The sequence below is a fragment of the Conger conger genome, chromosome 14 (genome assembly GCF_963514075.1).
Source record: "Conger conger chromosome 14, fConCon1.1, whole genome shotgun sequence".
Classification (NCBI taxonomy): domain Eukaryota; kingdom Metazoa; phylum Chordata; class Actinopteri; order Anguilliformes; family Congridae; genus Conger; species Conger conger.
The window spans coordinates 15,956,442-16,028,530 of record NC_083773.1 but is presented as its reverse complement, the minus strand read 5'-3'; the positions used below and the strand labels follow the sequence as shown (position 1 = coordinate 16,028,530).

Here is a 72,089-nt window from a genome sequence, read left to right as displayed (position 1 = left end):
CTATTTTTTCATTTCTTTTTTTTCCTTGCGGTCAAATGTCGCAAACAAACACAGTCTGACACATTTTGTGAGGACAGGTGGCATTCATTTACTTTTCGAAGTATCAAGGAAGATTTTTAAGTCTGCTATAACTGCATGCAGTGCATTACACAAGAATGCTTTAAATGAATTCCAAACTTTCATTAGTTTCTGGTTTAAAAAGATGTACATGAGAGGACCATAACTATTGCTAACAGACTAAAGTTTGTACTTGGATCAGCCCTTCCTAATAAAGAATATACACTCACTGAGCACTTCATTAGGTGATTTATTAGACTTATTTTATAGACTTTCACTGCTGTAGCCTATCCACTTAGAGTTATGTTCAGAGAGCTCTTCTGCATACCATTGTCATAATGTGTGTAATGTCTGAGATACTCAAACTACCCTGTCTGCCACCAACAATCATTCTACGGTCAAAGTCACTTAGATCACATTTTTTCCCCATTCTGATGGTTGAGTCACTTAGATCACATTTTTTCCCCATTCCCCATGTCTACATGATTGTATGCATTGCACTGCTGCCACAGGATTGGCTGAGTAGATAATCGCATGAATAAGTAGATGTAGCAAAGCGAAAATGTTCCTAATAAAGTACTTGCTGAATATATATAATGCTACACTGTATTGCATGCATGAACGTGTTAAAGGCAGATGGCCAATTTCATATAATTTATTACAATATATTGACAAATAATTATACCAGCACATTTGTATTTTGTGTTTTACCACACATTTCTGATGTATTGTCCCTCTATTGTGCTTGTCGAAGGGAAAACGGAGCACTCTCTTAGTGAGAAACCCGAAGCAGGATATAAACAGAGATGTAGAAGGGTGGAATGCAGCCGACGCAGACTGCCCTTCCTCCTTGACCCCTGACATCATCACTTCCAGGTCGCGCAGCGGCGGCTGTTCCTGGGGTTGATCGGCAGGCCGGGTGTTTTCACACGACCCCATTCACATCAGACCCAGCCCACAGACTCGAGACCCTTGTCCCCTGATGTCCCCCTGCCAAAATTGTGCCCCCAATCCCTTGCTTAAGCCACACTGACAAAACCACAAAACCCATTGCCCCCTCAGCCTGCCACAAAACTGTGTTTGAACTCAAACATCAAGTACTGATAGCTCATCAGTGGGCGGGTGAGTGAGTTAATGATTATGGTTAGATTGCTCTATGGTTAGCATGTTCCTCACAGCCCTCTTATACCGGCCAGCGAGCTACGAGGCACATCAATGAAATTACACAAATATAGGACCGGACACTTCAAAGGCAGTCCACACAGGCAGTCCCAAGCTATGATGTCATGGCTTCCTGGGCTTAAATAGGCTGTCCATCACATCAAAAGAGATGTTAATTCATCTGCATGTTAACTTTCGCATAACCAGCATTATTCCAGCCAGTTGATTATCGTTCCTTTATTTGGCAGCTGTTGCTAGAGAATGTTGTTCCAGATGGATTCTGGCAGCTTGCAAGGTTGACATGAAGCACCTTGGACAGAGCGGTGTGGCAGCATGTTATGAACTTTAATGAGAATGGAGTTTTACAAAAAGCCTGGCATCCATCATCTTCACACGCTTCCTTAGGTTCAGACTAAACCTTTGAGAGTGGCAAAACAGTTGGGCATCGCCCTGTACAACTGAAAGGAAGGAACAAAGATTTATTGAGGCTCTTGAGATCTCTCCATTACCCCAGGATGTCCAAAAAAACCTCTCTGTGAACTTTGTATTCTCTTAGACCTGCCCTGGAAACAGAGGACATTGTGTCTGGGGCAATTACATGAAGTTGAGGAGTGCGAAGGTTAATTAAGGGGACAGGGTCCCACGGTTAACAGTTCTTCTGCCCTCAGCATTTTCAAAATTCCATCTGCTAGAAGGTTAAAAGTAAAGAGTGAGGTGGATTTTAAATACAGTGGCTTCAGAAAGTATTCAGATCCACACACTTTATTGTGTTCTCGATTTAAATTTAAATGGATAAAATTGCCATTTCTGCCCATCAATCTACACTCAATAATCCATAGTGACAAAGTGAAAACATGCTTTTCAAAATTTTTGCAAATATATTAAAAATCAAAAACTGATCTCTCATTTATATAAGTATTCAGACTGTTAATTCAGTACTTTGTAGAAGCCCCGTCAGCAACAATTACAGCTTTGAGTCTTCTTGGGTAAGTCTCTACAAGCTTTGCACACCTGGATTTAACCCATTCTTCCTGACAGTCCGAGGTGCTTATTGTGCAGCGATCAGTTAACCCTGCCAATTCCCTCCCTCTGAAGCAGCAAGCCAATTATGCCGCTCCACATGAGCCGGCCAAACTTGGCTTTTGGCAGGACCGGGAATCGAACCCCGGTCCCTGGTGTGCAACTGCAGCGAACTGCAACGGCAAGTCTGCTGCATCTGAGCCTGTTGTGCCCCAAAATGAGCAATTTTATCCATTTATAATTAAATCTACAACATAATAAAGTGTGCAAAAAGTGAAGTGTTCTGAACACTTTCTGAAGCCACTGTATCTTTATCTTTGTCGGAGACAGACAGCGAGAGGGGGTCAGAGAAAGAGAAAGATTGTCTTACAGTTCTGCCTTCTGTTCACAATTGTGGTTCATCATTACTGTACTGTAGAAACAATCAGAGCAGCAGTTGTCTTGTTAGCTCAGATTTGACTTTTATAGGTGTTTCAAGAGGTGATGCTAGAACACTATACTCATCAAACCACACCCACAGCACCCATGTCACTGTTACTGTAGATAAACATGTAGTTAACCCATGTAGATAAGCTGAATCCTTTATGAAATTAATATGCAGAATCTGATGATGATGCCATTGACAATATTTACAGAGGTGAATAGATGGGTACTGTGTGAATCCATTAGCAAATTCCATCCATCCATTATCTTAACCCGCTTATCCTTTACATGGTCGCAGGGGGGCTGGAGCCTATCCCAGCATACATTGGGCGAAAGGCTGGAATACACCCTGGACAGGTCGCCAGTTCATTGCAGGGTCCATTAGCATATTTGAATAATCAAAAATAGTTGAAAAACTATCACTGCTAAGCTTCTGCTAACAAGCAGTCACAAGGAAAGCTGTTAACAGAGAAGAAAAAGAATAAGCAGAGACAGGCATATGAAGGGAGGGAGGGAGAGAGGGAGGGGTTGTAAGTGGCTGGAATACAAAGCCTGTCCATTGCTGCCCCCATCCTGAGCCTCACACCCTGACATGCTGTCACCACACACCCCAATCTCTACCCCACAGGAACCGGACAGGGGAGGGGGGTGGTCATACCCACATGGGTCCACCTTCAGCATGCTTTCACACATTCAGAAACCAGACAAGCACCTGTCATGAGATGGCAGGTAAGCGGGCGCAGAGGCCTGTGTGGTCGGTGGTCACAGTCAGGTATTTTCAAAGGTGCCAATTCTTTACACTCAAAGTTCCCCTGTCCAATAGAAGCTGGGATCCGACTGGCTGGAATGATTGACAGTATTTCTAGTTCACGCTTCCTTATATGCTCAGTTTAACTGTCTTATTAAAGTGTTGTCAGGCCAATGTGCTCTATGGACAGATAGATACACAATGCATGGCTTAAAGCTGGAGAGAAGGGGGTGGGTTGGGTTAAGGGAAGAAAATATCACTATTTTCGGCTTTGATAAGTGCCCTGAGTGTACAACAAAGCAGCTAGAGATATGCAAACAAGCAGCAGCAGTGAGGGAACAATGGTGGCCTTGAAGGGCCAATTGCTCTGCTTTTACAAAATGTTTTATTAATTACGCTCAGTTTGCATATGAGGATGTCCGTGTGTATGGGTGAATAAACTCTAGAATTACACACGCACACTCCAGGTGAATAATTTCTATGAGTACCAATTGCATACATAAGCAGCTGAATGAAACATGTAATCATTTACTTGGTAATTATTGAACTAGGTCTCTAAAAATTATGCAATTTCTGTTCTAAAAGGGCTAGATGCGTTACAATATGAATATGTAATTTGGTGGACAAAACAGAGGCGAGTGGTAGTGTTGGTCCGGTCCAATTCATCACCAGTGACACACCAGCGGGTGGTGACAAGGGATGGAGGTGGTCTCTTTCTCGCTCTCTCCCTCTTTCTCTCTTTATCTGCATGATGGCAGACTGGAGCTGTCGCTGGTGATGAGCACGAATCACTAGGACGTTGATTTATGAGGGGCGTCACCACAGCGCTCCGCTTATTGCCAAACCGAGCTCTGCCTCCTGTTAAATCTCTGTGCCAATCTCATTCTTCAGGAGGGTGAAGACACATGCCCCTCTGATGGCTATGAAGTGCAAACAAAAAAGTGTGTGTGTGTGTGTGTGAGTGCATGCATAGAGAGACTGAAGGAAAAAGTAGTGAACTAACCATTTAAATTGGAAGCAAAGACTACTCTCAGGTACCCCCTGAAACAAAATCAATTTTGGGAGTGTACTTTTCATATTCATATACAATAACCCCAAAGGAGTTACTTTAGGTACTAGAAAGGCATAGAAAGGACACATGAAACAATGTCATCTTGTGTTGCCGCCACCCATGTGATGAATTGCAAACATTCATGTTAAAGGGTTGATCTATCCAAAGAAACTAGACGTTGCTTAGATAACTGGCCTACAAGAGCCATATTTCTGTCCAGGTCTCTTTGCCTGATCTCTTCATGTAACAGTAAACATAGTATATGATGCATAGCCTGCAGAGCTTGTTTGGGCAGGCAATTCATGTGCCATCCGCTCACATGATGCCTACGTCTTAATAGGCCTGCCTGCTAGCTGTGCCGTTGCTGCATTGCTGGAATTGCCCTGCTCTGGAAATCATGCAAAATCTGCCCTGCTTCCTGGTTCATTCTGCATGCGACTGTATTGTTTGTTTTGGCATACTGTAACAGTGCTGAGGTTTGATAGCACACTGTAACAGTGCTGGGGTTTAATCTCATACTGTAATACTGCTGGGGTTTGATCACATATTGTAACAGTGTTAGGGTTTGATCTCATACTGTAACAGTGCTGGGGTTTGATATCATAATGTAACAGTGCTGGGGTTTGATCTCTTACTTTAATACTGCTGGGGTTTGATCACATATTGTAACAGTGTTAGGGTTTAATCACATAGTGTAACAGTGCTGGGGTTGGATCACATACTGTACCAGTGTTGGGGTTTGATCTCATAATGTACCAGTGTTGGGGTTTGATCTCATAATGTACCAGTGTTGGGGTTTGATCTCATACTGTAACAGTGCTGGGGTTTGATCTCATACTCTAACAGTGCTGGCGTTTGATCTTTTCATTCCTCTCAGTCTGTCGCCCTCCACGTATCTCAGAGTAGTCATTCCAGGGGCACTGAGAAAGCTGACATGTCTTTCTCTCACTCTTAATTAACAGCAGTCTTTAAGATGGGATTACACTGCCAGCCCCTCTACCCCACCAACACTGTGTTATCTTTCTCAGAAAGAGCCCTGTCGCTCTCAGCAAACACAGATAGGATTACCACGGGCATTACAACAGACAGACACAGGGAAGATAACACGCAGCCCTCAGTTGTTTGTATCCCTTAATGAAGCAGGAAAAGATGCTAATCCGCACTGAAAGCGGGATGAACAGAAGTGGATAAATTCTGTCCATTCTTTTTCTTCTTAAAGCTGGATGCAGCCCAATTGCCTCTAATGTCTCCACAAGGTGGAGGTTTTCACTGCTTTGGTATGCTTTTGGTGCCGCATTGTAGGAGAAGGAACGCGGCCCATTTCATCCTCACACTCCCTGTAAACCAGCACCCCAGGCTTTTATGGATAAAGCTTTTACACGCTGCATATTCTGTATTGTAGATAAACACTGCGTAAGACTTTATTCATAAAAGCCTGGGGACCACGTTGATGAAATAAACAGCATTCCTCTGCTACACTGCTGTAAAGACCATAAACAGAAATTTATGGCCACATTGACACATGCTTCCTTTGCTGCTTGCTGTAGGAATGATACAAGTTATTTAATCAAAGAGAGGACGTTGAGAATGCCATTTTTCTGCTGGTTCCTGCCTTTCTCCTGTCCTTCCTATGCTCACCTTAAGGTTCAACTTCTCCCATTTTCCCAGGTTTTCCATAAGGAGAAACACTCGACCTGTACTGGTGTACCATTTGACAGTGATATTATGATAAATATCATGTTCTAGTCCTCTATCTAGTGCATGATGTCATACTTAGATGACTATTTATTTTTTTAGATTCCACATTTGCTTTTCTCCTGAGGACAATGTGAACACCAAGCTCCTAAAAAGATCTGGTCCTTCAGAATATTGTATGGTAATCCATAACATTTCTAAATAATTCATTAATCTGGTATCTGTGTCATTTTTCCATTTTACAGTAGATTAACATCCTTACTGAATGAAAACTGTTAACATGACCGTAGTATAGATCTTCTAGAAAAGTACGAGAGTATTAGTATTAGTATTAGTATTATTTAGTAATAATTCCAATCTCCACACAAAAAAAACCCAAAAACTAAAAAATACCACAGAGCCCTAAGTCACAGAAAGGAAATGCATTTCAAACAAAATCGCACCAAAAAACAGCTGCGGATTTCAGACAGCACTCTACAAAGTTTGTACTTCTGGGTAGTCTGTTCTGATCCTCCTCGGGTGGAATGAGCCTCCCATAGTGGTCAGGGCAGCAGAGACTGTCTATTAAAAAAAAAAAAAAACCCACCAGACTGTATCTAAGCTTGTTCAACCCAACCCTCTTCCTCAGTACTTCTTCAAATCAAAACACTTCATTTAATAGTGGATGTATAGAGAGAAAAGGTGAATATGCATCCATATAGGGCAGTCCAGTGATTCTTCCTGTACTATTTTTGACTTGAGGAGTGCAAATCAGAACACTGCTGCCCTTGTGAACACATGCTCATGTACTTCTCTGTAAGATAGACAAGATCATTCCTAAATAAATGTAATGCACTAGACTTTTTGACCAGAACCTTAAATTGTGTATTTGGTGTATCTTGGTAAATGACCATGATAGCCACTGACTTGATGCTGTGAGGGTAATTTAGGAACCTTGTGCCCAGGCCCCAGACCAGAAGTGAGACGTCAGCAGGGACCATGTCCTCCTGTGTCGGACGCAAGTCAAACTGCGTCTTATCACCCACCCTGCTCTTATCTATCAGCTCCGAGCTTCTGAATCATGCATTTATGTCTGACAGGATTCACCTCACTCTATATATTCAGCTGCTCTATGGGTCTCTTTAGGGGTGAGTTTGAATAGATCACAGTTACCTTTTGTGAGCCTGTGAACATCAGCAAGGATTTGTACAATCACCTGTGTGTGCATGCGTGTTCCTGTATGTGTGTGTGTGTGTGTGTGTGTGTGTGTAAGTGCGGAGAATGTAATTTTACGACATGCAGAATCCTCTTTTCACATTACACCCCCATCTTCCCATAATCCTCCTCTCCTTACTCTCTGACACACTGCCTCTTTCCCTCTCTCACTCTCATTTCAGCTTATCAATCAAAAATATATTAACTGCAAACTCAACGCCCATCAAAGCGTGAATTCCGCAGACGAGGACAGATAAGGCCCGTCTGGGTAATAAATGCTTTGGCGTCTAAAAAGGCCAGTGCCGCTAGCTCGCTCGCCTCATCCAGGCCCCCGCCCATTCATATCTGCTTATTAATCTCCTCTCCCCTTTCCTACTGCCAACAGAGAAGGCTTCCTGACAGGCCCATACATCACCAACACGCATGCACCCTCAAACATGTAAACACATTCACTCAGCGGGGACCTGCACAAGCACACACCTGCTGTGTGAAAGGTGCAGATGTGCAGCAAGCCGCCATCTTCTGCAAAGAGGTCAACGTGATGCAGAGGCCATTCGGGCCAAATGGCAGCAGAATGCCCTGAAAGTGGAAATACCACATATAAATAGGAGGATGTACATTAGAGAGGGAAGCATTTGAATGGAAAAATAAAGAATGGAAAAAATCAAGTAACAGATGGAGAGAAGAAACAGCATAGAAAGTGATGGACGGGGAGAGAAGGGAAGAAAGTGCAGGTAGAAAGGAGAAACTGGAGAAAGGGACAAATGAAGGAGAGAATGGGTGAGCTTGGTTTTCTGTAAGAGTAACTAAGACAAGATAAGATAAAGCTCAAAGGGCCGTCAGTCTGTCGAAACAATCCAGGCACTGTCCCTCCCCCAACCATCTCGCCCCTCTCCTGCTCGGTCGAGCTTTCTGCCTCTCTCCCTCCCTCCCTCTCTCTCTTCTCCTTGCCATTTTCTCACTTTCCCTCTCTCCTTCCCTTTCAGTCCCTTTCTCCCTCTCTGGCGAATGGCAGAACAACTCAGATTTCCAGCGATGCCTGCTCTGATATAACAGATCTCCAGAGGGATCGTTTATTGGCGTGTCTAGCTTCATGCACCTGCTGTACAATAACGCAATGTAGATCTCTCTTTGCTGTCTTGTTTGTAGACTGCTTACTCACAGATCTACCAAAAATACACAGTCTGTTTTCAGACATCTAAGCTACGGTGCAGTTCATAAGTATTTGAAAAGCAAAATCATTTTCATTGTTTTGTTGCCTGAAAAACACCTTTGACACGATGTCATTGTCCTCTGCATGGTAAAGCACCATCAAATGAGCATTTGATTGAATCTGAGCAGATAATATGTTTCTGTACATGCTGTATGCTGTCAGCAGTCACATGATCAATAAGGAAAGTAAGCCAGTTACAGATGCAGCCATACAGGCCCAGGCCGTAACACCCTCACCATGTTTCACAGATGAGGAGGACAGATCTACGTATGCTTACATAGCGCTCTTCCATGGTCTACCAGGTCATTTGCTATTGCTCACCTCCTCAGTGTGTTTGCTTCATAACTATGTAACAAAAAGTTGACTCTGACACACTCCATGTTTTGGCTACTGTATATAGTTTTGATTTACTCCAATTTTACTCATTTAGCCTGCTTTACCGGCATTGCCACTTAATTAGACAACAGCAACATAATCAACAGAATCAACTCTAGACCTTCCTTGTACATTAACTAATGATGTGATGACACACAGCTGGCCAAGAAACAAATGCTGAACAGTCAATTAAGCTGAAGATTGCTGCAGTACAGGCCTGGTAGAGCACCACCAGGGATGCAACAAAGTATGAAGCATGATTAACTTTAGTTACATAACATTAATATGTTCCAAACATTATGGTCCCCTGAAATGGGCAGAGGATCTGCCGTTTAACCACATGTGAATTGTTTGTAACAATCTAAAATGGAGTACAGAGCCAAATCAATAAAAAATTGTCTTTGTTCTATTTCCATGATGACGGTAATTGGCATCATGGAACACTCCCTTTAATCTCGAATAACTCTTATTTCTTATTTTTTTTTGTTATGCAGCAGAGACTTGCGACTCTCAAACATATCCAAATGGCCAAAAGGGAAACCAAAGTTGTGTTTGAAAACCACATGTACACTCACCGAGCACTTTATTAGGAACATTTTTACTTTGTTACACCTACTTATTCATGCAATTATCTAATCAGCCAATTGTGTGGCAGCAGTACAATGCATACAATCATGTAGATACAGGTCAGGAGCTTGAGGTAATGCTCACATCAAACAACCAAAAATTTGATCCAAGTGACTGCTTGTTGGTGGCAGACAGCGTGGTTTGACAGCGCAGAAACTGGGATTTCTCGTCGGATTTTCACACACACTAGTTTCTAGAATTTGCAAAGAATGGTGAAAAAGAAATCCAGTGAGCAGCAGTTCTGCAGACAGAAATGCCTTGTTAATGAGAATCGTCAGAGGAGAATGGCCAGACTGGTCAAAGCGTACAGGAAGGTGACAGTAACGCAAATAACCACACATTACAACAGTGGTATGCAGAAGAGCATCACTGAACACACAAGGCATCATAACTCTAAGTGGATAGGCTACAGCAGTAGAAGTCTAAAAAATAAATCTAATAAATACCTAATTAATTGCTAGGTGAGTATAAATAGTAATTCAAAGAGGAGATTGTTCTGGACTACACAGCAATGCCTGGACATTACTCAGGCACTGGGGTAGTTGTGGTTCCAGAACCAGCAGGCTGCACAGTAAAGGGTGTGCCTGTGGGTGTCCATTCTGTGTTCTGTGTAGAACTGACACTGCACATTGCATTTTCCAGCTCGGTACTAGAGAGAGGTAGGTCCTAAAATGTTTTATAAATGGTAGAGAATGGGAAATCAAAGTAACCTTACACCTGGGAAGGAATAGAGAGAGAAAGAATGAGAATGGGAAGAAGAGGAAGAGCTAAGATTGAGGAAGGACTAGCTGCCAAGTATCATTTGCAAACTCCAAACACTGCCCCCTAATTCCTCAAAGCAGAGTAAAACAAAATGGGGCCACAGGAAGTTATTGATTAATAAAGCATACTGTATAGGCCCAAGAAACACAGGCAATCTATAGACACCAAACCTCTTTACATGCAAGAATAATAAGAGAGAAAATACCATCAAAAGCATATTCCAGTGCTAGCAAAGAGCCACTGCAGTCAATTAGAGCCTTCTGTCTTCACTTCATATCTGCTTCAAAACACAATTTAAATAAAACTAATGAATGTGTAAAATGTTTTCTTTTTCTTGTTTTTAGAGTAAAATATGCAAAAACAAAGACTTTGTAGAGAGAAGACTGAGATTTGCCATTTGACGATGTTCAAATTAATTAGGAATTATGCAGTTACATTAATTGCTTTGGTTGAAGTATTTGAACTACTAACTACAAAGTGGAAACATCCAGCCCTTTAATGAGATGCAACCACTTGAGCTTCTGGACACACTACTAACACAAGGGATACTAAACACACACAGTTCTACTATAAAAAACTAACACACTGAAATATGTTACAGAACCCATTCCTAAAGCACTGAGCTACTGAACACACAACTGTCACACACTCCAAACACACAACTGTCACATACTCTGGACACACAACTGTCACACACTCCGAACACACAACTGTCACACACTCCAAACACACAACTGTCACATACTCTGGACACACAACAGTCACACACTCGGAAAACATAACTGTCACACACTCGAGACACACAACCCCTTGTGCTCCTCACGCTCTCTCTTTCCCTCTTTGTCACAGTTAACTTTTTCTAATTATTCTTGTGATTAAATAAGGATGACCGTTTAAAGTCAAGCCCCCCCCCCCCCCCATTGTGACCTACAGTGGCAATGATGCCTGAGGGCTGGAATAACTGTGGCTGCTGAGCCTGAGGCCTTGTGCGGGATGAGGCAGGGGTCAAAGACGGGGGGGGGGGGGGGGGGGGGTTTGGGCAATGATGGAGGGTCAGAAGAAGGAGGAGGTGGAAGAGTGGCTGTTCTTTGACAACGCAGCAAAGCTAACAATACTCCAACCTCTCCCCCCATTCTCCTTCCACTCACACAGCCACACCTCATTCTTACGATTCAACAGAAACAGCCGGAGAGAAGAAGATGAAATGATCCATATTGCTCTGTATATAAGTTGGTGCACATTTTCTACATGTGGCATTTTAAAATTACATTATGTACAGGTGAGGGAAATAGGTTGAGATGCATGCACTGGCAACAGGGCATTTTTGTTATTCTGACTAATATCAATTTGAAAATCAAGCTGCCATCTACTCCCCTTACATGAAAAATTGATTGTTGACTGTCCATTAGGAGAGGAGAGACAGGAGAGGCTGTGACTGAAGGCCCTCACGATGCAGGAAAAACTTAGGCTGGGTTAGAAAACAGACACTGTCAGGAAACAGCCACAGTGATTTTGGTCTGGTTGTGATTTTGTGCTGGTTGTCTTCACTTCCTTTCTCAGTTTGGGAAAGGCACAGGGTGACATGGGGGTCATGGTGCTTCAGGCATTCTGTCTGTCTCATGGGAGAAAGCAGTGGTCCCTGGGTGGGGTATGTGGACAAATCTCTCCTACTGCACTGAAAAAATAGGAACCTAATTGTCTTTTGGAGAAATCAAAAAGGCACTTAAGTGAAGTGTTGAGATGGAAATACCACAATTAGATGTCCCGGACAAGATTGATAGATGATTGATTGTTTGGTGCATCTCTCTCTTGTTCCCTACATGTGGGATTCACCTGACATACTGTAATAGCTATCCATGAAGACATTTTCCTGAAGGTTTATGGAGCTTTGCACTACATTAACTGGGGTGCAGTGTTTCCACTATATTTTAATAGAAGATTCTCACTGCTTCAGCATTGCAATCAAGTGCATAAAATGACCCAATTTCTCATCAATAATCGGGATGTTATTGTTACTGTGTGCAGCACTGCTCTCACAAAGTGGTTAGTCTCTCCCAATATTAACTAGGCTAAACACTGTCTATTGCAGCAGCATCCTTCATACAAGTGCATCACATAACCGATGTGTACTATAGCTCTGGCAATGACAGCACTGCAGCCCATCATGCAGGCCTAGCTGTTGGCTACGTCAACACTACAACTTGTTAAGCGATTGGGTAATAAGGCAAAAGTGCCAGTGAAGTAGGGGCATTGAATCACGGCAGCCTATATGCTCCACAGACCGAATACTCACGAAATCAATCAGGAAAACAGACACTCTACCACCGTGCCATATTATGTCTGCAGGTGAACAGTAACACTGTCATTATTGTATGTGGATCTCAGGACCTGCTATTAGAATAATGAGTATATTTTGTAGCTCAAATGAAACTGCACGATTAATAACAGGAATGTTTCAAGTCAGGTCAACATCCTGAATTTCAAGTCCTCAAGTCACAGTGTTTTAATAAATAGTAAAGCAATTGTTCAAATATATAACTTCAGTTTCTCTGACCAATAACACTACATACTTACTGTAAACTCAGAATCAAGATAAAGAGACTGCCTGTTTTTGTTTTTTTATGTCTGTATTGCCACACAGACGTAACCTAACACAGTCACACTGTGTATGCAGAAAACTTGTGTGCTGGGGCTAACAATGAAAATCTAAGGTGAGAGAATGTTGGTCATATTAAATTGTGTACGAGTGCACTGCTTTCACTTCATTCATTGCGCATACATTAGGGCGGATCACACATGCACACTTGGGGAGTTGGGGGAGAGATCACAGCCCACATTCAGACATGGGAAAACACACTAAACTGCAACTTGTTACAAAATATGTTTTCTACAGTAGGGGGCAGTCTATAGCTTAGTCTAATTAACTGAGTCGCTTTGGATAAAAGCGTGAGCAAACTAACTGTAATGTAAATGTATTTTGCAACAGTGATAAGACATTGGCTATGTAGGGTAATAAGTGTTACATGCATTAAGCAATTAATAATGAATGGGCACACCAAAACTAGCTTTGAAATACGTTATGTCAATTAACTGCTTTGGCCCTACAAAAGCAATACTCGTATATTTTAGACGGGGCCTACCTTGGCTGGGTCTCGTAGCGCACTCTCCACTGAATCCTTGTCTAGTCCACTCCTAACTCTGCCATATGTGATTGTGCCAATTTGTAGTAGCGTAGCACAACAGCACACGCTATGTTTTCTGATAGCAAGGAACAAAAACTCAACAAATGAAAACACACGCCTCCAATAAAAATGCATTGGTAAAATCGATAATTAATTTCTGCAATACAGATACACTAATGTTCGTAGGCTATAGCTTCTTGACATCCGTAATTTGGATTGAGGACCAAAGCAGTAGTAGTTTCGTAGTGTCTTTCGTCGTGCAATTGATTGGTCTCACAAAAGCGGAAATTAGGCTACTATTTAGCTGAACAGCTAATCGTCGGTTTGTGTGAACGGGATGTATATTAGAAATGTATTTCTCATTAGATCATTTCAATTTCATGACGCGATTGTCGATCATATGGTGGATAGACCTATTACAACCATTTTCGCAATTAGTTGCCAATGATCTTCGTGCCAGCTGCATATGCTTGGTTTTCTTTCGATTCCGCTCCGCGCGAGTTTGGTGAGAAAAAGGTAGACGACCCACATCGAAAGAGTAGATGTGTTAGTCCTACACTTTCCATTGACTTATAAGGTTATATGGTTAAATAAAGGATATATTTATTTCTTGGACTACACCAAAATGTTGGTGAACATAATAGGATAGAAAAACTGGAACTAGAAAATTGTATTCTGCATTTATGATGCTTATTTCATCTCCACTAAGCCACTCAACTTCTAAGAGATGAGGTCTTGGAGACACTGACTCTGGGGTACAGTTATTTGTCATGCAATCTGGCAGGAATTGAACGGGGCTGATGGATGCCGGCAGAGCTGTAGTGTACAAACAGATATGGAATGGCACAAGGCTAAATAAACATGAAGAGAACCCCCCACAATGGAATTCTTAAAGCATGAGCCAAGATTCTGAGCCTGCAACTCTTGACACACTCTCACCCAGATAGAGAGAAGATGCTAGTAGTTTAACCACAACTGCACCAGAGAGAGTTACATTACATTTGAGTCCATTGCATGCACACACACGCGCACACACACACACACATACACCCACACATATTCATTGAGGTGGGATTTCAGCACATGAACACAAAAATACTTCAAGATTATGAACTAAAAACACAGAAACACACACAATTATACAGAACTGTTGATTCAATCCCCAGTGTAGCCACAATAAGATCCGCACAGTTGTTGGACCCATGAGGAAGGCCCTTAACCCCACATTTGGATAAACGTGTCAGCTAAATAACATTTAATGTCATGTAAAGAAAACCAGTGTGCTGGGGGACATCTTCTTATTTAAAACAATGCATACAACATGAAGGCAAAAAATGAAAACAACACACACTGAATCCAACCTACAAAATTCTTTCCTCCCTTCATCTGCATTCCCTTTTCATAATTTGCATTATTTCTACTTTTATGTTTGCTTGTTTTCCTTATCACTCAATCAAGAATTCTCCCTTAGAGTCCTGAGAAACATTGCTCCCCCTTCCCCCAACCTTTTTCTCATTACTCTGTCTCCTCCAGTCCTCTGGATTTACATTAGATTACATTACATTACATGTCGTTTGACTAACACTTCTTTATCCAAAGAAACTTACAGTTGATTAGACTAAGCAGGAGACAATCTCCCCTGGCGCAATGCAGGGTTAAGGGCCTTGCTTAAGGATTTTATTGTGGCTACTGGGGATCGAACCACCGACCTTGCGGGTCCCAGTCACGTACCTTAGCCACTACGCTACAGGCCACCCTGATGATGAGGTTTGAGGTTCAGTAGATACTACAGATGGGACAGTAGTGTGACTTATGAAGCCATACACGTGACACTGAAAAAATGGTAAACCCAAATTACATTACATTACATTACATTACAAGGCATTTAGCAGACGCTCTTATCCAGAGCAACGTTCAACGAAGTGCAGATCAAACACAAGTACATGTGCGTAGAGGACCTGAGAGGACAGTACAGTTCTGAGTCCTAGTGTGACCATACAGATTCAATCGGAACCCTTGAAGAATACATCAACCTTCAAACAAGCATACCACAGTTGGCAGCTAGAATACCCCGAGTACAACAATGCAATTGCTAATACAAAAAACAAAAACAACAATACCTATACAACTATATAAGTGCCATTACAGTCAATGGCAAATGACGCAAAAAGAAAAGGAAAAGAATGTAAAAAATGCTGTCTCCCTTCACCTCATGTATTTCATCATGCAGTATCATGGTGATGCCAACATCAGGACATATAGGCCGACAAAATCAGGAGCCCATACATATGAACATATAAGTATGCGCATCAGGTATGTTTGTGTATTTGTGATGCTGGAGCTATGCAGTAATCCAATTTAGTCCTGGGGAACTGAGCAATATGACACAGTAGATCATTAAAGAAGACATTTATTAATGTGTCCAAAGGGACAGTATGCATCTGGAAATGTATGACAAAAAGGTCACAAAGCTGGAAGATACCAGCTTTGAGTTTCAGCCCAGAAAACAGGCAGGGGTTTCTTTATAATGTAAACACACACACACATGCGCGTACATACGACTACACACACACATTGAAAAACGAACTGAGTGCACCTATCTGTATCTCTACTGTGCTGTTTTAGTGTGAGAGAAGCAGTGGAGCAGTATGCATTCGTTTTTTAAGCTTTTCATTTTTTGCATTGAAAACCAATGCTTCCATCTAGTGGTGAGTAAATATGTTGCATCACAGTGTCAAGCATGTTTTTCCCCCCACCCACCTAACAAAAAGGCAAACTTTTGATACTTTCATCAACATTCAGCCATATCTTTCACTACAACATACACCACATCAGTTGAGGGGGATGGGTAAATATTGAGGTATCAGAATGTCAAGTCATTGTGGATCCAAACTTTACCCTGGTGTAAATTCCAGCTTGGTTCCAGCCTGGTTTTAGCTGGTTAAAGGTCATCATGCTGGCAACAATACGATGTCCAGCTGGTGGGCAATAGACAGCAGACCAGCACAATGGTATCCAGCGGGAGCAGACACTGGTTCCAGCTAGATTCCAGCTGTCCCAACGGGGATCTGTGGCACAGCCCTGAACTGGATTGAGTCCTACCTCTATGGTCACTCCTTCCTGGTTGCCTGGGCTGGTACAGTATCGACACCTCATCCCCTTGCCACAGGTGTTCTCCAGGGCTCAGTCGTCTGTCTCCTTCTTTTCTCCCTTCACACTAAATCCCTTGGCCCTGTTATTACTGCTCATGGTTTGTCTTACCACTGCTTTGCTGATGACACCCAACTCTTTTTCTCCTTCTCACCATCTGATACACAGGTTTCAGCCCACATCTCTGCTTGCCTGAGTAACATCCAAAGCTGGATGGACAACCATACTCCGGTGAAACAAACGCCCTGTGCAAGGAACCTTGGAGTAGTGATGGACAACAGACTGTCCCTCTCTGAGAACATTATGGCGGTGACCCGGTCATGCAGATTCTTCTTATACAACATCCAGAGTATCCATCCCTTACTCAATCCAGCTTGTGGTCCAAGCTATGGTACTGTCCTTCCTGGACTACTGCAAATCTCTCTTGGCTGGCCTTCCGGCATTTTCCATCAGACTTCTCCAACTTATCCAGAATGCAGCAGCTTGTCTGGTCTTCAACCTTCCCAGACACTCCCACGTCACCCCCCTGCTCACTTGCCTCCACTGGCTGCCTGTTATGGCTCGAATCAAATTCAAAACATTGGTGCCAGCTTTCCTGGCAGTTAAGGGGTCAGCCTGAGCTTTCATCCCAAAGATCATCAGACCCTGCATGCCTATGGCTTTCAGTCATGAAGGTATCAAATGAGCCTCAAACCATCATGCTGCTGCCAGATATGCAGTAGATACTACAAGAATTGTTTCTCCTGATTATTTTTTCCATCCTGTTCAACAGGAATAATTTTCAGGAGAAACAATTCTTGCAGTATCCAACAAATATATTGTTAAAGAAAATAGTTTTATTGATATAATGCATTGAATCTACAAGGCCCAATCTTATCTTAGTTTTATTTGTTATTCTTAACACTTGAAAATAAACTTCCCTTGAGGGTCTTTCGGTGCACTTGTCCCTGGTTATGGGTATGCACTTTGTTGTAGGTCGCTCTGGATAAGAGCATCTGCCAAATGTCTATAATGTAATAATGTAATGCAATATGCATGCGTGCACTCACAAATACACACAGGCTATAAGTGGTCCCAATCTGTTAGGACTGACTGGCTGTGCATTAGATGTGAGCTGCATAGCAGGGGTGCAAAGGTAAACTCCACTGTTCTAGCATCACAGAGTGTAGCACATCTGCTGGAGCGCCAAACCCTTGGAGATTACCAGCTCAATATACAGCTCAAAAAGTCAACAAGGGATTCCACTGCCCCCTGGTATTTCTGAAAAGCACTTGTGGGTTTTGTTTCATCCACACTATGCCAGAGACAAGCTGTGTTGCACAAACCTTAGGGCATGTAGTCATTGTAATACTGCCACTAAAGCCAACAAATTGCATTAATCCAATACCTACATGAACAGGCTACATTGATATAAAAGACGCTAACCTCCACCCCCCTCAGGATGCATGTATGCAAGCAGGCACTCACGCGTCATGCTTGTGCACGTACAAACACACACACACACACACACACACACACACACACACACACAAACTTTTGGCCCCTCAGAATTATTATTTTCTTCCTTTTTCTTAATTAAAATTTAGGAATGAGAAAATAACAATATATTTATACATATCCAAGCTTCCCTTTATTTTTGTGATTGCAAACAATGTCAGACAAAGAGAGTTCATCATCACATTTCTTCGAGGTTGTTTCCATTGAACCTGATATCTGCCGATTAATGACATGGTAAGGTGCAGAGGAAGACAACGAAATAGATAGTAAACATTTTCATACTGTAGATGATAGTATGCTGGCCTAATACACTTTAATCTTTTGTCCCTTTCACCAAATTACAGACCCAATGTTAGCTTTTCAGACTTTGATTAACTGAGTCCTTGTCTATGACAAAACACATTTTAAGAATTTAGGAAATCCTTGTGCAAAGCTATGTGTGACCGGAACCGAACAAACAAATTCCGCCAGATTTATCAAACACGCGTAGACACAGCTTTTTTTTTCACAGCTTAACAAGTAATTGTACATCAAAGGCGTGTGTTCGCAAAGTCTTCAAATACAGCAGAAAATGGAATGTAAAGAGAGGTCACCCATAGCAAAAAGCCTAATGCAGTGCTCATGTCATATCAGAATGAAATGATTTGGCGCAGCTTAGCTGGTTTTGAATATTCCAGAAACAATGTAGTCACTGGCTGTGCCTTCTATAAGTCCTGTGCCGTTGTTGTGAATGAACCAGCATGGCACACGTTCCCCGTTCTTCACATCCCAACGGAAGTCCCGCTGCCAGCCCCTGTACCACAGAGCCACACAATGCATGTGAATAACAGAGATTCCAAAATGTAGTATTGCAGTCTGGTTGTGTGTGTGTGTGTGTGTGTGTGCGTATGTGTGTGTGTGTGTGTGTGTGTGTGTGTGTGCACGCACCTGAATCAGGGATGTTTGTGTAATTTTTTGTTACCTGGTAACAGAGAGTCGGGATCCCTTCAATGTCATTGTGGCATCTGGTTTGTCTGGGGAATCTCCGTGATGAAGCTCACTAATCTCAAAATGCACACCATTGTAAAACTGGCCTGTATGTGGGAGAAAAAGGTTCAGAGACTTATTATTACACACAGACTTATTATGTGTTACTAAAATAACATTGAAAATCAGTTCACAGTGAGCTACAGATGTACAGGCAGGATTCAATGACTCCCCAAGCTAGCCCAGCCCCTGGTCTTACCCAGTAGGCCATGAACAGCGGGGGAGAAGAGGTGGCTGTCCAGGGTGTAGAAACCCAGGTAATCCCTATGGTAGGGATGCTTCTCCCACACCTTGTGCAAGATAATGATGAACTTCACCGAGTCCTTCAGGGCGACAGTCAGACTTTGGTCCTTTGTCACCTGCAGGTCAATGCTGCAAGACAGAGCATTGTAGTTCATGTGATTCACATGATGGTGTAACATACAGAGACTTCCCTTTCAAGAGGATAGTAGGCATAGAAGGTATGACTACCAGGAGGATCAGATGGACTGACATGGATTTGATAGGAACAGAACCTGAATGATCTGTAATTGTGGACTTGACACAGCAATAGTCAAATTTTACATTTTTTACATTTACATTTTAGTTATTTGGCAGGCGCTTTTGATCCAAAGCGACTTACATGCCATGTCACATTATTAAACATTTTTTATGGGTGCTGGATGCTGTTTAAATAACAATATTGTGCAGAAGTGATCATTTTGTGGACTCATTATTCATACGTCCTCCTTTTTGTTTTTAACGTTGTTAGAAGTGCCCAGTATGGCATTTGTTTAGTGTTTTATATGTTGTCCTTTCAAAATTAAATGAACTACTCTAAAATGCATCAATGACAAAAGGTTTTTTGGGTAGACTGATGACTGGTTTGGCATGGGTCAGACTACATCTTCCTAAGACTGGGTTGAGCCCATTAGTTTTCCAGTTTGTATTGTAGAAGCGTCCTTGCCTGGATCTAGGTTTTGTTTTACTTACATACTCCACACAAACAAATCCTTTGTTAGACCTTAATCTTTTGGCACCCACATTATTGCACTTATCTTTGGGGTCTAAGGGAAGGCTCAAATAACTGTCCACCAGAGCCACTTGAAGGACATGGTGTTGGACCAAAGTCTGTGCTTGCCTGGGAAGACTGGTGAAGAACTTTTACTCATTGCTCACCTGGGCCACTTGAGGGATTCAGTTGTGGACCAGGAGAGTGAAGTCTGTGTCCCGCTCTGTAACACTGTGATACTCTGGGTGGTCACCTCCAGCTGGAACCCAAGCTTCTTGTGAAGGATCCCAAACCGGCCAAAGTAAGTATTAATTCTGCTCCCAGGGTCTACCTTCTTGTCCCCAATAGTCTGCGCATTGACCACAATTCCTGCAGGGGGTTCAGGGGTCACAGGGCACACATCAGGACTGCATCTCTCAATTCTACCCCGCAGCGATGCGTATGTTTAACCCACCATCAACATGGCAGCGCAACCGATGTTTAACTAAACTCACCATAGCAGGTTTTCAGATTTACTGAATAAGCCAAGTTATTCAGAATTACAATCATTGTGAGTACACAAAGTCAGATGGAATGGAATTTTTTGTAGTGAATTTGTAACTTCATGGCCTACATTCTGCAAAACCGCACTGTCCACACCACATGCATTCTATACAGGAATGACGCAAATTGCATCTCCGCACACACTCATTTCATATACAGTACTGTCTTAGGCACTCTAGACTTTATTATATATATGTTTATTTTTTGGTGTGTGTTCGTATAAAAGAACACATTTGAGATTTACAAATATTCATTTTCCAAAATATTTAATTTAACAGAGACATTTTGTATTTAATTTTAAAAAGTAACGTATTACTGTAAGCAATTGACTACTTTTTATATAAAAACTCGATCAAGGCTGTCTGAGATCAGAAGCAAGAAGCCAACCAAAGTCTGCAGAAGAACTGGCAAGTTCTCCAACATGCTTGGAACAACCTCCCTGCTGATAGTCTTATAGAACTGAAGGATAGTGTTGGCTATCTCAGAGAAGTGATGCAATTTTAAAGCCGAAGGGTGGTAACAAAAATATTGATTTGATTCAGTTTTTAGCTATTCTGCCAAATTACTAAAATGTAATGTAAAATGTATCGTACGTTTATGTAGGACCTTTCATTGAATTTTTTTGAAAGAATGTTTTCTGTACAGAATGTTATACAGGTGCCCAAGACTTTTGCACAGTACTGTACTACTGGTTGTACCCCTGATCTCACCTGGCAATGGGTCTCTAACCAGATTGAAGATGGTTCCAGGCGCATCGTCAATGTTGAAACACAGAGAATCATTCTGTTCTGGCACACTGATGATGAAGTGGGGGTCACCGTCCACTGGTAATTAATATCAGAAAAGTTCAGGAGTTGCAGCTCCAAAACAGCTCATTCTAATGTAGACAGGTTGCTCACTTCAAGCAAGCTGTCTGGTAAGCTCAGTTGTTGTATGGTATTTGTATTTGCCATGGATGGCTAAACTGGTCAGATTACATAATTCATACTATTGTATTTCACCAAATACACAATAGCGAAATATTTGATCATGTAGCATGTGTAACCTTAAATTAATATTTAAAGGAAATCCCAATTGTGGACATACCGCTTGTAACAGGGTTGTAATGATTTGATGGGCTTGTGTACCTGGTCTGGCCTGAAATCAGAAATGCATTTTTGTCGTTATCACCTTGTGGAACAGGTGGGGATAAGTGTCACAGCATGTATTCCATAGTATGTCCAACTTCATGTGTCCAACATGCTAATGCTTGCTAGCCTTTTCAAAAAACAGGTCCAAACATTCATTCATACCACAGGTGATTAAATCCCTGAATGGTAAGGTCTAACCCAAATATTTTATATACATTTTTTTATATTTATATTTTATTCACTTAGTTTAACTCTGTCTAGCGGGTCCAGCCAGAGCACTACTCTTATTTTGTTATACATGTCATAACTACCAGCAGCTGCTATAGTGCACCGTGTTTTTTAAAATTTTAATTAATTTTGGACTTCAGATCTGATCTGTTGATGTTATATGTCTGTCTCTATATGCTGTGCCTGTTTTTATGTAACGCCGCCAACAATGATTTTCTATCAAAAACCAATTTCCCCACAGGCACAATAAAGTACCTACTACTAATCCTGAATATTTGGCAACTGACAACAGAAATTTCCATGAATTTAGACTTCCTCTAAGACTACTTATCTAATCATGGAATACACAGTATATTTACCAACTGCTAACATTTGTCTGAATTTGACTGTGATTTCAGAGAACTCCCTAATGTTTCCCAAATCTGGTTTTAAAGAGCAATGGACAAAAGTATAAGAATCAAAAAAAGTCAGGTGGATAAATAGGGGGTGTTTTGTTGCTGACCAATACTCACCAAGAGCTGAACGTGATCGCTCACCTATAAACCAACATCAAAAACAAAATGTCAACAAAACATGCTTTTATCAATGCTTGGGATCGCCAGTGAGAGATTAGACTGTTTAGATATGAAGATCATGAACAGTTAACCAACAGCAGCCTGAATTGGTTGTAATTGTGACCCTATAAATTTCTAATGCCTCTCAGTGATTTTGCTTATGAAAGCAGATTACACTGTAGCTCAACAGTCTGTGAGCATTGCACGCTGCTGTAGCTGTTCTGCCTGCCCTCCCAACTCCAAATCCTACCCTCAGTCAGTTTGTCAGCGATGAGTGTGTCCGGTGGGGCCTCGTCACTCTGGGGTTTTGTGGCCACCATGGAGGTGAGCGGAGTGACAAAATTGTACTTCAGGGACATTTCCAGAGCCCGGGCGGTGGCATTCGCCCTCTCGTGTTCTGGGCCACTGTCCCTGTGGAGACACACATCCAGAGAGGGCAGAATGAAGAATCCCTCCATATGACAGAGACATTTCTAATCTGTGAGTTGGTGCCTTTATTTAGACAAGGGTGGAAAGTCACAGACTTGAAATATGAATTCAAATGTGATACAGTGGATGTGTACAATTCTGGGGATCCGGGTGGCACTCCTGCCTTAGGGCATAAGTAACATGTACTGTTACTACAGCGATTCATACTGACTTCTTGCTCAGCAACTGTTGGATCGTTAGGTATGCCCAAAGACGCTCTGTGAAGTCTCCAAAGATGTACTTGTCATCAGGGAACACCACACTCCAGTCCAGGGTGTCGGCTTGACCCTTGTAAGAGATATCTTCTTTCAACTGGGGAGACAGTGTAGTGGGTAAAATCATTGTAATGTCTGGGCATTGTGCATTATCATGGGGTAGTAAATATAGTGGTGTAGAAGGGTAATTTATTTGAGGGTGGTGTTGAATATGATGTAAGATAATGTATAGTGGTGGAAAGCACTGTAGAACAATAAGAAAATTCACAAAATATATACTTTATTTTCCTCCATACGTGGAATGTCCTGTTTAATTTCTTGGCTGCTGTAAAATACTAAGATTTGGGAATTCACACAAGCATGTGTTCTCCATGCTCTTGTCCTTCTCAACGGTGGATGTTGGTGACCATCTGTGCGTGTGTCAGGCCTGTCTTGTATTGTTTTTACTTTATTCCTTTTTTCATGTCATTCAGTAACATAGGTGGGCATGAACCATTCCCATACATGTGAAAACACATAAAACAGTGAAAATGTATCTCACCCCCCGTGCTGACACCTCCACCAGGAAGTTCTTCAGTTCACTGTCAGCCAGACGGCCAGCTACAACAATCTCAGAACCATTGAAGAGCTGCTTGAAGTGATATTTGGTCAGCAAGTCAACAGCATTCTCTGGATAATGCATGTTTACCTCAGAGAGCAAAGTGCTGGCTACCTCAGAGTAGAAACCCTAAAACAGATAACTGTGTGAGAGCAATGCATCTATGAGCTCACAATCATGCACACACACGTATGCATTCATGCACAGACAAAACATATACAGTATAGTCCTGAACACAGTAAAATGATCTGTGTCCATTTAACTCTCATAAAAAATAACACAAAGTTCTTGCAGTATAATTAACTACATAGTAGTACTTTTAAATTAGAGCCCAGTAGGTATACAACAGTATTACAGCAAGGGTACTGTATAATAAAATACATATAACAATGTAGGGGTTAATAAGGGGTCAGCACATGCAGTTGTAAGGCAGCATCAGAATCCTCGTAGATCCTTCTGGCCAATCCATAGTTCTGCGTTGCCATCACATTCAAAAAATCATAATCAACATCATCGCCAAATCCAAGGCAGAAAAGAGTTATGCAGTAATGAATTGCATTCCGTGCATTCTCCTGGATTTTGTCAAGCCTTGTCTCCCCTGCACACAGGCACAAGCAAACACACACTTAAAAACCATTCCCAATAATTCCATATTTGTATATATACTATTCTTTCATGTGAGTCACATGCTGTCATTGTTTAGTAATGGCTAGTAACAGTATTTTCATGTGTGATTTGGTTGTGTTGTCTGACTTGTTTCCAAAAAAATATGAGAACATCAGTGTTAATACACTTGAACATACCGGCACTAGGCTGCCCATCTGTCAGCAAGATAACCATGGACATACTCCTCTCAGGCAGCTTGTTGTTAGCCTTGTCTTCTTTCAACATTTTAACTGCATCCAGCACAGCATCATTGATGTTGGTATCTAAGGGAAGATGGAGGAGGCACATCATATGACTTGCAGAGAGACACACAGCCTAAAGCAAAAGACATAAAGACTCCTCTGAAAAATGTTCAATTACAGCATCTACTTTTATTTTTTATTGCCCGGTTATATGGGGGAGACTTCGGAGGTGTAAACTGTACCCAGAGTGTCAAAAAGTCTGTGACCATTCCAAAAGCACCTTTATATCCATTACCTTAATAGAGGTGCCCTTTGAAAGAATTGGCATGGACCTCATCTGACCATTAGAGCAGAGCACAAAAGGATATCGCTTTGTGTTAGTCCTAGTAGACTATGCCACCTGATATCCGATATCCCCCCGCAATATATCTGTAATATTCCCGTGTGGGAATCCCAAAAGAGATTCTCTCAGATCCAGGCACCTCTTTCATGACATGGACACTGACAGAGCTATACAAATTGTTGGACGTCAGGTTTATTCAAACAGACGAGCTGGTGAAGAGGTTCAATAAGCTTTTTTTAAGAAGACAATCCTTTTTTTTGTTTTCATCCCTCTTCTCTGTCTTCTGCCTGTTAGACTTGATTGGCATGAAATCTGTAAATGTGCTGCTGTAAACAACTACGGGGTTGTGCACTCAAAATCCCGTGGTCACGCAATATTTGCCTGATAAAATATAACACCCGGTCTAATTTACCATAGGCGGCTGGTCCAATGATTTTACTTTAATGCTAATGCAGGTCTCTGTACACTTCGATATAGTCTCATGTGATGGTAAACTTGCATTTTATATGCCAATGCATTTTATATGGCGTGGGACAATCATGATGGTGAGATTAACGTGTCCATTTTTCGCTGAAAGCAGGGAATTTTCTCTTTCAATATCCGACCCGATGATAAATAGCCTAATGATGATGTATTGCTTTATTTATTTTTATGTAGATACCGCATAGTTCACAGCGAAGTTAGGTTTGCCGATAGTTTAAATTCGCGTGTCAACGAATAAACACGGATGAACAAACGCCATAGAATAAGCCATAATTGAACTCACAGCTACAGATGTAAAACACACAGAAATTATTTGACAACTGTAGTACTGTAGCATTCAATTCCATGCGGTGTTCGCATTCTTAACCCTGAAATGGGCGCAGATCGCTTGCTTGTACGACTGTAGCTTGTGGATTTCAATGTAAACAGCGTATTGTAATATTTGGTGCAATGATGTATTGCTTTATTTTTATGGAGATACATAGTGGAAAGCTACGTTCAGTTTGCCATACTTCGAATTCGCGTGTCAACGAATAAACACGGATCTTCTGTGAATCTTAGGAAACGACATAACTTACAATTAGCCATAAGTCAACCAACAGCCACAGAAATTATTTGATAACTCTAATACTGTAGCATTCAATTCTCTGTGGTGTTTGCATGTTAAACCCCCTGAAATGGCCAGATTGCTTGTTCAAACTACGGAAGCTAGTCGATTGCTAGTTTAGAACCGCAATAATAAACATGCATTTATTTTAAACTGAGCTTACAATTCAACCTTCAGAAAAAAAAAATCGGTTATCGGTTATCAATTATCAATTTTTGGTAACCGGTTACAAATCAGTTTCGGTTAAACGGTTAACCTTTCACACCCCTAGCTTTGGCCCTCTCCCCTTGTAAAAGAGGCTTTAATCTCAATGGGACTTTCCAGTCAAATAAAGGTTTAATAATTGACAGTGAAACCAAAATGTCAATTGCTGATCACAAAAAATTGTAGAATAGAGCCAAATCAAGACAAAAATATGTCTTTGTCCCAAACATTATTGGAGAGCACAGTATATACTTATAAAAATGATATTGCTAAAGGATTGATTCCCACTCACTTCCACGGACATCAATTCTCCTGACATATTCCTTTGCCTCTTCAACATTCTCTTTCGTGGCCTTGATCAGGGATGGTTTCATTCTTTCAGTAAAGGTGGCAAATAGGACTATACCAAAGTAGTCCTCTTCACTGAGATCATTCAGGATAGTCAGCAAGGCCTCACGGGTCTGAGGGAGTGAAGGCATCATTACTGAGGGACCCTCTAACACTTAACATGCAAGTCTAAGACTGAGGGAAAGGTTGTAAATGTTTACAGTGGTACAAAAGCATCTTGTATGCTTCAATGGCATTAAGACCGCCTCCCCCCCACACACACACCATAGTGAAGGGAAAACAACATCCATGTTCTGCAATGGCCATCTCAGTCTCCTGACTCAAATCCAATCAAATACCTGTGATCTGACCTGAAGAGGGGATATCAATGATTCTGAAAAGTTTTGCAAGGAGGAATGGTCAAAAACCCCTCCAAATGTGTTCTCTAAATGTATCACAAATTATAGGAAAATACTGATGGCAGTCATCTTTGCCAGGGGTGTTTAAACCAGAGCTGTATAAAACCAGGGGTGAGAATAATTTTGGCACCTATGATTTGCAGAAAGAAATAATCATTTAATAGTAATTGTATATACTATTTAAAAAAAATTACACTCAGTGAGCACTTTATTAGGTATTTATTAGACTTATTATTTAGACTTCTACTGCTGTAGCCTATCCACTTATGATGCATTGTGTGTTCATAGATGCTCTTCTGCATACCACTGTTGAATACATTTTTAATAAACATTTTTCCACATCAACTCAATATTAGCATTGCTACCCTGGTTGCCTGTTTCTCTTTGAACCAATTTTAAAGTTGTATTAATCACATAGAAGGCAGCAAACTTTTAGCTCCCCATTGTCCTCCAAGGACCCTCAGCTCTGCCAGCCTGGGACTTTTGGCTGTTCGTTTGCCAGTTCTAGAGTAATTGACATTAAAATGAAGAAAACCCTTGGCTCTGGAACAGCCTTCCATACAATATTAGGTATGTGATATTAAGTTTTAGTAACCTAAAAGCCTTTTTAAACAAACCTAGCTTCTGTAATGACTGATCGCCATGTGCTGTGCATGTAATGATGCATTTATTATCACCTATGCGAAGAAACCCAATAAAACACTTCCATAACATAAATCAGTGTGTCATCTTCTCCACGTGCAAACTGACTCACCTGTCGCATTTTGTTCCCGCTCATTGAAATACTGAGGTCTATCACAAAAACGACGTTCTTTGGCAAATGGGGCAAATCCGTGGGGGCAAAAAAATGCACAAAGTACCCATTTACTATCTGGGGGAGGAACAAAGAAGGATTCAAGGGTTACTATTTGTCTGTCAAAACAAACCCACTCACAATACCAATGGAAAATATATTCATAGCATTTTGCCTACTCAAAATTAATATCACTGAAGATGTAGATATTTGGGGATTACAATTCTCCATGCTTCGTGTTCAGTTGTTTACCATAATTTCTCATCTATAGGAATGAATTTGACCTATGTTGAGGACACCAGATTTAGCAAAACCTATTTAAAATAAAACAAAAAACATATTTCATTGCCAGGTCAATCTAAAAAAGAAAAAACTAATAACAGTATATTTCACTGCCTATTTTTTACATAATTTGGAATCTCTATTATGAAGCACGAGTCACTGACCTGAACATCACCAATGCCTTTCTCTCGATTCACATCATACTTGACAATGAAGTCCCCATCAATCAGGGTCCCATCACAGCCAGGGCATGCCCTCTGCTGATCCAGTGTTGGTGAGAAGGTGATATGGGCCTTGGTTGGGGGAGTGGGGGTGAGGGAAAGAGTAGATTTGAATATCCCTATGATTCATTCATAAATAAATGTAACAGTGAATGCGCCAATCAAATAAGACTACTGACCAATAATCCAAGCGACTCATTTATAAAAAGTGCATATGTTTCATGGATTTGACACGAAATAGACTTGACTGTACATGAAAACTGATCTGAAAATGTTCTTATATGCATGCCAACTCCAGAGGATGTGTACAAACTTTTCTTTGTAGCCATGCAGTACTGCAGGTTCAACACATTTTTTCAGACCTTGCCAATCCCCTTTCATGTGGTGATGTGTAGGCTATTAGACCACATGTGTCAGTGCACCTTTTGTGATAAACACCGAGATGTAATGCTGTGGGCCATTAAGTGGGGTAGAGCCATACGTGCAGGTTTGGAGGTGAGGCAGGGAGACATTTGACCGACAATATTTTCATTGGAATTGGACGCTAGACTACCAATTATTATTGTGGTTATTGTTAACCCCCTTCAGTTTCTACATAATTTGTTCTCCTTTTTCACTATGACAATTACCTTCATGTCAGTGACAGTTTTTTCCACAAGAGGGAGCAAGTCATTGCTGATGAAAGTACCAGAGGCATCCAGAAAAGCAATTCCTTGAGGCTCATAAATGTCTACTATAATCTGTTGATAAAAGACAGAAACATAGTACTCGCATACTCCTGTCAAGGTACAACAAAATAGACAATGGCATATTGCACAGCTGAAGTGCACGTTTTCAAATATATGACTATGTCTTTTGCATGGTCTCACCAACCTCAAAGTTCTGGATCAGCTGTTTGGGTTTGACTCTTGTCATGAGCTCATATTTGCCGTGACTGCGCTGAAGTAGCTCTTGATGGGTCAGCGTGAAGATGACTTCACTATTGGCTGCAATGTTCACAGACACAGAGAATTTCTCCATCTTTCTGCCAGATGCCCTTGAAACACACAAACATGGCATGTATAAAATTCTGTGCAAAATCCCTGGGCGGTAGATGCATGCAGCTATTTTTCTCCACAATTTGCCACAAACACATATCCTTTGCCATTGATGACTGCCTGAAGTTTGCGACCCATCAGCGTCACCAGACACTGGATATCTTCCCTGGTGATGCACTGTCACGCCTGTACTTTAGCCATCATCAGTTTCAATTTGTTTTGTCTTCAGCAAGTGACATGCATGTTCAATTGGATTCAGGCGAGGTGATTGACAGCCAGTCACCTTTTTCAAAACCTCCTTGGTTATTTTACAGTAGCAGTGTGTTTAATACTTGTTGCATCTGTCTCATCGAAGGACATAACGATTGTTTGAATATTGTGGAGGTTGAAATGCATGGACCCCAATAAACGCAGTGCTCTATGGGGGGTGGGGGGATTATTTGACCAGTTTTAAAACTTTGGCAGGATTGTAACCCCCCTTTCCCATGAATTACACCCTTACATCGATCCATAAGACCTTGTGCCAGGACCTTGTGCTAGTTTTTAAAGTACTTTTTAGCCAACTATGAGCTGGTTATTCTGTTCTTGAGGATTACCAGTGGATTGCATCTTTTCATGAATGCTCTGTGGTTCTGCTGATGTTGTCTTCTCTTTATGGCAGTCTGACACATCTACTGTATGCCTACACCCTGGAGAGTGTTCTTGATTTGCTCAAATAAAAATCCCCAGTCTTAGCATTTTCTGTTTCCTGCTTTGTTTTCGTGTCTCTTGTCCTTGTTTGCTTTCCGCAGTTTTTTCATTCATGCATTCATTCATTCATTTCACCTGTGTCTCATTACCCATTTCCCTGCACTCACATCTGTTTGTTATTTCAGTTAATTTGTCTGTGTATTTATACCCGTCTGTTTGCCTAGTTTCTTTGCCAGATTGTAATGTGTTTTGACCGGTCTTTCCAGCAGTTCTCTGCCTGCATGTTCTGTGTTCTGACCTCCTTTGTGTACCCAAACTTTTTGGATTACCCTTCTGTTCTGTGTTTGATTACCTGCCACTGGACTTTTCTTGGACTTTGATGCTTGGATTATGTTTGGTACCTCTGCCTGTTTGGAATGGTTACTTGACTATCCTTGCTGAAACTGTTTGCATTCTTCAGTTCGGGCACCTGATTTTCCAGGCACCTTTTCGTAAAACTGACTCGACATACTGTAGCTTAGAAAAAACAATGTACAATGCTCAATTTTGGTGATATTGTCATCGATTTTGAAAGGGGATTTGTCCTGTATTGTGGCTGTGGCTCCAAGCACACAGGTTACAGCCACAATAATGTGTATCTGCTGAAAAACATCTCAGAAAATCATTTCAGTGATAAAAAAAAGTCCACTTCCACTGTGTTTGAGCTTGTGCAGCTTTGTTTTAGCAATAGGTAAAGTAAATATTACTCTTGGAAATCAAACCCCAAAGGGTTACCTTTCAGAAGCTACCAGGATTATGCCTGTAGTCCAAAGAGTCACATTTAGAAGACATGTTTTTACAGAGACATTTTAAGACATTTTATGGCTTTAACCATGAGGGAATCATTTACAACCAGCAATTAATAGCAGTGCACATTGCAAAGTGATGTTAACCCTGCAAATACTGTGCACTGCTAAAAATATAATTATAATAAACTTCATTTGTCCACTCGTTTCATACATAAATGCAACGTACAGTACAGGTAAAAATGATATAATTTGTGAGAGGGTTTCACATAATCACTAACAAATATATAGCACTCCCAAATGTCCTGTGTGGTTAACCACTCGATTTTATTTATAAGAAGACTTAATTTGGTTTCTGGATAATGCTACCACACGGAAATGTTTAATTATATTTTGAATATTATTTTTATTTCCCCATGCATGGGAAGCCACAAAAATGCATGTCATTTAATTTTTCAGTGCACTGCCATTATCAGAAAGCAAGTAGGCCAAGTCTTTTTACAAATGTAATTCATTTTCAAATACTTGCCATTTTTTAATGAATTTGAACAGATTATAAAGTAAGTGTGTTATCTTACTTGACCAATCCAGCAGTTTGTCCTCTAGAGACTGCAGCCTGATATTCCTTTTTGGCCTTCGTTTTCTCTTTCACCTCACTCAGATACAGCTTTCCATCAACCTCCCTGAAACACACACACAGTGAGAGAGAGAAAACACCATCCAACTGCCCTTAGCTGGAATTTTCAGCAGGGGAGAGTTCAATGGAGATTTCCTGCTATATTTCTAATTATTATTAATTATCTATGAGTCTAATTTCACATACTGCTTGATCCCTTCCATTATTTGAATTATAAAGCCATATACTGTACATACTGTATTTTATGGTTTACACAGAGTCACTGACATGCTGAAGTTTGTGATGAAGGCAGTTTTGGGAAGCTCCACATTAAAGAATACTTCTTTGGATGAGTTGGCTCTGTTGATAGCAGTGGAACTCATGACAGTGTGGGCAAAGTGAGATGCCACCTTAGAGACCACTTTCACACTGCGTACCACCACCTTGCCCTGCTTACAAAGAGGGAGAATCATTCAACAGTACAATCAATTATCATTTTTGTTTTTGATTATGGAGTCATTTTGCAGTCTCTTTCACTTTCAAACCTCTTGATGCAGTGCATCTTAGTGCATTGCTTTTTTATCACTGTCTCAGGCGGTTAGAACAGTTGTCTGGCGGAGAGTTGCCGGTTCGATCCCGCCCTGGGTGTGTTGAAGTGTCCTTGAGCAAGATACCTAACCCCGACATGCTCCTGATGACCTGGTTGGTGCCTTGCATGGCAGCCAATCGCCGTTGGAGTGCAAGTGTGTATTATTATTAATCGTGTTTTATATGGAAAAGTATAGCTCTTTAATGAAGATAAGGGAACTGCAATCAATTTTGTTGAAAAGGCTCTACTTAACAAACTTTCCCACTATCCCTCATTGTTGATTACATATACAGTCCCCTCCAAAAGTATTGGAACAGCAAGGTCAATTCCTTTGTTTTTGCAATACACTGAAGACAATTGAGTTTGAGGTCAAAAGATGTACATGAGATTAGAATGTCAGCTTTTATTTCCTGGTATTTTTCCCAAGATTTGTTAAACAACTTAGAACATATCACCTTTTGTATCAGACCATCATTTTTTTAGGTGAGAAAAAGTATTGGAACATGTGACTGACAGGTGTTTCTTGTTGCCCAAAGATGTCCTGTTAGATTGATTGTTTAAGCAATAAATAGTTATGAATGTCTAGTCTTGGTTTTAGCCTTGGGTTTTGCCTGTGAACACTGCATTTGTATTGTATTGGCTGTTCCAATACTTTTGGAGGGCAATGTAAATTTATTAACTATGCTATCAGGTATCTCTTTTTTACCTTAGATACACCACATGTAAACACTGAGCTGAAATAGGATTTCAGTACTCTTGCAAAAAAAGGAATTGGAATCACCTGATGTATCACTTGATTTATAATTGATTTTCTAAATGGTGTACAAGTCTAATTGCTTCATTTGTATGCTATTTTACTGCTGAATGTTATTGTGTGACTGAAAGCCTAATAGTTGATTTATTTGTTCGCACAATTCAACGAGACTACCTGCAACATAAAGGATAAATAAACAGATACAGTTGGAGCCATGAATAGATTTTAAAAAATAAAATAAAAAAAAACTTAATAGTTCTTACCTCTTCACTGTCAGGGCTTCGCTTCTGCAGAAAAACAATGAACAAAAATGCACAAAACAAATAATATCAATACAAGCACATTATATCAAGACATAGACACATACGATTTGTGAATAACATCTGTTGCAATGGCGCCAGAATGGGTGGTGCTACTGGCGCACCACCTGGGGAATATATATGTATATATATATATATATATGTATATATATTGCAATGATCATTTGTGAATTTGAAGAGCTTATTGTGAGTTTTTCTCCGGCTGTTGAATACAAAGCAGTCCAAAAACATGAACGTAAATTACGAAAACGACGTATCACAGTCAGCACCAGTAAGATTTTGGTTGTTCCGGCGCCTATGTGCCTATGTTGTTTGGATTGTATGAGATATGTTTTCCAGACACTATGCCACATAGGCATCAGTAATAAGGTGTTGAAGTCAGGGCGGAGGGGAGGTATAGAGGAGAGTACCTTCAGCTGCCTGGTCTCAACCTGAGCATCCTGGAAGAAAGGGTTGAGCATTGTTTCATTTACAAATGATTTACATTTGCAGCCCCAAGGCCAAGCTCGATACAGTGGCTTCAGAAAGTATTCACACTTTATTATTTATTGAAAGGTGATCCGTCTCATAACAGGCTGAATACTTTCTGAAGCCACGGTAAATACTGTCACATGTGAGCCCCAGCAGGAAGATTAAAGATAGCTCATATAATTAAAGAAAAAAGCCAGAGACACCACTTTACCTGTTGCAATGTGATATTACAGTACAGCACAATTCCTAATGTACAACAAATGATAATGCCTAAACGATTATGCTTTAATAACTTATAGATTATTGCAGGAAATGGTGCTGTATGAAAGTAAGGAATGGGAACCACTTCGTAATCAAGAGTAAAACAAGCAAACAGTGCAACTGGAAACCTGCAAACAGGCATGCTTATGGTGTATAAAAAACATATCACGTTACACATGACACTATGGACGCAGTTTAGTCAATACCTATTAGCCCCAAGGTAAGACTATTTACAGTACATAAATAGAATGACAGGAAAGACAAAGGACAGAAATTCACCTGAGACAGGGTGTCCTGGGAGATGATGAGTGCCCCATGGGTAATGGTGGCGATAAACGCGTAGAGCAGCACAGTCCTCAGCCCCAACATGATGAAGTTTGAGAACAGCACTGACCAACCCCAGCAGAACTCTGCGTTAAACCTTATGTGGCGAGTGGGTGGGGTGTGTGGGAGGAATCAATAGGCCAATGAGCTGAAGACAGGAGCAATGACCAGCAGACGTGACCTCAAGCCTGACATAATTGCAAGGCAAGAAAAAGAATCTTAATGTACACAGAACATGTCAAAAGTGGATGGGCTACATCAGCAGAAGACCAGTAAGTAAAAAAATAAGTCCAATGCACTCACTGAGCACTTTATTAGGAACATTTTTTTACTTGATTACACCTACTTATTCATGCGACTATCTAATCAGCCAATTGTGTGGCAGCAGTGCAATGCATACAATCATGCAGATGACTTTGACCATGCAATGATTGTTGGTGGATGACAGGGTGGATTGAATATCTCTGAAACTCCTGATCTCCTGAAATTATAGTTTATATCTCCTGAATAAATATAAACTAGAAGATAATGTTACCTTTTACCTTTTGCTCCGTGGTGAAATCTGTCCTTTGTAAATAATTGAGATAGATAACACTTTTTTTCTTGCAAGGGCTTTTAAGCAATGTGGCGAGCCGCTGGTTGAGAGAGAGAGAGAGAGTAAAATTGGTGCAAAACCAGGATTTTATTTGTTTTACACATGCCTTCAGGGCACTATCCAGCTATTCAGCCCAGCCAGGTACTTTTCTTGTCAGACAAATCAAAATCAAAAAGGAAAAATCCAAAAACTCAAAAAGTCATCAGCCAAAAAATTAGGGGCGCGGGAATTCGGTTCGTCCTTCCTCCGTACTTGGGATTAGTGCGATTCCTGCGGCGTTCCGGCCGCCTAGTCGTCCGCCTGGGAGGCTCCGTTCTGGGTGCATAGAGGGAGAGATTAGCGGGGTTAGGGGGGTGGTGGTTTCCTCACGTGAGTCCTCGCGGTTGGAGGTTTCGTTCGCGGAGATTCGTTTGTGCCACTGGCTCTCTCATGGTACGTCCAGGCTCTTTCCGCTTCTCTTGCGGCTGGTTTAGCTTGGGGTTCAGTAGTTAGGGTTTTACTCCCTCGGGCTCCGGGTAACCCTCCTCCGTCATGAGCCCCGCTTGGTGTTTGTTCTCTCCTTTTAAATGCTGCCACTCCCTTCCGCGAACTCGGCGCAGCTGTGCCTGTTTAATTAGAGGAGGTTAGTAGTTTCCCCTCACATTCCGCACGCGTCTCGCCTCGGGCCCGCTGTCCTTGGTGCTGATACTCCTCCCAGCCTCTCTCCAAGGTGCCGCTCTTAGACATGTCAGGGGAAAATATTCAAAGTTAATTATTTTCCCAAGCGCTTGGCGCCGGCGCACTGGCTGTTCGACCCCAGTGGTGTACCGATCGCAGGTCGGGCCACCACAGCAAATAAACCCAAAAAGACTAAAACAGTCCCATTAATAAACACAGCCAAATGTTTAACTGTGTGGTAAAATATACAACTTGAAAACATTACAAAGGTTATTTGAATAAAATATTTGCCATAGGCGGCACGAATGGTGGAGTGGGTAGCACTGCCGCCTCACAGCAAGGAGGTCCTGGGTTCGAATCCCCGTCGGCCGGGGCCTCTCTGTGTGGAGTTTGCATGTTCTCCCCGTGTCTGTGTGGGTTTCCTCCGGGTACTCCGGTTTCCTCCGACAGTCCAAAGACATGCAGGTTAGGCTGATTGGAGAGTCTAAATTGCCCGTAGGTATGAGTGTGTGAGTGAATGGTGTGTGTGCCCTGCGATGGACTGGCGACCTGTCCAGGGTGTATTCCTGCCTTTCGCCCAATGTATGCTGGGATAGGCTCCAGCCCCCCTGCGACCCTCTTCAGGATAAGCGGGTTAAGATAATGGATGGATGGATGGATATTTACCAGACATTTACAATTGACAAAAATCACTTCTGGTATTATACATATACTATAATGTAGAGAAGTAATGTACTTTATTTTGTAAAGCATATGCACAGTACTTAAACTTGCATATAAATATAATTGGTATATGGAGATCGCACATTAATATGCCACGTGTGCATATGGCATATTGGTGAACGCAAACACCGATAAAGACATTATAGTATGAGACATATATTTTCTGAGTTTTTCTTTCAATCCTTCTGCAATCTCTCATCAATCTCTCATCAAGCACAAGAGGGAAAGTTGTGCCCCTGTCTTCAATATTGGGTGTCATACTCTTTGCTGTCTTTGTGTTTAGCAAGGTAACAATTATGCCTGACAGGTCAGTAAGGTACATGAATATTCTTAAAAATATAAAAAACCTAAAGAAGAAAAAAACATACCTAAATAAAAATGCCTAAATGACAGCAAGTGAAATTTACAGATTCTAGCAAGCCTTCTGAGCCTTGCACACACTAATAGGAATGTAAAACCAGGGGTCTCAAGTCTCATCAAGCACTAATGTTTCAAAAGGTTATGCAACCTTTTGCTTATTTGCTTGCCAGGGGTAATTTCTGAGTGAACAGTGTTCTCTATGCTACGAATTAGGTCACATGGATACTGGCCTAAAATCAGACTACCACACCCCCAGCACCACCCTATAAACCACAAGCAGCCTATAGAAGGAATGGAAATTTGTACTCAGTTTGAAAAACCCTTCCTCCTTGCTTCCTGTCTCTTGACCCCTTTGCTTGAAAAGCCTCTGATCTACTGCAATGTAAACTCACCGCACTCAACCATAACTTCATTGGTCTTGCTCTTCACCTCGCCCTTCAGGCCCTTTTCACTGGCCTCTTCTTCTTCTTCTACTTCTTCTTCTTCTTCTTCTTCACCTCACTGGGCTGAAGGAAGGAGAGCAGAGGGACTTCTTTTCTGAACCATGTTAATTTCAGGGTTCAGATGCAATGCAATCCCCCAGGATCTGTCAGGGGAGGGTGACCGCACACATTAGCAGATAACAGGACTGCCACTACTGGAGTCTGAACAGGATCGAGCTCAATCATGAAACATCATGGCATTGCGGCCTCTATTGCAATCAATAAATTGACAATGCTACCAATTAACAACAATTTCTTGTTTGGAACAACTTTAACTGGCAACATAAAAACTTGCATACGGTAGCTGTTTAGCCAATTAATTGAACGTTGACTTGGTTGTAGTCAATTGACCAAAGTCAAATTTTCTCCACACCTGGCAGCTGCATTGATACAGTGTAGAAATGCAGTACTGATGGTCATATTTGCACAATGTCACCATAGAATGTCATGACTACGTATTTGAAAAGCAACTTCTCGTCATCTGTTTATAGGGGTGAACTACTCCGGTTAATTTTTCTCAGTCTGTAATTGTACAGAGTAAAATTTCACAAAAGCCGTATAAGGTTCACGTTAAAATTGTAGAACTGTAGCATTAGGCAATGATGCAGCAAATTAGAGTCCAACATTGTTGCTATTGTTGTTATTATACCTGCAGTTTAGCAGCAATACTGGCAACAAAACACTTTCTATAATTTGGTATCAGTCTTTCAAATCACAGTGGAGGAATGAGAACCCACTCTTATTTGCAGAACTTTTTTAATTCAGACAAATTGGTAGGTTTTTGAGCATGCTTCAGATCCTGCCACAGCAACTATATTGGGTTCATATCAGGACTTAGGCCACACCAAAACTTTCATTTTGTTTCTTTTCAGCTATTCAAATATGGACAGGCTTTTGTGTTTTGGGACATTGGCTTGCTGCATAACCAAATTACACTTGAATTCCCTTCAATAATAGCAAGTCATCCAGGTCCCGAGGCAGCAAAGCATCCCCACAACACCACACTACCACCACCACATTTGACTTCTGGTACAGTATGATGTTCTTACTGTGAAATGCTGCATTTCCTTTGCACCATACATAATGGGACCAGTCTCGTCCCAAAAGTGCATGAATCCCATTTTGTTTCTTTCTAATTGTGAAGTCAAGCCTTAACGGAGTTCTTTGGATTTTCTTATGTGAATTCCTGGATGAGTGTCTGCAGAGCCCTTGGAGAAATTTGGGCATGCCGGCCACTCCTCGGAAGATTCACCACTGTTCTAAGTGTTCTCCCAGAAGTATTCTCTAAGTGAGTCCCAGAGCCTTAGAAATGGCACTTTTTTTCTGATGGCTTTTGGAATTTCCTTTGGTGGTGGCGTAGTGTGCTTGTAGAAACTTTCTGGTAACTTCACTCTGATGGTAAGGTTTAACATGACTGAAGTTTAGATTCAACTGGGCAGGCTGCAACTGGTTGATTGAGTAAGGGGGCAATTGCTTTTTCACATGGGTGATATGGGTGTTTGACAACATTTTTCATTAAATAAATGAAATAATAATGCGTTTTGTATGTACCCAGTTTCCCTTTGTTGAATATTTCATTTTATTTAAAGGTCTGAAACCATTCAGGATGATAAAAATGCAATACGAGAGGAAACCAGGAAAGGAGCTAATACTTTTTCACAGCACTGCACAAAGATGATTAGCAAATGACACACTAGAAACACTAGTACAAAAGAAACAGTGCTAAGTGGTAAGAAGTGGGAAGTGGGAATTAGATTCAAAGCTACAGTGGTGGGTTTTGCATTAGAACACAGATCATATTTTCTCAATTTTCTCAGTTGAGTTCACATCCAGTCATTCAGAGACATGTTCACCTCCATGCCAATTCACAGACGACATAGGTTCCGCAATACACCTTTGAGGATTAATATGTACTTCTTACAGCTAGCTTGCTAAGAACATTATTCAATCATGTGATGACAAAAGCGATGCCAGGGCGGTCACCGAGAGCTCTCATGAATAAACGCCAAGAAACAAACTTCGTATAATGTTTTTTTTAAGTAAGTAAGTTCGTTATTTCAAACAATGTCCAAAATACGATTATTTACATTGATTTCGCTGGTAAAATGCTCACAGCACCTGGTATTCCCAGGCGGTCTCTCATCAAAGTACTAACCAGGCCCGACATTGCTTAGCTTCCGAGATCAGACGAAATCGGGCGTTCTCAGCGCGGTGTGGCCGTAAGCGACGTCTGGGTAGTCACCGAGAGCTCTCATGAATAAACGCCTAGAAACTAACTTCATATAATTTGTTTTTTAAGTAAGTAAGTTCATTATTTCAAACAATGTCCAAAATACGATTATTTACATTGATTTCGCTGGTAAAATGCTCACAGCACCTGGTATTCCCAGGCGGTCTCCCATCCAAGTACTAACCAGGCCCGACGTTGCTTAGCTTCCGAGATCAGACGAGATCGGACGTTCTCAGCGCGGTGTGGCCGTAAGCGAAGTCAGGGTAGTCACTGAGAGCTCTCATGAATAAACATCTAGAAACTAACTTCATATCATTAGTTTTTTAAGTAAGGTTGTTATTAGTGGAGCTGCACTTGTATTAAATAGCAGGAAAAGGAGTACAACATCAGTAACCTGATGCACCACTGTTATTAGTAGTAGTGATATTTCTGCACGGCAAATCATTTACTTATAGATGTAATAGTGTAATAGAAAAACAACAGACCCAACTGTCATGACATGCATGCTGCGTGTTCTGAGTAATTGACACATTCATTGAAAGGGATTGAAGTAATAAAGTGGCCAACTAAATCCCCCGACCTCAACCCCATTGAAAGCTTGTGGGTTGACATTAAAAATGTGGTTTCTGAAGCAAAACCCAAAAATTCACAGGAACTGTGGAATGTAGTCCGTTCATCCTGGGCTGAAATACCCGTTTCTAGGTGCCAGAAGTTGGTTGACTCGATGCAATACAGATGCGCAGCAGTTATCAAAAACAATGGTAATGCAACTAAATATTAGTTCAGTAATTTAAAGTGAAGTTAAATCTTGAATAATTTCTTCAGTTTATACAGTCATAATGTTCGAGTTTGCAGAGAAAAATGTTGACACTGCCGTTTTGTTGATAGATTAATATTCCTTTTCTTTATTTCCTGTAAAAGAATAACGCAGACTTTATCAAATTTGTTGTGATGTGTAATGTTTCTACTACATTTGAAATATGGAACTAAAAGCTATTAAAAAATAGTTGCACTTTATTCACTTTTTTTAAATGCACTGCTATTTATTTGAACACAACTGTATATTGTAGAACTACTGTGGAAAATCTCTCTGCCAAAGGAAACTATACCACAAAAAGCAAACTGATTACTAATTGTTTAAGCTTTTGAATGACAGACACTACAGAATCATTTTCACATCCATTTGAACTCCCTCACCTACTTCCACTGCGGGATGAGCAGGACCAGAACAATGACGACCTTCTCAAACATCATGAAAAACACCTTTGACACTATGTCATTGTCCTCTGCATGGTAAAGCACCATCCAATGAGCTTCCAGCATTTGATGGAATCTGAACAGATAATATGTTTCTGTACATGCTGTATGCTGTCAGCAGTCACATGATCAATAAGGAAAGTAAGCCAGTTACAGATGCAGCCATACAGGCCCAGGCCATAACACCCTCACCATGTTTCACAGATGAGGAGGACAGATCTATGTATGCTTACATAGCGCTCTTCCATGGTCTACCAGGTCATTTGCTATTGCTCACCTCCTCAGTGTGCTTGCTTCATAACTATGTACCAAACAGTTGACTTTGACACACTCCATGTTTTGGCTACTGTTTATAATTTTGATTTACTCCAATTTTACTCATTTAGCCTGCTTTACTGGCATTGCCACTTCATTAGTCCTCATGTAGAGAGACAACTGCAACATACTAGAATGAACACATTCTAGAAAGAACTCTAGATCTTGCGTTACCTTTCTTGTGCATTAACTAATGATGTGATGACACACAGCTGGCCAAGAAACAGCTGAACAGTCAATTGAGCTGAAGATTGCTGCAGTACAGGCCTGGCAGAGCACCACTGGGGATGCAACGAAGTATGAAACAAGATTAACTTTAGTTACATAACATGAATATGTCCCATGGAGTATAGAGCCAAAATGGAGTACAGAGCCAAATCAACAAAAAATATATCTTTGTTCTATTGAACAATGTTGACGGTAGTTGGCATCATAAAACACTCCCTTTAATCTCAAATAACTCTTATTTCTGAACATAGGATGTTCTTTTTGTTTGTTATGCAGCAGAGACTTGCAACTCTCAAACATATTCAAATGGCCAAAAGTGAAAGCAAAGTTGTGTTTGAAAACCACATGTACACTCACTGAGCACTTTATTAGGAACATTTTTACTTTATTACACCTACTTATTCAACCGATTAACAAATCAGCCAATTGTGTGGCAGCAGTGCAATGCATACAATCATGCAGATGACTTTGACCATGGAATAGTTGTTGGTGGAAGACAGGGTGGAAGATACGGGATCAGGAGCTTGAGTTAATGTTCACATCAACCATCAGAATGGGGAAAAAATTATCTGAGTATCTCAGAAACTGCTGATGTCTAGGGATTTTCACACACACTCGTCTCTGTAGTTTGCAAAGAATGGTGAAAGAAACAAATCCAGGGGCCAGACTGGTCAAAGCGTACAGGAAGGTGACAGTAACGCAAATAGCCACACATTACAACAGTGGTAAGCAGAAGAGCATCACTGAACACACAAGGCATCATAACTCTAAGTGGATAGGCTACAGCAGTAAAAAATAAAGTCTAAAAAATAAATCTAATAAATACCTAATTAATTGCTAGGTGAGTACAAATAATAATTCAAAGAGGAGATTGTTCTGGACTACACAGCAATGCCTGGACATTACTCAGGCATTGGGGTAGTTCTGGTTCCAGAACCAGCAGGCTGCACAGTAAAGGGTATGCCTGTTGTGTGTCCATTCTGTGTTCTGTGTAGAACAGACACTGCACATTGCATTTCCAGCTCTGTACTAGAGAGAGGTAGGTCCTAAAATGTTTTATAAATGGTAGAGAATGGGAAATCAAAGTAACCTTATACCTGGGAAGGAACAGAGAGAGAAAGAATGAGAATGGGAGGAAGAGGAAGAGCTAAGATTGAGGAAGGACTACTTACCAAGTATCATTTGCAAACTCCAAACACTGCCCCCTAATTCCTCAAAGCACAGTAAAACAAAAAGGGACCACAGGAAGTTATTGATGAATAAAGCATACTGTATAGGCCCCAGAAACACAGGCAATCTATCGACACCAAACCTCTTTACATGCAAGAATAATAAGAGAGAAAATACCATCAAAAGCATATTCCAGTGCTAGCAAAGAGCCTTAGAGCCTTCTGTCTTCATTTCATATCTGCTTCAAAACACAATTTAAATAGAACTAATGAATGTGTAAAATGTTTTCTTTTTCTTGTTTTTAGGGTAAAATATGCAAAAACAAAGACTTTGTAGAGAGAAGACTGAAATTTGCCATTTGAAGATGTTCAAATTAATTAGGAATTATTCAGTTACATTAATTGCTTTGGTTGAAGTATTTGAACTACTAACTAAAAAGAGGAAACATCCAGCCCTTTAATGAGATGCAACCACGTGAGCTTCTGGACACACTACTAACACAAGGGATACTAAACACACACAGTTCTACTATAAAAAAACGAACACACTGAAATATGTTACACAACCCATTCCTAAAGCACTAAGCTACTGCAACACACAACTGTCACACACTCCAAACACACAACTATCACATACTCTGGACACACAACTGTCACACACTCCGAACACACAACTGTCACACACTCCAAACACAAGGTTAAGGAGGGGGGTTTGGGCAATAATGGAACAAGGAGAGTCAGAAGAAGGAGGAGGTGGAAGAGGGGAGTGGCTGTTCTTTGACAACGCAGCAAAGCTAACAATACTCCAACCTCTCCCCCCATTCTCCTTCCACTCACACAGCCACACCTGATTCTTACAATTCAACAGAAACAGCCGGAGAGAAGAAGATGAAATGATGCAAAACAAACAAACAACTAAGCAGAAGAATATAACATCCTGAGGACAAGACTTGTTTTAGACATATTCCTGCTGACATAGAGTTAACACAGGGCCATTTAATATTTAGTTGGGAATGGCTTGATTGGTCAGTTATGCACAGTATGTGCAAGGTTCAATTGTTTTGGAAGACAGTCACATGGTGTGGAGACTAATGTGGAAAAGGTCTGCTTGTATTAAGACAGTCTAATAGGAAGTTTTGAGTAGGTTAGGACAGATAATATTATGGAGATTGCTACAATATGAAAAGGTTTGATTGTACTGACAGACATATTGCATGAGGTCTCACAGTCTAAATGTATAAGGATAAAGTCACATTGTGAGAGAAGGAAGGAATGAGGAATGTTCGGGGGACTTAAGGGTTTTCAGTGAGAGCGACATGTCAGGGATGCAGGCAGATACAGGTCTTCAAATCTACTGCAGGTAATTCAACATGCATATTGCTCCGTATATAAGTTGGTGCACATTTTCTACATGTGGCATTTTAAAATTACATTATGTACAGGTGAGGGAAATAGGTTGAGATGCATGAACTGGCAACAGGGCATTTTTGTTATTCTGACTAATATCAATTTGAAAATCAAGCTGCCATCTACTCCCCTTACATGAAAAATTGATTGTTGACTGTCTATTAGGAGACAGTCACAGGAGAGGCTGTGACTGAAGGCCCTCACGATGCAGGAAAAACTTAGGCTGGGTTAGAAAACAGACACTGTGATTTTGGTCTGGGTGTGATTTTGCGCTGGTTGTCTTCACTTCCTTTCTCAGTTTGGTAAAGGCACAGGGTGACATGGGGGTCATGGTGCTTCAGGCATTCTGTCTGTCTCATGGGAGAAAGCAGTGGTCCCTGGGTGGGGTATGTGGACAAATCTCTCCTACTGCACTGAAAAAATAGGAACCTAATTGTCTTTTGGAGAAATCAAAAAGGCACTTAAGTGAAGTGTTGAGATGGAAATACCACAATTAGATGTCCCGGACAAGATTGATAGATGATTGATTGATTGTTTGGTGCATCTCTCTCTTGTTCCCTACATGTGGGATTCACCTGACATACTGTAATAGCTACCCATGAAGACATTTTCCTGAAGGTTTATGGAGCTTTGCACTACACTAACTGGGGTGCAGTGTTTCCACTATATTTTAATAGAAGATTCTCACTGCTTCAGCATTGCAATCAAGTGCATACAATGACCCAATTTCTCATCAATAATCGGGATGTTATTGTTACTGTGTGCAGCACTGCTCTCACAAAGTGGTTAGTCTCTCCCAATATTAACTAGGCTAAACACTGTCTATTGCAGCAGCATCCTTCATACAAGTGCATCACATAACCGATGTGTACTATAGCTCTGGCAATGACAGCGCTGCAGCCCATCATGCAGGCCTAGCTGTTGGCTACGTCAACACTACAACTTGTTAAGCGATTGGGTAATCAGGCAAAAGTGCCAGTGAAGTAGGGGCATTGAATCACGGCAGCCTATATGCTCCACAGACCGAATACTCACGATATCAATCAGGAAAGCAGACACTCTACCACCGTGCCATATTATGTCTGCAGGTGAACAGTAACACTGTCATTATTGTATGTGGATCTCAGGACCTGCTATTAGAATAATGAGTATATTTTGTAGCTCAAATGAAACTGCACGATTAATAACAGGAATGTTTCAAGTCAGGTCAACATCCTGAATTTCAAGTCCTCAAGTCACAGTGTTTTAATAAATAGTAAAGCAATTGTTCAAATATATAACTTCAGTTTCTCTGACCAATAACACTACATACTTACTGTAAACTCAGAATCAAGATAAAGAGACTGCCTGTTTTTGTTTTTTTATGTCTGTATTGCCACACAGACGTAACCTAACGCAGTCACACAGTGTATGCAGAAAACTTGTGTGCTGGGGCTAACAATGAAAATCTAAGGTGAGAGAATGTTGGTCATATTAAATTGTGTACGAGTGCACTGCTTTCACTTCATTCATTGCGCATACATTAGGGCGGATCACACATGCACACTTGGGGAGTTGGGGGAGAGATCACAGCCCACATTCAGACATGGGAAAACACACTAAACTGCAACTTGTTACAAAATATGTTTTCTACAGTAGGGGGCAGTCTATAGCTTAGTCTAATTAACTGAGTCGCTTTGGATAAAAGCATGAGAAAACTAACTGTAATGTAAATGTATTTTGCAACAGTGATAAGACATTGGCTATGTAGGGTAATAAGTGTTACATGCATTAAGCAATTAATAATGAATGGGCACACCAAAACTAGCTTTGAAATACGTTATGTCAATTAACTGCGTTGGCCCTACAAAAGCAATACTCGTATATTTTAGACGGGGCCTACCTTGGCTGGGTCTCGTAGCGCACTCTCCACTGAATCCTTGTCTAGTCCACTCCTAACTCTGCCATATGTGATTGTGCCAATTTGTAGTAGCGTAGCACAACAGCACACGCTATGTTTTCTGATAGCAAGGAACAAAAACTCAACAAATGAAAATACACGCCTCCAATAAAAATGCATTGGTAAGATCGATAATTAATTTCTGCAATACAGATACACTAATGTTCGTAGGCTATAGCTTCTTGACATCCGTAATTTGGATTGAGGACCAAAGCAGTAGTAGTTTCGTAGTGTCTTTCGTCGTGCAATTGATTGGTCTCACAAAAGCGGAAATTAGGCTACTATTTAGCTGAACAGCTAATCGTCGGTTTGTGTGAACGGGATGTATATTAGAAATGTATTTCTCATTAGATCATTTCAATTTCATGACACGATTGTCGATCATATGGTGGATAGACCTAATACAACCATTTTCGCAATTAGTTGCCAATGATCTTCGTGCCAGCTGCATATGCTTGGTTTTCTTTCGATTCCGCTCCGCGCGAGTTTGGTGAGAAAAAGGTAGACGACCCACATCGAAAGAGTAGATGTGTTAGTCCTACACTTTCCATTGACTTATAAGGTTATATGGTTAAATAAAGGATATATTTATTTCTTGGACTACACCAAAATGTTGGTGAACATAATAGGATAGAAAAACTGGAACTAGAAAATTGTATTCCGCATTTATGATGCTTATTTCATCTCCACTAAGCCACTCAACTTCTAAGAGATGAGGTCTTGGAGACACTGACTCTGGGGTACAGTTATTTGTCATGCAATCTGGCAGGAATTGAACGGGGCTGATGGATGCCGGCAGAGCTGTAGTGTACAAACAGATATGGAATGGCACAAGGCTAAATAAACATGAAGAGAACCCCCCACAATGGAATTCTTAAAGCATGAGCCAAGATTCTGAGCCTGCAACTCTTGACACACTCTCACCCAGATAGAGAGAAGATGCTAGTAGTTTAACCACAACTGCACCAGAGAGAGTTACGTTACATTTGAGTCCATTGCATGCACACACACGCGCACACACACACACATACACCCACACATATTCATTGAGGTGGGATTTCAGCACATGAACACAAAAATACTTCAAGATTATGAACTAAAAACACAGAAACACACACAATTATACAGAACTGTTGATTCAATCCCCAGTGTAGCCACAATAAGATCCGCACAGTTGTTGGACCCTTGAGCAAGGCCCTTAACCCCACATTTGGATAAACGTGTCAGCTAAATAACATTTAATGTCATGTAAAGAAAACCAGTGTGCTGGGGGACATCTTCTTATTTAAAACAATGCATACAACATGAAGGCAAAAAATGAAAACAACACACACTGAATCCAACCTACAAAATTCTTTCCTCCCTTCATCTGCATTCCCTTTTCATAATTTGCATTATTTCTACTTTTATGTTTGCTTGTTTTCCTTATCACTCAATCAAGAATTCTCCCTTAGAGTCCTGAGAAACATTGCTCCCCCTTCCCCCAACCTTTTTCTCATTATTCTGTCTCCTCCAGTCCTCTGGATTTACATTAGATTACATTACATTACATGTTGTTTGACTAACACTTCTTTATCCAAAGAAACTTACAGTTGATTAGACTAAGCAGGAGACAATCTCCCCTGGAGCAATGCAGGGTTAAGGGCCTTGCTTAAGGATTTTATTGTGGCTACTGGGGATCGAACCACCGACCTTGCGGGTCCCAGTCACGTACCTTAGACACTACGCTACAGGCCACCCTGATGATGAGGTTTGAGGTTCAGTAGATACTACAGATGGGACAGTAGTGTGACTTATGAAGCCATACACGTGACACTGAAAAAATGGTAAACCCAAATTACATTACATTACATTACAAGGCATTTAGCAGACGCTCTTATCCAGAGCAACGTACAACGAAGTGCAGATCAAACACAAGTACATGTGCGTAGAGGACCTGAGAGGACAGTACAGTTCTGAGTCCTAGTGTAACCATACAGATTCAATCGGAACCCTTGAAGAATACATCAACCTTCAAACTAGCATACCACAGTTGGCAGCTAGAATACCCTGAGTACAACAATGCAATTGCTAATACAAAAAACAAAAACAACAATATCTATACAACTATATAAGTGCCATTACAGTCAATGGCAAATGACGCAAAGAAAAGGAAAAGAATGTAAAAAATGCTGTCTCCCTTCACCTCATGTATTTCATCATGCAGTATCATGGTGATGCCAACATCAGGATTCCCTACCTCCTCTGTGGGGACCAGACATATAGGCCGACAAAAGTAGAGACAGTGGGAGGAGGAGACAGTGAAGAAGTGAAATCAAATGTGGGAAGGAGAGCACGCGCTAATTCCTGTGTAGGTCAGGTGTGTCAAAACAGGCAGCGGTATCAGACTGCCGGGCGTCAGTCTGTGCCACACATGTGTCACAACCCCCCAGGCCAGGGACCCGCATGCTTGGCCGCCACGCCCATGTCAAAAACATGTCCCACCAGCATTCAAAATTCTTCAATATTCAAAAATATACTGGGTAAGGTGGGGGGCAGGGGAGGCAGTCCTGAGGACATTAAGAGGAGAAAGGGCTCGATTAAGAGGAGAAAACACAAAGGAGAGAGAATAGACTGGACAAGTAAAAACATCAATCAGGAGCCCATACATATGAACATATAAGTATGCGCATCAGGTATGTTTGTGTATTTGTGATGCTGGAGCTATGCAGTAATCCAATTTAGTCCTGGGGAACTGAGCAATATGACACAGTAGATCATTAAAGAAGACATTTATTAATGTGTGCAAAGGGACAGTATGCATCTGGAAATGTATGACAAAAAGGTCACAAAGCTGGAAGATACCAGCTTTGAGTTGCAGCCCAGAAAACAGGCAGGGGTTTCTTTATAATCTAAACACACACACACATACACACACACATGCGCGTACATACGACTACACAAACACATTGAAAAACGAACTGAGTGCACCTATCTGTATCTCTACTGTGCTGTTTTAGTGTGAGAGAAGCAGTGGAGCAGTATGCATTCGTTTTTTAAGCTTTTCATTTTTTGCATTGAAAACCAATGCTTCCATCTAGTGGTGAGTAAATATGTTGCATCACAGTGTCAAGCATGTTTTTCCCCCCACCCACCTAACAAAAAGGCAAACTTTTGATACTTTCATCAACATTCAGCCATATCTTTCACTACAACATACACCACATCAGTTGAGGGGGATGGGTAAATATTGAGGTATCAGAATGTCAAGTCATTGTGGATCCAAACTTTTCCCTGGTGTAAATTCCAGCTTGGTTCCAGCCTGGTTTTAGCTGGTTAAAGGTCATCATGCTGGCAACAATACGATGTCCAGCTGGTGGGTGGGCAATAGACAGCAGACCAGCACAATGGTATCCAGCGGGAGCAGACACTGGTTCCAGCTAGATTCCAGCTGTCCCAACGGGGATCTGTGGCACAGCCCTGAACTGGATTGAGTCCTACCTCTATGGTCACTCCTTCCTGGTTGCCTGGGCTGGTACAGTATCGACACCTCATCCCCTTGCCACAGGTGTTCTCCAGGGCTCAGTCGTCTGTCTCCTTCTTTTCTCCCTTCACACTAAATCCCTTGGCCCTGTTATTACTGCTCATGGTTTGTCTTACCACTGCGTTGCTGATGACACCCAACTCTTTTTCTCCTTCTCACCATCTGATACACAGGTTTCAGCCCACATCTCTGCTTGCCTGAGTAACATCCAAAGCTGGATGGACAACCATACAAACGCCCTGTGCAAGGAACCTCGGAGTAGTGATGGACAACAGACTGTCCCTCTCTGAGAACATTATGGCGGTGACCCGGTCATGCAGATTCTTCTTATACAACATCCAGAGTATCCACCCCTTACTCAATCCAGCTTGTGGTCCAAGCTATGGTACTGTCCTTCCTGGACTACTGCAAATCTCTCTTGACTGGCCTTCCGGCATTTTCCATCAGACTTCTCCAACTTATCCAGAATGCAGCAGCTTGTCTGGTCTTCAACCTTCCCAGACACTCCCACGTCACCCCCCTGCTCACTTGCCTCCACTGGCTGCCTGTTATGGCTCGAATCAAATTCAAACATTGGTGCCAGCTTTCCTGGCAGTTAAGGGGTCAGCCTGAGCTTTCATCCCAAAGATCATCAGACCCTGCATGCCTATGGCTTTCAGTCATGAAGGTATCAAATGAGCCTCAAACCATCATGCTGCTGCCAGATATGCAGTAGATACTACAAGAATTGTTTCTCCTGATTATTTTTTCCATCCTGTTCAACAGGAAAATTTTTCAGGAGAAACAATTCTTGCAGTATCCAACAAATATATTGTTAAAGAAAATAGTTTTATTGATATAATGCATTGAATCTACAAGGCCCAATCTTATCTTAGTTTCATTTGTTATTCTTAACACTTGAAAATAAACTTCCCTTGAGGGTCTTTCGGTGCACTTGTCCCTGGTTATGGGTATGCACTTTGTTGTAGGTCGCTCTGGATAAGAGCATCTACCAAATGTCTATAATGTAATAATGTAATGCAATATGCATGCGTGCACTCACAAATACACACAGGCTATAAGTGGTCCCAATCTGTTAGGACTGACTGGCCGTGCATTAGATGTGAGCTGCATAGCAGGGGTGCAAAGGTAAACTCCACTGTTCTAGCATCACAGAGTGTAGCACATCTGCTGGAGCGCCAAGCCCTTGGAGATTACATCAGCTGCAGCTCAAAAAGCAAGTCAACAAGGGATTCCAGTGCCCCCTGGTATTTCTGAAAAGCACTTGTGGGTTTTGTTTCATCCACACTATGCCAGAGACAGGCTGTGTTGCACAAACCTTAGGGCATGTAGTCATTGTAATACTGCCACTAAAGCCAACAAATTGCATTAATCCAATACCTACATGAACAGGCTACATTGATATAAAAGACGCTAACCTCCACCCCCCTCAGGATGCATGTATGCACGCAGGCACTTCACGCGTCATGCTTGTGCACGTACAAACACACACACACACAAACACACACACACACACACACACACACACACACAAACTTTTGGCCCCTCAGAATTATTATTTTCTTCCTTTTTCTTAATTAAAATTTAGGAATGAGAAAATAACAACATATTTATACATATCCATGCTTCCCTTTATTTTTGTGATTGCAAACAAGTCAGACAAAGAGAGTTCATCATCACATTTCTTTGAGGTTGTTTCCATTGAACCTGATATCTGCCGATTAATGACATGGTAAGGTGCAGAGGAAGACAACGAAATAGATAGTAAACATTTTCATACTGTAGATGATAGTATGCTGGCCTAATACACTTTAATCTTTTGTCCCTTTCACCAAATTACAGACCCAATGTTAGCTTTTCAGACTTTGATTAACTGAGTCCTTGTCTATGGCAAAACACATTTTAAGAATTTAGGAAATCCTTGTGCAAACGTATGTGTGACCGGAACCGAACTAACAAATTCCGCCAGATTTATCAAACACGCGTTGACACAGCTTTTTTTTCACAGCTTACCAAGTAATTGTACATCAAAGGCGTGTGTTCACAAAGTCTTCAAATACAGCAGAAAATGGAATGTAAAGAGAGGTCACCCATAGCAAAAAGCCTAATGCAGCGCTCATGTCATATCAGAATGAAATGATTTGGCGCAGCTTAGCTGGTTTTGAATATTCCAGAAACAATGTAGTCACTGGCTGTGCCTTCTATAAGTCCTGTGCCGTTGTTGTGAATGAACCAGCATGGCACACGTTCCCCGTTCTTCACATCCCAACGGAAGTCCCGCTGCCAGCCCCTGTACCACAGAGCCACACAATGCACGTGAATAACAGAGATTCCAAAATGTAGTATTGCAGTCTGGTTGTGTGTGTGTGTGTGTGTGTGTGTGTGCGTATGTGTGTGTGTGTGTGTGTGTGTGTGCAGGATCAGGGATGTTTGTGTAATTTTTTGTTACCTGGTAACAGAGAGTCGGGATCCCTTCAATGTCATTGTGGCATCTGGTTTGTCTGGGGAATCTCCATGATGAAGCTCACCAATCTCAAAATGCACACCATTGTAAAACTGGCCTGTATGTGGGAGAAAAAGGTTCAGAGACTTATTATTACACACAGACTTATTATGTGTTACTCAACTAACATAACATTGAAAATCAGTTCACAGTGAGCTACAGATGTACAGGCAGGATTCAATGACTCCCCAAGCTAGCCCAGCCCACCCAGTCTTACCCAGTAGGCCATGAACAGCGGGGGAGAAGAGGTGGCTGTCCAGGGTGTAGAAACCCAGGTAATCCCTATGGTACGGATGCTTCTCCCACACCTTGTGCAAGATAATGATGAACTTCACCGAGTCCTTCAGGGTGACAGTCAGACTTTGGTCCTTTGTCACCTGCAGGTCAATGCTGCAAGACAGAGCATTGTAGTTCATGTGATTCACATGATGGTGTAACATACAGAGACTTCCCTTTCAAGAGGATAGTAGGCATAGAAGGTATGACTACCAGGAGGATCAGATGGACTGACATGGATTTGATAGGAACAGAACCTGAATGATCTGTAATTGTGGACTTGACACAGCAATAGTCAAACTTTACATTTTTTACATTTACATTTTAGTCATTTGGCAGGCGCTTTTGATCCAAAGCGACTTACATGCCATGTCACATTATTAAACATTTTTTCTGGGTGCTGGATGCTGTTTAAATAACAATATTGTGCAGAAGTGATCATTTTGTGGACTCATCTCCATTATTCATACGTCCTCCTTTTTGTTTTTAACGTTGTTAGAAGTGCCCAGTATGGCATTTGTTTAGTGTTTTATATGTTGTCCTTTCAAAATTAAATGAACTACTCTAAAATGCATCAATGACAAAAGGTTTTTGGGGTGGACTGATGACTGGTTTGGCATGGGTCAGACTACATCTTCCTAAGACTGGGTTGAGCCCATTAGTTTTCCAGTTTGTATTGTAGAAGCGTCCTTGCCTTAATGTTTTACTTACATACTCCACACAAACAAATCCATTGTTAGACCTTAATCTTTTGGCACCCACATTATTGCACTTATCTTTGGGGTCTAAGGGAAGGCTCAAATAACTGTCCACCAGAGCCACTTGAAGGACATGGTGTTGGACCAAAGTCTGTGCTTGCCTGGGAAGACTGGTGAAGAACTTTTACTCATTGCTCACCTGGGCCACTTGAGGGATTCAGTTGTGGACCAGGAGAGTGAAGTCTGTGTCCCGCTCTGTAAGACTGTGATACTCTGGGTGGTCACCTCCAGCTGGAACCCAAGCTTCTTGTGAAGGATCCCAAACCGGCCAAAGTAAGTATTAATTCTGCTCCCAGGGTCTACCTTCTTGTCCCCAATAGTCTGCGCATTGACCACAATTCCTGCAGGGGGTTCAGGGGTCACAGGGCACACATCAGGACTGCATCTCTCAATTCTACCCCGCAGCGATGCGTATGTTTAACCCACCATCAACATGGCAGCGCAACCGATGTTTAACTAAACTTACCATAGCAGGTTTTCAGATTTACTGAATAAGCCAAGTTATTCAGAATTACAATCATTGTGAGTACACAAAGTCAGATGGAATGGAATTTTTTGTAGTGAATTTGTAACTTCATGGCCTACATTCTGCAAAACCGCACTGTCCACACCACATGCATTCTATACAGGAATGACGCAAATTGCATCTCCCCACACACTCATTTCATATACAGTACTGTCTTAGGCACCCTAGACTTTATTATATATATGTTTATTTTTTGGTGTGTGTTCGTATAAAAGAACACATTTGAGATTTACAAATATTCATCCATCCATCCATTATCTTAACCCGCTTATCCTGAACAGGGTCGCAGGGGGGCTGGAGCCTATCCCAGCATACATTGGGCGAAAGGCAGGAATACACCCTGGACAGGTCGCCAGTCCATCGCAGGGCACACACACACCATTCACTCACACACTCATACCTACGGGCAATTTAGACTCTCCAATCAGCCTAACCTGCATGTCTTTGGACTGTGGGAGGAAACTGGAGTACCCAGAGGAAACCCACGCAAACACGGGGAGAACATGCAAACGGGGATTTGAACCCAGGACCTCCTTGCTGTGAGGTGGCAGTGCTACCCACTGCACCATCCGTGCCGCCCACAAATATTCATTTTCCAAAATATTTTATTTAACAGACACGTTTTGTATTTAATTTTAAAAAGTAACGTATTACTGTAAGCAATTGACTACTTTTTATATAAAAACTTGATCAACGCTGTCTGAGATCAGAAGCAAGAAGCCAACCAAAGTCTGCAGAAGAACTGGCAAGTTCTCCAACATGCTTGGAACAACCTCCCTGCTGATAGTCTTACAGAACTGAAGGATAGTGTTGGCTATCTCAGAGAAGTGATGCAATTTTAACGCCGAAGGGTGGTAACAAAAAATATTGATTTGATTCAGTTTTTAGCTATTCTGCCAAATTACTAAGATGTAATGTAAAATGTATCGTACATTTATGTAGGACCTTTCATTGAATTTTTTTGAAAGAATGTTATACAGGTGCCGAAGACCTTTGCACAGTACTGTACTACTGGTTGTACCCCTGATCTCACCTGGCAATGGGTCTCTAACCAGATTGAAGATGGTTCCAGGCGCATCGTCAATGTTGAAACACAGAGAGTCATTCTGTTCTGGCACACTGATGATGAAGTGGGGGTCACCGTCCACTGGTAATTAATATCAGAAAAGTTCAGGAGTTGCAGCTCCAAAACAGATAATTCTAATGTAGACAGGTTGCTCACTTCAAGCAAGCTGTCTGGTAAGCTCAGTTGTTGTGTGGTATTTGTGTTTTGCCATGGATGGCTAAACTGGTCAGATTACATAATTCATACTATTGTATTTCACCAAATACACAATAGCGAAATATTTGATAATGTAGCATGTGTAACCTTAAATTAATATTTAAAGGAAGTAAAGGAAAGGAAATCCCAATTGTGGACATACCGCTTGTAACAGGGTTGTAATGATTTGATGGGCTTGTGTACCTGGTCTGGCCTGAAATCAGAAATGCATTTTTTGTCGTTATCACCTTGTGGAACAGGTGGGGATAAGTGTCACAGCATGTATTCCATAGTATGTCCAACTTCATGTGTCCAACATGCTAATGCTTGCTAGCCTTTTCAAAAAACAGGTCCAAACATTCATTTATACCACAGGTGATTAAATCCCTGAATGGTAAGGTTATATTTATATTTTATTCACTTAGTTTCTGTCTAGCGGGTCCAGCCAGAGCACTACTCTTATTTTGTTATACATGTCATAACTACCAGCAGCTGCTATAGTGCACCGTGTTTTTTTTTTTTTTTAATTAATTTTGGACTTCAGATCTGATCTGTTGATGTTATATGTCTGTCTCTATGTGCTGTGCCTGTTTTTATGTAACGCTGCCAACAATGATTTTCTATCAAAAACCAATTTCCCCACGGGCACAATACCTACTACTAATCCTGAATATTTGGCAACTGACAACAGAAATTTCCATGAATTTAGACTTCCTCTAAGACTACTTATCTAATCATGGAATACACAGTATATTTACCAACTGCTAACATTTGTCTGAATTTGACTGTGATTTCAGAGAACTCCCTAATGTTTCCCAAATCTGGTTTGAAAGAGTAATGGACAAAAGTATAAGAATCAAAAAAAGTCCGGTGGATAAATAGGGGGTGTTTTGTTGCTGACCAATACTCACCAAGAGCTGAACGTGATCGCTCACCTATAAACCAACATCAAAAACAAAATGTCAACAAAACATGCTTTTATCAATGCTTGGGATCACCAGTGAGAGATTAGACTGTTTAGATATGAAGATCATGAACAGTTAACCAACAGCAGCCTGAATTGGTTATAATTGTGACCCTATAAATTTCTAATGCCTCTCAGTGATTTTGCTTATGAAAGCAGATTACACTGTAGCTCAACAGTCTGTGAGCATTGCACGCTGCTGTAGCTGTTCTGCCTGCCCTCCCAACTCCAAATCCTACCCTCAGTCAGTTTGTCAGCGATGAGTGTGTCCGGTGGGGCCTCGTCACTCTGGGGTTTTGTGGCCACCATGGAGGTGAGCGGAGTGACAAAATTGTACTTCAGGGACATTTCCAGAGCCCGGGCGGTGGCATTCACCCTCTCGTGTTCTGGGCCACTGTCCCTGTGGAGACACACATCCAGAGAGAGGGCAGAATGGAGAATCCCTCCATATGACAGAGACATTTCTAATCTGTGAGTTGGTGCCTTTATTTAGACAAGGGTGGAAAGTCACAGACTTGAAATATGAATTCAAATGTGATATAGTGGATGTGTACAATTCTGGGGATCCGGGTGGCACTCGTGCCTTAGGGCGTAAGTAACATGTACTGTTACTACAGAGATTCATACTGACTTCTTGCTCAGCAACTGTTGGATCGTTAGGTATGCCCAAAGACGCTCTGTGAAGTCTCCAAAGATGTACTTGTCATCAGGGAACACCACACTCCAGTCCAGGGTGTCGGCTTGACCCTTGTAAGAGATATCTTCTTTCAACTGGGGAGACAGTGTAATGGGTAAAATCATTGTAATGTCTGGGCATTGTGCATTATCATGGGGTAGTAAATATAGTGGTGTAGAAGGGGAATTTATTTTAGGGTGGTGTTGAATATGATGTAAGATAATGTATAGTGGTGGAAAGCACTGTAGAACAATAAGAAAATTCACAAAATATATACTTTATTTTCCTCCATACGTGGAATGTCCTGTTTCATTTCTTGGCTGCTGTAAAATACTGAGATTTGGGAATTCACACAAGCATGTGTTCTCCATGCTCTTGTCCTTCTCAACGGTGGATGTTGGTGACCATCTGTGCGTGTGTCAGGCCTGTCTTGCATTGTTTTTACTTTATTCCTTTTTTCATGTAATTCAGTAACATAGGTGGGCATGAACCATTCCCATACATGTGAAAACAGTGAAAATGTATCTCACCCCCCGTGCTGACACCTCCACCAGGAAGTTCTTCAGTTCAATGTCAGCCAGACGGCCAGCTACAACAATCTCAGAACCATTGAAGAGCTGCTTGAAGTGATATTTGGTCAGCAAGTCAACAGCATTCTCTGGATAATGCATGTTTACCTCAGAGAGCAAAGTGCTGGCTACCTCAGAGTAGAAACCCTAAAACAGATAACTGTGTGAGAGCAAAGCATCTATGAGCTCACAATCATGCACACACACGTATGCATTCATGCACATGCATAGTCCTGAACACAGTAAAATTCTCTGTGTCCATTTAACTCTCATAAAAAATAACACAAAGTTCTTGCAGTATAATTAACTTTTAGTTAATTATAACTAATTATTAATTATTAATTATTTTAGTACTTTTAAATTAGAGCCCAGTAGGTATACAACAGTATTACAGCAAGGGTACTGTATAATAAAATACATATAACAATGTAGGGGTTAATAAGGGGTCAGCACATGCAGTTGTAAGGCAGCATCAGAATCCTCGTAGATCCTTCTGGCCAATCCATAGTTCTGCGTTGCCATCACATTCAAAAAATCATAATCAACATCATCGCCAAATCCAAGGCAGAAAAGAGTTATGCAGTAATGAATTGCATTCCGTGCATTCTCCTGGATTTTGTCAAGCCTTGTCTCCCCTGCACACAGGCACAAGCAAACACACACTTAAAAACCATTCCCAATAATGCCATATTTGTATATATACTATTCTTTCATGTGAGTCACATGCTGTCATTGTTTAGTAATAGCTAGTAACAGTATTTTCATGTGTGTTTTGGTTGTGTTGTCTGACTTGTTTCCAAAAAAATATGAGAACATCAGTGTTAATACACTTGAACATACCGGCACTAGGCTGCCCATCTGTCAGCAAGATAACCATGGACATACTCCTCTCAGGCAGCTTGTTGTTAGCCTTGTCTTCTTTCAACATTTTAACTGCATCCAGCACAGCATCATTGATGTTGGTATCTAAGGGAAGATGGAGGAGGCACATCATATGACTTGCAGAGAGACACACAGCCTAAAGCAAAAGACATAAAGACTCCTCTGAAAAATGTTCAATTACAGCATCTACTTTTATTTTTTATTGCCCGGTTATATGGGGGAGACTTCGGAGGTGTAAACTGTACCCCGAGTGTCAAAAAGTCTGTGACCATTCCAAAAGCACCTTTATATCCATTACCTTAATAGAGGTGCCCTTTGAAAGAATTGGCATGGACCTCATCTGACCATTAGAGCAGAGCACAAAAGGATATCGCTTTGTGTTAGTCCTAGTAGACTATGCCACCTGATATCCGATATCCCCCCGCAATATATCTGTGATATTCCCGTGTGGGAATTCCAAAAGAGATTCTCTCAGATCCAGGCACCTCTTTCATGACATGGACACCGACAGAGCTATACAAATTGTTGGACGTCAGGTTTATTCAAACAGACGAGCTGGTGAAGAGGTTCAATAAGCTTTTTTTAAGAAGACAATCCTTTTTTGTGTTTTCATCCCCCTTCTCTGTCTTCTGCCTGATAGACTTGATTGGCATGAAATCTGTAAATGTGCTGCTGTTAACAACTACGGGGTTGTGCACTCAAAATCCCGTGGTCACGCAATATTTGCCTGATAAAATATAACACCCGGTCTAATTTACCGTAGGCGGCTGGTCTAATGATTTTACTTTAATGCTAATGCAGGTCTCTGTACACTTTGATATAGTCTTATGTGATGGTAAACTTGCATTTTATATGCCAATGCATTTTATATGGCGTGGGACAATCATGATGGTGAGATTAACGTGTCCATTTTTCGCTGAAAGCAGGGAATTTTCTCTTTCGATATCCGACCCGATGATAAATAGCCTAATGATGATGTATTGCTTTATTTATTTTTATGTAGATACCGTATAGTTCACAGCGAAGTTAGGTTTGCCGATAGTTTAAATTCGCGTGTCAACGAATAAACACGGATGAACAAACGCCATAGAATAAGCCATAATTGAACTCACAGCTACAGATGTAAAACACACAAATTATTTGACAACTGTAGTACTGTAGCATTCAATTCCATGCGGTGTTCGCATTCTTAACCCTGAAATGGGCGCAGATCGCTTGCTTGCCCGACTGTAGCTTGTGGATTTCAATGTAAACAGCGTATTGTAATATTTGGTGCAATGATGTATTGCTTTATTTTTATGGAGATACATAGTGGAAAGCTACGTTCAGTTTGCCATACTTCGAATTCGCGTGTCAACGAATAAAGACGGATCTTCTGTGAATCTTAGGAAACGACATAACTTACAATTAGCCATAAGTCAACCTACAATTACCCGTAAGTCAACCAACAGCCACAGAAATTATTTGATAACTCTAATACTGTAGCATTCAATTCCCTGTGGTGTTTGCATTTTAAACCCCCTGAAATGGCCAGATTGCTTGTTCAAACTACGGAAGCTAGTCGATTGCTAGTTTAGAACCGCAATAATAAACATGCATTTATTTTAAACTGAGCTTACAATTTAACCTTCAGAAAAAAAAAAGTCGGTTATCGGTTATCAATTATCAATTTTTGGTAACCGGTTACAAATCAGTTTCGGTTAAACGGTTAACCGTTCACACCCCTAGCTTTGGCCCTCTCCCCTTGTAAAAGAGGCTTTAATCTCAATGGGACTTTCCAGTCAAATAAAGGTTTAATAATTGACAGTGAAACCAAAATGTCAATTGCTGATCACAAAAAATTGTAGAGTAGAGCCAAATCAAGACAAAAATATGTCTTTGTCCCAAACATTATTGGAGAGCACAGTATATACTTATTACAATTATATTGCTAAAGGATTGATTCCCACTCACTTCCACGGACATCAATTCTCCTGACATATTCCTTTGCCTCTTCAACATTCTCTTTCGTGGCCTTGATCAGGGATGGTTTCATTCTTTCAGTAAAGGTGGCAAATAGGACTATACCAAAGTAGTCCTCTTCACTGAGATCATTCAGGATAGTCAGCAAGGCCTCACGGGTCTGAGGGAGAGAAGGCATCATTACTGAGGGACCCTCTAACACCTAACATGCAAGTCTAAGACTGAGGGAAAGGTTGTAAATGTTCAATGGCATTAAGACCACCTCCCCCCCACACACACACCATAGTGAAGGGAAAACAACATCCGTCTCAGTCTCCTGACTCAAATCCAATCAAATACCTGTGATCTGACCTGAAGAGGGGATATCAATGATTCTGAAAAGTTTTGCAAGGAGGAATGGTCAAAAACCCCTCCAAATGTGTTCTCTAAATGTATCACAAATTATAGGAAAATACTGATGGCAGTCATCTTTGCCAGGGGTGTTTAAACCAGAGCTGTATAAAACCAGGGGTGAGAATAATTTTGGCACCTATGATTTGCAGAAAGAAATAATCATTTAATAGTAATTGTATATACTATTTAAAAAAAATTACACTCAGTGAGCACTTTATTAGGTATTTATTAGACTTATTATTTAGACTTCTACTGCTGTAGCCTATCCACTTATGATGCATTGTGTGTTCATAGATGCTCTTCTGCATACCACTGTTGAATACATTTTTAATAAACATTTTTCCACATCAACTCAATATTAGCATTGCTACCCTGGTTGCCTGTTTCTCTTTGAACCAATTTTAAAGTTGTATTAATCACATAGAAGGCAGCAAACTTTTAGCTCCCCATTGTCCTCCAAGGACCCTCAGCTCTGCCAGCCTGGGACTTTTGGCTGTTCGTTTGCCAGTTCTAGAGTAATTGACATTAAAATGAAGAAAACCCTTGGCTCTGGAACAGCCTTCCATACAATATTAGGTATGTGATATTAAGTTTTAGTAACCTAAAAGCCTTTTTAAACAAACCTAGCTTCTGTAATGACTGATCGCCATGTGCTGTGCATGTAATGATGCATTTATTATCACCTATGCGAAGAAACCCAATAAAACACTTCCATAACATAAATCAGTGTGTCATCTTCTCCACGTGCAAACTGACTCACCTGTCGCATTTTGTTCCCGCTCATTGAAATACTGAGGTCTATCACAAAAACGACGTTCTTTGGCAAATGGGGCAAATCCGTGGGGGCAAAAAAATGCACAAAGTACCCATTTACTATCTGGGGGAGGAACAAAGAAGGATTCAAGGGTTACTATTTGTCTGTCAAAACAAACCCACTCACAATACCAATGGAAAATATATTCATAGCATTTTGCCTACTCAAAATTAATATCGGTGAAGATGTAGATATTTGGGGATTACAATTCTCCATGCTTCGTGTTCAGTTGTTTACCATAATTTCTCATCTATAGGAATGAATTTGACCTATGTTGAGGACACCAGATTTAGCAAAACCTATTTAAAATAAAACAAAAAACATATTTCATTGCCAGGTCAATCTAAAAAAACAACAACTAATAACAGTATATTTCATTGCCTACTTTTTATATAATTTGGAATCTCTATTATGAAGCACAAGTCACTGACCTGAATATCACCAATGCCTTTCTCTCGATTCACATCATACTTGACAATGAAGTCCCCATCAATCAGGGTCCCATCACAGCCAGGGCATGCCCTCTGCTGATCCAGTGTTGGTGAGAAGGTGATATGGGCCTTGGTTGGGGGAGTGGGGGTGAGGGAAAGAGTAGATTTGAATATCCCTATGATTCATTCATAAATAAATGTAACAGTGAATGCGCCAATCAAATAAGACTATTGACCAATAATCCAAGCGACTCATTTATAAAAAGTGCATATGTTTCATGGACACGAAATAGACTTGACTGTACATGAAAACTGATCTGAAAATGTTCAATATGCATGACAACTCCAGAGGATGTGTACAAACTTTTCTTTGTAGCCATGCAGTACTGCAGGTTCAACACATTTTTTCAGACCTTGCCAATCCCCTTTCATGTGGTGATGTGTAGGCTATTAGACCACATGTGTCAGTGCACCTTTTGTGATAAACACCGAGATGTAATGCTGTGGGCCATTAAGTGGGGTAGAGCCATACGTGCAGGTTTGGAGGTGAGGCAGGGAGACATTTGACCGACAATATTTTCATTGGAATTGGACGCTAGACTACCAATTATTATTGTGGTTATTGTTAACCCCCTTCAGTTTCTACATAATTTGTTCTCCTTTTTCACTATGACAATTACCTTCATGTCAGTGAGTTTTTTCCACAAGAGGGAGCAAGTCATTGCTGATGAAAGTACCAGAGGCATCCAGAAAAGCAATTCCTTGAGGCTCATAAATGTCTACTATAATCTGTTGATAAAAGACAGAAACATAGTACTCGCATACTCCTGTCAAGGTACAACAAAATAGACAATGGCATATTGCACAGCTGAAGTGCACGTTTTCAAATATATGACTATGTCTTTTGCATGGTCTCACCAACCTCAAAGTTCTGGATCAGCTGTTTGGGTTTGACTCTTGTCATGAGCTCATATTTGCCGCGACTGCGCTGAAGTAGCTCTTGATGGGTCAGCGTGAAGATGACTTCACTATTGGCTGCAATGTTCACAGACACAGAGAATTTCTCCATCTTTCTGCCAGATGCCCTTGAAACACACAAACATGGCATGTATAAAATTCTGTGCAAAATCCCTGGGCGGTAGATGCATGCAGCTATTTTTCTCCACAATTTGCCACAAACACATATCCTTTGCCATTGATGACTGCCTGAAGTTTGCGACCCATCAGCGTCACCAGACACTGGATATCTTCCCTGGTGATGCACTGTCACGCCTGTACTTTAGCCATCATCAGTTTCAATTTGTTTTGTCTTCAGCAAGTGACATGCATGTTCAATTGGATTCAGGCGAGGTGATTGACAGCCAGTCACCTTTTTCAAAACCTCCTTGGTTATTTTACAGTAGCAGTGTGTTTAATACTTGTCGCATCTGTCTCATCGAAGGACATAACGATTGTTCGAATATTGTGGAGGTTGAAATGCATGGACCCCAAGAAATGCAGTGCTCTATGGGGGGTGGGGGGATTATTTGACCAGTTTTAAAACTTTGGCAGGATTGTAACCCCCCTTTCCCATAAATTACACCCTTACATCGATCCATAAGACCTTGTGCCAGGACCTTGTGCTAGTTTTTAAAGTACTTTTTAGCCAACTATGAGCTGGTTATTCTGTTCTTGAGGATTACCAGTGGATTGCATCTTTTCATGAATGCTCTGTGGTTCTGCTGATGTTGTCTTCTCTTTATGGCAGTCTGACACATCTACTGTATGCCTACACCCTGGAGAGTGTTCTTGATTTGCTCAAATAAAAATCCCCAGTCTTAGCATTTTCTGTTTCCTGCTTTGTTTTCGTGTCTCTTGTCCTTGTTTGCTTTCCGCAGTTTTTTAATTCATGCATTCATTCAGTCATTTCACCTGTGTCTCATTACCCATTTCCCTGCACTCACATCTGTTTGTTATTTCAGTTAATTTGTCTGTGTATTTATACCCGTCTGTTTGCCTAGTTTCTTTGCCAGATTGTAATGTGTTTTGACCGGTCTTTCCAGCAGTTCTCTGCCTGCATGTTCTGTGTTCTGACCTCCTTTGTGTACCCAAACTTTTTGGATTACCCTTCTGTTCTGTGTTTGATTACCTGCCACTGGACTTTTCTTGGGCTTTGATGCTTGGATTATGTTTGGTACCTCTGCCTGTTTGGAATGTTTACTTGACTATCCTTGCTGAAACTGTTTGCATTCTTCAGTTCGGGCACCTGATTTTCCAGGCACCTTTTCGTAAAACTGACTCGACATACTGTAGCTTAGAAAAAACAATGTACAATGCTCAATTTTGGTGATATTGTCATCGATTTTGAAAGGGGATTTGTCCTGTATTGTGGCTGTGGCTCCAATCACACAGGTTACAGCCACAATAATATGTATCTGCTGAAAAACATCTCAGAAAATCATTTCAGTGATAAAAAAAAGTCCACTTCCACTGTGTTTGAGCTTGTGCAGCTTTGTTTTAGCAATAGGTAAAGTAAATATTACTCTTGGAAAACAAACCCCAAAGGGTTACCTTTCAGAAGATACCAGGATTATGCCTGTAGTCCAAAGAGTCACATTTAGAAGACATGTTTTTACAGAGACATTTTAAGACATTTTATGGCTTTAACCATGAGGGAATCATTTACAACCAGCAATTAAAACAAGTGCACTTTGCAAAGTGATGCAAACCCTGCAAATACTGTGCACTGCTAAAAATATAATTATAATAAACTTCATTTGTCCACTCGTTTCATACATAAATGCAACGTACAGTACAGGTAAAAATGATATAATTTGTGAGAGGGTTTCACATAATCACTAACAAATATATAGCACTCCCAAATGTCTTGTGTGGTTAACCACTCGATTTTATTCATAAGAAGACTTAATTTGGTTTCTGGATAATGCTACCACACGGAAATGTTTAATTATATTTTGAATATTATTTTTATTTCCCCATGCATGGGAAGCCACAAAAATGTATGTCATTTAATTTTTCAGTGCACTGCCATTATCAGAAAGCAAGTCGGCCAAGTCTTTTTACAAATGTAATTCATTTTCAAATACTTGCCATTTTTTAATGAATTTGAACAGATTATAAAGTAAGTGTGTTTTCTTACTTGACCAATCCAGCAGTTTGTCCTCTAGAGACTGCAGCCTGATATTCTTTTTTGGCCTTCATTTTCTCTTTCACCTCACTCAGATACAGCTTTCCATCAACCTCCCTGAAACACACACACAGTGAGAGAGAGAAAACACCATCCAACTGCCCTTAGCTGGAATTTCAGCAGGGGAGAGTTCAATGGAGATTTCCTGCTATATTTCTAATTATTATTCATTATCTATGAGTCTAATTTCACATACTGCTTGATCCCTTCCATGATTTGAATTATAAAGCCATATACTGTACATACTGTATTTTATGGTTTACACAGAGTCACTGACATGCTGAAGTTTGTGATGAAGGCAGTTTTGGGAAGCTCCACATTAAAGAATACTTCTTTGGATGAGTTGGCTCTGTTGATAGCAGTGGAACTCATGACAGTGTGGGCAAAGTGAGATGCCACCTTAGAGACCACTTTCACACTGCGTACCACCACCTTGCCCTGCTTACAAAGAGGGAGAATCATTCAACAGTACAATCAATTGTCATTTTTGTTTTTGATTATGGAGTCATTTTGCAGTCTCTTTCACTTTCAAACCTCTTGATGTGGTGCATCATTGTGCATTGCTTTTTTATCACTGGCTCAGGCGGTTAGAACAGTTGTCTGGCGGAGAGTTGCCGGTTCGATCCCGCCCTGGGTGTGTTGAAGTGTCCTTGAGCAAGATACCTAACCCCGACATGCTCCTGATGACCTGGTTGGTGCCTTGCATGGCAGCCAATCGCCGTTGGAGTGCAAGTGTGTATGAATGGGTGAATGAGAAGCATCAATTTTACAGCGCTCTGGATGAATATAAATATATAAATGCCAACAATTTACCATCTTATTATGTTTTGATTGATCTTATCGTGTTTTATATGGAAAAGTATAGCTCTTTAATGAAGATAAGGGAACTTCAATCAATTTTGTTGAAAAGGCTCTACTTAACAAACTTTGCCACTATCCCTCATTGTTGATTACATATACAGTCCCCTCCAAAAGTATTGGAACAGCAAGGTCAATTCCTTTGTTTTTGCAATACACTGAAGACAATTGAGTTTGAGGTCAAAAGATGTACATGAGATTAGAATGTCAGCTTTTATTTCCTGGTATTTTTCCCAAGATTTGTTAAACAACTTAGAACATATCACCTTTTGTATCAGACCATCATTTTTTTAGGTGAGAAAAAGTATTGGAACATGTGACTGACAGGTGTTTCTTGTTGCCCAAAGATGTCCTGTTAGATTGATTGTTTAAGCAATAAATAGTTATGAATGTCTAGTCTTGGTTTTAGCCTTGGGTTTTGCCTGTGAACACTGCATTTGTATTGTATTGGCTGTTCCAATACTTTTGGAGGGCAATGTAAATTTATTAACTATGGTATCAGGTCTCTCTTTTTTACCTTAGATACACCACATGTAAACACTGAGCTGAAATAGGATTTCAGTACTCTTGCAAAAAAAGGAATTGGAATCACCTGATGTATCACTTGATTTATAATAGATTTTCTAAATGGTGTACAAGTCTAATTGCTTCATTTGTATGCTATTTTACTGCTGAATGTTATTGTGTGACTGAAAGCCTAATAGTTGATTTATTTGTTCGCACAATTCAACGAGACTACCTGCAACATAAAGGATAAATAAACAGATACAGTTGGAGCCATGAATAGATTTTAAAAAATAAAATAAAAAAAACTTAATAGTTCTTACCTCTTCACTGTCAGGGCTTCGCTTCTGCAGAAAAACAATGAACAAAAATGCACAAAACAAATAATATCAATACGAGCACATTATATCAAGACATAGACACATACGATTTGTGAATAACATCTGTTGCAATGGCGCCAGAATGGGTGGTGAAAACGACGTATCACAGTCAGCACCAGTAAGATTTTGGTTGTTCCGGCGCCTATGTGCCTATGTTGTTTGGATTGTATGAGATATGTTTTCCAGACACTATGCCACATAGGCATCAGTAATAAGGTGTTGAAGTCAGGGCGGAGGGGAGGTATAGAGGAGAGTACCTTCAGCTGCCTGGTCTCAACCTGAGCATCCTGGAAGAAAGGGTTGAGCATTGTTTCATTTACAAATGATTTACATTTGCAGCCCCAAGGCCAAGCTCGATACAGTGGCTTCAGAAAGTATTCACACTTTATTATTTATTGAAAGGTGATCCGTCTCATAACAGGCTGAATACTTTCTGAAGCCACGGTAAATACTGTCACATGTGAGCCCCAGCAGGAAGATTAAAGATAGCTCATATAATTAAAGAAAAAAGCCAGAGACACCACTTTACCTGTTGCAATGTGATATTACAGTACAGCACAATTCCTAATGTACAACAAATGATAATGCCTAAACGATTATGCTTTAATAACTTATAGATTATTGCAGGAAATGGTGCTGTATGAAAGTAAGGAATGGGAACCACTTCGTAATCAAGAGTAAAACAAGCAAACAGTGCAACTGGAAACCTGCAAACAGGCATGCTTATGGTGTATAAAAAACATATCACGTTACACATGACACTATGGACGCACTTTAGTCAATACAACCTCCCTATTAGCCCCAAGGTAAGACTATTTACAGTACATAAATAGAATGACAGGAAAGACAAAGGACAGAAATTCACCTGAGACAGGGTGTCCTGGGAGATGATGAGTGCCCCATGGGTAATGGTGGCGATAAACGCGTAGAGCAGCACAGTCCTCAGCCCCAACATGATGAAGTTTGAGAACAGCACTGACCAACCCCAGCAGAACTCTGCGTTAAACCTTATGTGGCGAGTGGGTGGGGTGTGTGGGAGGAATCAATAGGCCTATGAGCTGAAGACAGGAGCAATGACCAGCAGACGTGACCTCAAGCCTGACATAATTGCAAGGCAAGAAAAAGAATCTTAATGTACACAGAACATGTCAAAAGTGGATGGGCTACATCAGCAGAAGACCAGTAAGTAAAAAAATAAGTCCAATGCACTCACTGAGCACTTCATTAGGAACATTTTTTTACTTGATTACACCTACTTATTCATGCGACTATCTAATCAGCCAATTGTGTGGCAGCAGTGCAATGCATACAATCATGCAGATGACTTTGACCATGCAATGATTGTTGGTGGATGACAGGGTGGATTGAATATCTCTGAAACTCCTGATCTCCTGAAATTATAGTTTATATCTCCTGAATAAATATAAACTAGAAGATAATGTTACCTTTTACCTTTTGCTCCGTGGTGAAATCTGTCCTTTGTAAATAATTGAGATAGATAACACTTTTTTTCTTGCAAGGGCTTTTAAGCAATGTGGCGAGCCGCTGGTTGAGAGAGAGAGAGAGAGAGAGTAAAATTGGTGCAAAACCAGGATTTTATTTGTTTTACACATGCCTTCAGGGCACTATCCAGCTATTCAGCCCAGCCAGGTACTTTTCTTGTCAGACAAATCAAAATCAAAAAGGAAATATCCAAAAACTCAAAAAGGGAAAAAAACGGAAAAAAAGTCATCAGCCAAAAAATTAGGGACACGGGAATTCGGTTCGTCCTTCCTCCGTCCTTGGGATTAGTGCGATTCCTGCGGTGTTCCGGCCGCCTAGTCGTCCGCCTGGGAGGCTCCGTTCTGGGTGCATAGAGGGAGAGATTAGCGGGGTTAGGGGGGTGGTGGTTTCCTCACGTGAGTCCTCGCAGTTGGAGGTTTCGTTCGCGGAGATTCGTTTCGAGCCACTGGCTCTCTCATGGTATGTCCAGGCTCTTTCTGCTTCTCTTGCGGCTGGTTTAGCTCGGGGTTCAATAGTTAGAGTTTTACTCACTCAGGCTCCGGGTAACCCTCCTCCGTCATGAGCCTCCCCTTGGTGTTTGTTCTCTCCTTTTAAATGCTGCCGCTCCCTTCCGCGAACTCGGCGCAGCTGTGCCTGTTTAATTAGAGGAGGTTAGTAGTTTCCCCTCACATTCCGCACGCGTCTTGCCTCGGGCCCGCTGTCCTTGGTGCTGATACTCCTCCCGGCCTCTCTCCAAGGTGCCGCTCTTAGACATCCATCCATCCATCCATTATCTGAACCCGCTTATCCTGAACAGGGTCGCAGGGGGGCTGGAGCCTATCCCAGCATACATTGGGCGAAAGGCAGGAATACACCCTGGACAGGTCGCCAGTCCATCGCAGGGCACACACACCATTCACTCACACACTCATACACTCATACACTCATACCTACGGGCAATTTAGACTCTCCAATCAGCCTAACCTGCATGTCTTTGGACTGTGGGAGGAAACCGGAGTACCCGGAGGAAACCCACGCAGACACGGGGAGAACATGCAAACTCCGCACAGAGAGGCCCCGGCCGACGGGGATTCGAACCCAGGACCTCCTTGCTGTGAGGCGACAGTGCTACCCACTGCGCCATCCGTGCCGCCGCTCTTAGACATGTCAGGGGAAAATATTCAAAGTTAATTATTTTCCCAAGCACTTGGCGCCGGCGCACTGGCTGTTCGATCCCAGTGGTGTACCAATCGCAGGTCGGGCCACCACATTTCCTCCCCCTCAGCTCCCAGCCCTCGGCGGGAGCGTTATGAAACAGGCCCTCATTCATTCTGGACAGGGCGTCCGCATTTCCCTGGAGTTTCCCGGCTCTGTGTTCCACCTTGAACTTGAAGCTTTGCAACTCCAGGAACCACCGGGTCACTCGGGCGTTCGTGTCCTTGCACCGATACATCCAGGTTAGGGGTGCATGGTCAGTGACGAGAACGAACTCTCGACCCAGGAGGTAATATTTGAGCTTGCCCACTGCCCATCTGATGGCCAGGCACTCCTTCTCCACGGTGCTGTAGTTGCTCTCGTGCATTAACAGTTTCCGGCTGATGTAGGTTATGGGGTGCTCCGTTGCATCCTGTATCTGTGATAGGACGACTCCCAGTCCTGTCTCTGAGGCGTCCGTCTGTAAAACAAATTCCTGGGCAAAGTTAGGGGTGGTTAAAACGGGTTCCTGGCTCAGGGCCACTCTCAGGTCCTGGAAGGCTTGGTCCGCCTCCTCAGACCAAGCCTTCCAAGGCTTGGTCCTTTTTCGTCAGTTCGTGCAGTGGGGCTGCTCTCGTGGCGAAGTCCCGGATGAACTGCCTGTAATAGCCCACTAACCCCAGGAACGCCCAGACTTGCCTCTTGGTGGTGGGTCGTGGCCAGTGAGCGATTCCGTCCACCTTCCGGCTCTGGGGTCAAACACATCCTCGTCCCACCGTGTGGCCTAAGTAGTCGGCCTCCTCCAGACCCAGGCGGCATTTAGCGGGGTTAGCAGTTAGCCCGGCCTCCTGGAGGGCCCTCAGCACGGCCTCCAACCTCCTCAGGTGGCTCTCCCAGTCAGCGCTGTGGATCACAATGTCATCCAGGTAGGCGCCGGCATACTCCCTGTGTGGCCGTAGGATCTTGTCCATCAGGCGTTGGAAGGTGGCGGGGGCTCCATGGACTCCAAACGGCAGCACACGGTATTGGAACAGACCATCTGGGGTGGCGAAGGCCGTCTTCTCCCTCGCCTGCTGGGTGAGGGGTACCTGCCAGTACCCTCGGGTAAGGTCTAGAGTGCTGATGTATCGGGCTGGTCCCAGCTACTCAATCAGTTCATCTACCCGGGGCATGGGGTAGGCATCATACTGGGACATTTCGTTCAGTTGCCTAAAGTCATTACAAAAACGCCAGCTGCCATCTGGTTTTGGCACTAGCACGACCGGGCTGGACCAGGCACTTTGGGACTCTTCGATCACCCCCAAGTCCAGCATCCTTGCCACCTCCCCCCGGATGGCCTGCCTTCTAGCCTCCGGGATCCGGTAGGGTTGCAGTCGTACCTTCTTCCCGGACTTGGTGACGATGTCGTGGTGGACCAGGGTTGTCCGGCCCGGGAGGGGGAAAACACGTCCGTGTGTCGGCTCACCAACTCCCGGAGGAGTTGGTCAACAAATTTACATGGTATTTTTGGAGGGTGTGTCTCCTCCCTACCTGTCTTATGGTGTAGTTGACTGGCCCTACCTTGGCCACCACCTCATAGGGCCCATGCCATTTGGCCAGGAACTTACACTCATTGGTGGGGATCAGGACCATTACTTTGTCTCCGGGCCGGAACTCACGCACCTGGGCATTCCTGTTATACAGCTGGGCCTGCTCCGCCTGGGCCTGGGTCATGTGCTCCCGGACCATCGGCCAGATTCTCGCCATCCGGTGGTCCATGTCGACCACATGCTCCACCAGGGAGCACTGTCGGGATGGCTGCTGTTCCCAGGCCTCCTTCGCCAGGTCCAACAGGCCCCGGGGTCGCCTCCCGTAGAGTAGTTCGAAGGGGGCGTAGCCGGTAGATGCCTGGGGGACCTCACGGATAGCAAACAGCAAATATGGCAGTAAGTGATCCCAGTCCTTACTGTCGGTGTCGATCATCTTTCTCATCATCGCCTTCAAGGTTTTGTTGAACCGCTCCACCAAGCCGTCGGTCTCAGGGTGGTAGACCGAGGTCCGTAGCTGCTTAATCTGGAGCAGGCGACACATCTCCTTCATCACTCCAGACATAAAGCATGACCCCTGGTCAGTTAGAACCTCCTCCGCTATCCCCACCCGGCTGAACAACAGGAAAAGTTCCTTCGCGACACTTTTCCCTGTCGCGGCCCGCAATGGCACGGCCTCAGGGTAGCGGGTGGCGTAATCCAGGATCACCAGGATGTAGCGGTGGCCCCGGCTGGACTTGGGTAGGGGTCCCACTATGTCCATGGCTATCCTGCGAAATGGCTCATCTATGATGGGGAGGGGTATTAGGGGGTTTCGGTACGTCACCTTCGGGCTGTGCAGTTGGCACGTCGCACACTTCCGGCAATAGTCCTCGACGGCCCTCTTGACCCCCGGCCAGTAGAACCGGGACAGGATCCTCTCCTGGGTCTTCTCGCGCCCCAGGTGCGCCCCCAGCAGGTGAGTGTGGGCAAGATACAGGACCTTGGCGGTGTGGGTCTGGGGCACCAGTAGTTGCTCCACCTTCTCTTCGTTAACCCTACAAACCCGATATAGGACCCCGTTCTGGACTTGAAAGTAGGGTAACGCCGGCCTACTCACCCCCTCTTGTGGGACATAGGCGGCGGTTTTCCAGGCCGGTGCAAGGTTGGGGTCTTCCAGCTGGGCAGCGCCAAAATCCGTTGGGGCCCTTTCTGCCTCTGGTCGGAATTCGGAAAATTCCCCAGTGCTGCTGGGCTCGGCCGGCGGTGGGGTCGGGCCCTCCGGGGTGGTGTCTGTGGTTCCCGTGGGGGGTTGTGATGTCAGTCTTTTCATTACTGGGGTTGGGGTCTCCTCCGCGTCACTCTCCCCGGACGGGGCTACCCAGACCGGGTGTGGCTCCCGGTGGCCCCTACGGCGGGTTCGGGTGGTGGTGGTTGGCCTCTCCGCTGTCGGCCTCTCATCCCAGTAGGTACGGAACAACGGGCAGTCTCTCCCCAACAACACCCCCACTGGCAAATTTTCTACCACCCCCACCTTCCCTGTGAATTGCCCCCTAGGGGTGATTATGGTCACCTCGGTGGTGGGGTAGTGTCGCACGTCACCATGGATGCAGGTGACGGCGATTGTTTCGCCTCGCCTCTCTCCCGCTAGGGCGGGCCTCACCAGCGTTATGGCGCTCCCCGAGTCCAACAGGGCCTCGGCGTCTTGGCCCCCGATCCGGATGGGTATTCTCGGGGCGGCCGTGCCCTGGTGAGCCCAGCACGTGGTGAGGTAATGGCAGGGTCGGCCACTCTCTG

General features: G+C 42.0%; 1 protein-coding gene, 1 non-coding gene and 2 pseudogenes across 2 annotated transcripts; all 4 read right to left on the bottom strand.

Moving 5' to 3' along the window:
- Positions 1–18,265: 18,265 nt before the first annotated feature.
- LOC133110358 (inter-alpha-trypsin inhibitor heavy chain H3-like) lies at positions 18,266–34,367 on the bottom strand. Its single transcript, XM_061220391.1, has 22 exons — positions 34,238–34,367; positions 33,637–33,666; positions 33,170–33,193; positions 31,852–32,012; positions 31,526–31,630; positions 29,309–29,471; positions 29,065–29,175; positions 28,379–28,507; positions 27,894–28,010; positions 26,686–26,854; positions 24,712–24,837; positions 24,325–24,506; positions 23,852–24,037; positions 23,268–23,407; positions 22,878–23,038; positions 22,586–22,609; positions 21,802–21,852; positions 21,426–21,539; positions 20,340–20,541; positions 19,381–19,553; positions 19,117–19,228; positions 18,266–18,948 (listed from the first exon to the last, which is right to left on the bottom strand). The coding sequence occupies exons 1-22, from the start codon at positions 34,325–34,327 to the stop codon at positions 18,810–18,812; spliced, it is 2,709 nt and encodes a 902-aa protein (XP_061076375.1). The 5' UTR covers positions 34,328–34,367; the 3' UTR covers positions 18,266–18,809.
- A 4,838-nt stretch (positions 34,368–39,205) lies between these two features.
- On the bottom strand, positions 39,206–39,324 carry LOC133110788 (5S ribosomal RNA; annotated as a pseudogene).
- A 140-nt stretch (positions 39,325–39,464) lies between these two features.
- LOC133110785 (5S ribosomal RNA) lies at positions 39,465–39,583 on the bottom strand. The gene has a single exon (XR_009704923.1). It is a non-coding gene; the product is annotated as a 5S ribosomal RNA (ribosomal RNA).
- Positions 39,584–51,240: 11,657 nt separating this feature from the next.
- LOC133109935 (inter-alpha-trypsin inhibitor heavy chain H3-like) lies at positions 51,241–67,573 on the bottom strand (annotated as a pseudogene).
- Between the last annotated feature and the right edge of the window lie 4,516 nt (positions 67,574–72,089).

Bases quoted from the DNA above. Each gene is read 5' to 3' on its own strand.
- LOC133110358 (XM_061220391.1), bottom strand. From the start codon at position 34,327: ATGTTGGGGCTGAGGACTGTGCTGCTCTACGCGTTTATCGCCACCATT. The intron at 29,472-31,525 runs GTAAGATAACAC...GTGTGTTTCAAG, and splicing joins CAAACTGCTGGATTGGTCAA to GGCATCTGGCAGAAAGATGG. The intron at 24,038-24,324 runs GTGCTGACCCCT...TATCTGTTTTAG, and splicing joins ATGCTGCCTTACAACTGCAT to GGTTTCTACTCTGAGGTAGC.